The sequence below is a fragment of the Homo sapiens genome, chromosome 3 (assembly GCF_000001405.40).
Source record: "Homo sapiens chromosome 3, GRCh38.p14 Primary Assembly".
In the NCBI taxonomy this organism is placed as follows: Eukaryota; Metazoa; Chordata; class Mammalia; order Primates; family Hominidae; genus Homo; species Homo sapiens.
Window position 1 is genome coordinate 27,919,827 of NC_000003.12, and position 72,089 is coordinate 27,991,915.

Below are 72,089 nucleotides of genomic sequence, written 5' to 3' on the forward strand. Positions count from 1 at the left end.
TTAGCCAGGCATGGTGGTGTGTTCCTATAGTCCCAGCTATTTGGGAGGCTGAGGTGGGAGAATCGCTTAAACCTGGGAGGCGGAGGTTGCAGTGAGCTGAGATCGCGCCACTGCATTCCAGCCTGGGCGAAAGAGTGAGACTCCATCTCAAAAAAAAAAAAAAGAATAAATTATGGAAGCAGAAAGGATAGGAGCAGAGGAGCATAAGGAAGAAATTTAATAAGCCAAGTGACAGATGATTGTGGTTTGTAGCAGTGATCAGGGTGGAAGGGATCAGTATCAAGTTGTACACATATTCCTGTTGTAGACACAATAGTACATTTGCTGTTGGATTAGCTGTGAGGAGTAAAAGCAGAAGCAAAGTTGAAACCAAAATTTTTTCGTCTGAGCAACTAAAAAAATGTAATTTTCATTTATATAAGGATAGGAAATTATGCTAGAGGAATGCAGTGTTGGGCATTTAATTCTGAGATGTCCATTTGACATCCAGCTGGAGATATTGGGCAGGCAGCCATGTTGGGCATTTAAGTCTGGAGTTCAAGGGAGAGACGCAGGTAGGAGATAGAGATTTGAGAAATTTTAGTACTTAAAAAAATGATAAATTCTTTTCTGTTTTTCTTTGTTCTCTCTTTCTGAAATTCTTATTAACCAGATTTTGAACATCTTAGATTGAGTTTCTTAATCTTTGCTTTCATATTTCTAGTTTCTTAACTTTTTTGGTTCAATTTTTTGAGGGGTTTTCTTGACTTTTTCTTCCTTTATTTTGTTATAATAAGTTCCATTTTTAATTTTTTTTTGCTTTTAATTTCTCTTCTAATATTCAGCTCTGGTTTCATCAATTTAGGATTTTCTCATATTTTTCTAAAGTTACTTATTGGTATCTTTGAAGTTTTTCCCTGTTACCTAAATTATTTTTTCTTTTGGATTTCTGTGAGTGAGTGAGTACATTTGTGTTGGAAGAGCTTTCTTTATGTGTCTAGTGATCTTTAATTGCCATGATTCCAAGAAATCACTAAAAATCTTCAAGAAGCTGTTACAGGCTGAATTATATTCCCTCCAAATTCACATGTTGAATTCCTAATCCCCAGTACCTCACAATGTGACAGTATTTGGAGATATGGTTTTAAAGAGGTAGTTGAGTGAAATAGAAATCATTAGGATGGCTCTAATCCTATATGACAGGTGTCCTTATAAGAAGAAAAGATTAGGACACCCATGCAGAGGAAAGACCATGTGAAGACACAGGGAGAAGACAGCCATCTATAAGCCAAGGAGAGAGGACTCAGAAGAAATCAACTATCCTGACACCTTGACCTTAGACTTCCAGCCTCTAAAACTATGAGAAAATACGTTTCTGTTGTTTAAGGCTTAAGCTTTAAGCCACTCAATCTGTGGAACATTGCTATAGCAGCCCTAGCAAACTAACACAGAAGACCTCAGGCTTGAGGCTGTCTTCATTTTTGGTGCTTTTCTAGAGAACTGGCTGTTTGATTGCTGGATACTCCTTTCCCTAACAAACATACATACAATTTCAGTCTATAGTGGTCATTAACTATCTCTGAAAATGAATCCTTCATCTTCCTCCCTGGAGGTAGACACCTAGCTATGTAAAGGTTTGAATCCATTCAGCATGCATTTTTTCATTTGACTATTCCGTCATTCTCTTTGCAATCTTGTACCTCAGTCCTACCTTCTGCTGTGGTTGGTGCTTCTGAGTACAATCTTGCCCTTTCACTTACACTGGAGAATTAATGATTTGCAGTGATGGGGAGTGGAGGCATTTGGCTGCTGGCAGCTCTGCATGGGGGTGGGGGAAGGTGGTATATAAATGCACATCGTTTTTTTTTTGTTTTTTTTTTTTTTTTTTTTGAGACAGAGTTTCACTCTGTCACCCAGGCTGGAGTGCAGTGGCGTGATCTCGGCTCACTGCAACCTCCACCTCCCGGGTTCAAGCAATTCTCCTGCCTCAGCCTCCTAAGTAGCTGAGATTACAGGCGCATCCCAACATGCCCAGCTAATTTTTTTTTTTTTTTTGTATTTTTAGTAGAGATGAGGTTTCACCATGTTGGCCAGGCTGGTTTCAAACTCCTCACCTTGTGATCCACCCACCTCAGGCTCCCAAAGTGCTGGGATTACAGGATTGAACCACTGTGCTCGGCATGAGTGCATATCTAGAATGTCAAGTCATTCATATGCCTTTTTACTTTAAGTTTTCCCTTGTGACATGTGTCATGGTAGTTGCTCCTGAGTTCTCTAGGGCAAATAAGTCCACATCTCATTGGTATCTCCTCGGTATGTATTTTAGATTGAAGCTCATTCCCCTATCATGTCAGTCATTACTCAACTCTCTGCTTTTTTTTTTTTTTTTTTTTTTTTTTGAGAAGGAGTTTCACTCTTGTTGCCCAGGCTGGAGTGCAATGGCACGATCTCGGCTCACGGCAACCTCCACCTCCCAGGTTCAAGCGATTCTCCTGCCTAAGCCTCCCTAGTAGGTGGGATTACAGTCATGTGCCACCACACCCAGCTGGGTTTTTTTGTATTTTTAGTAGAGACAGGGTTTCTCCATGTTGGTCAGGCTGGTCTCGAACTCCCAACCTCAGGTGATCTATCCGCCTTGGCCTCCCAAAGTGCTGGGATTACAGGCATGAGCCACCACGCCCCGCCTCTGCTTTACATTTTCTAAAAATGTAATCACGCCTCTCCTTTTCTTGCTGGGTTATATTGTTTTTACTCCTTTATTGCTATTTTATTGGAGTGATAAGTCTGAGAGGAGATTAAGGAATGTATCCAATTTGTTATTTTTATCTATCTGGGCAACTTTTCTAAAAGGAGGAAGATAAAATGATTGTAAAAATATATATTTTTTAATCAAATTAGAGTTGGTAGATAAAATAAAATTCTGAACACTATTTTTTTTAAAAGTTGCTTAAATTAAGTCAGCAAATTGGGTTAGCTGTACTTAATCTCTTTCCATTTTAGTTTTCTCTCCTGTGAAATAATGGGCTCCCCAATCCAGGTGGTTATTAGAACCAACTTGGATGCTTTTTTATAATCCAGATCCATAGACAACAGGCCCAGAGATTCAGGTTCCACCTATCTGGAGTAGAAAGCATGAGGCCAAATCACCTCTTAGCACTCTGGGCACTTAAATATTCTGTGAGTTTGATAATTTCATTTCTATTCCTTGATTTCCTTTTTAACTGGGAACTCTTTTAGGAATGACAACTTTTCTAAATAGTTGGATAATAGTGGACTCATTTAGAGCCTTAAACTGAAATTCAGTATTGCATAAATCACAAATTAACAAGTGGAATCATGCAATTGATTATTAGCTGGGAGGGCCAAGATGGAGTATGAGAACATGCTGTATAATTTGAGAAAAAATATTAAAAAATATTTTTATATTTGGAAAATCAAACACCCCTTTTCTTACAACAACTTCAAAATAAAATGCAAAAATTTTTCGTATCTGACATGGTATGTCAGAAATATAATTTATTTTCTGCATACACAAAGCTCTGGGTGGCGGTGAAGGGAATGGTGTCATGAGATTTTCAGTTTATCCAAAGGGGTCATGGGTTTAAAAAGGTTGGAAAGCACTGCAGTAGTGAGATGGATTGGTTTCTGAAGAAAAGTGAGAAAATAAAACCATTAAGTCCAACTGTCACTCTTCCAACTGAATATTGAAACCACTTGGGAAAAAAACTTGAGTGAGGTTTACAGTCATAAGCAACTTTGGTATTTTTGAGGTTTGCCTGTGAATTGCCATTTAACTGTACCACATACTTCCTAGATATGTGATTAGTTGCCATATTTTAAAACTTTCAAAAATGTTAAGTTGCTTGCTATACTGGGCTAACTTATTAAAAGGTTTCTGTTCATTTGGATTAGAGGATCTGTGTGTTTTGGTATGGTTTATGGACAGAGGATTCAGAGACTGGGATTTCTGTTCTACTTACACAATAATGTAGTGTATGAACTGGAACAGGTCACTTAGTATGTTATCTTTAAGTCTTTGTATATCATACATTGCATGCAAGGGTGATTTGGCTCAAAATTTGTCACCCATGGACTGCCAGGCTCATTTGACTGACTGATTCAGCCAGCTAGGTAAGTGTCTTCTTCCTCCTTGCCTCTTTATATTGTTGACAAATAAGGACGTGTAATCTAAAATGATGTTGTTACTTAGTGTAGCAATGGTAGTAACAGTAGCAGTTTTTCTCCAGAAGAGTAAGAGGTGAAACTGGTTAAAGAGACTAGAATATTAATATTAAAAGCAATGGATCTAGTGACAAGAAAGCTGATTTTGAGTCCTGGTTCTCCCAGCCCCATGGACTTGGTTATGACAGTTTAAGATTTCCGAGCCTTAGTTTCTTTGTTTGTAAAACTGAGATTATAATAGCTATCTGATATAATTGTTTTCAGAACTAGAGGAAATAATGTTTTCAAGGGCTGAGTGCCATGGTTGGCATTTTGCCTGAAGATAATTGCAGCACTGCACCTTTTTAAGTAAAAGGATGATATGATTAGATTAATGTTTTAGAAAGTGTGGAGGATGAGTTGGAGGCACATAAAACTGAAGGGCAAGAGATTTGAAGCAGGTGAAAAGCTTATAATAATACAGCTGAAAAATTATACAATCTAAAATAAAGCAGAAGAAGAGGAAATGGAAAGGATGAGACCTAGTTGAGTGATAAGAAAGTAAGTGTCTTGAAAATAAGGCCCGTGTCTTATTCATCACACAATGCTTGCCATGGAGTAGGTCCTGGGAAAATATTTCTTATTTGATCATGGAATTGACTCAGTTTGATTGAATATCACCAAAAAGGTAATAAGATGAGAAAATTTAAAACTCTGATACTTTTCTTCTCATGTTCTCTATTACTCCTAACTTTATCCCTCCTTTTCTCTATCTCCAATTTGGGAAGCTAGGTGTTTTGCCTTCATTTCTTTGGGTAAAGGTTGCCATAGGAGAAAGTAAACTTTAAGATATGGTGAAGTTTGTAACTTCCATTTTTCAAAAGAGCCTATGGCTATTTAGAAGAAAACATGATGAATCGGAGTCGATATTTCCTTCACGGAAATGAACAAGATTCCCTATGCTGAAGGATGGAGATATTCTCAGAGGACGTGATGAGCCCTGGTGGCTTTCTGAGGTTGTAGGGGTTGGCTGAGAGTTGAGGAAACTGGATCCATTTGGAGATAGGCAATCCCAGGAGACCTATGCCTCTGTCTCCGGGTAGTGCCTGGGGGTGGGGGTAGGGAGGAGGCAAGCTCCAAAGTCCCCATCACCTAGCTGGATGAGGAAGCCTAACTGTGTGTGTGATGTGAACCTCATGGAGTTCCTTGTGTTGTGGCATGGCATTGCAGCAGCAGATGGTCATAGGGCCTGAAAACACAGCAGAATTCTCCACATTTCAGAGCAGGGTCCCAGAGTAAGAATTTTTTCAGGCACAGGTGTGACTCAAAAGAGAATCAGCATCTTAAAGAAGTGTTTTTTTTTTCTTTCTTTTTTTTTTTTTTTAAATTTTGAGACAGAGTCTCCTCACTCTGTCACCCAGGCTGGAGTGCAGTGGCATGATCTCGGCTCACTGTAACCTCCACCTCCTGGGTTCAAACGATTCTCCTGCTTCAGCCTCCCGAGTGGCTGGGATTACAGGCATGCGCCACCATGCCCAGCTACTTTTGTATTTTTAGTAGAGACAGGGTTTCACCATGTTGACCAGGCTGGTCTCGAACTCCTGACCTCAAGTGACCTACTGGCTTTGGCCTCCCAAAGTGCTGGGATTACAGGTGTGCACCACTACGCCCTGCTAATTTTGTATTTTTAGTAGAGATGGGGTTTCACCATGTTGGCCAGGCAGGTCTCGAACTCCTGACCTCAGGTGATCCACCCACCTCAGCCTCCCAAAATACTGGGATTACCGGTGTGAGCCACCGCACCTGGCTCTTAAAGAAGTCTTTGTAATGGGAACAACAGAGTGGAGCAGAAGGGTGCAATACTACCAATAAACACAGAGTGAAGATTTGAAGGGAACCAGGGCATCTGCGTGGATGACAGTGTAGATACCCACTGACAGTCACGTATTGTCTCCCATTTGATCCCTAAAACCTTGACATTATAAGTTCTGTGAACCTATGGCTCCAGAATTTTGATGCAACTCTGAGGGAAACTAAATTTAAATTGACTCATATTAAGTCTCTGCCACTCACTAGCATGGGAACTCACAATATAAATTGAATTCAGTAATAGAAAATATAAAGAAATTAAAATTTCTCATATTGTAAACTGAGGTTCAAACTCCCTATACAAACAAGCTTTTTTTGGAAATATTAATAAAAGTGGAGTAGGTGTTGATTGTAAATTGCTGCATGAACGAACACATTCTATCTTGTACAGAGCAGAGCACACATGAACACTGTTTAAACGTGGCAATCAAATTTGCAAAAGAGTATTAGCAAATTGGAGCCTGATGAGCATGGAAAGAGAATAACAATCATGCAGCAGGAGAAACAGTACAAAGATCTGTGATCCTTAGGTGAGACGATAGCAGTTGTTTAGTGGTATTCAAAGAGAATATTGAAGGGCAAAGGTGGAATGATTGCTAACCTTTATATGGCACTTACTATTTTCCAGACACTGTCCCAATCATTGACATGAGTTAACACTTTTCACAATAGCTCAGAGCATAGATACCTATTATTATCACTATTTACCAGGTGAAGAAATGAAGGAGTAGAGAAATTAAATAATTCACCTAAGCTCATACAGCTGATGAGTGGTAGAGCCAGGATTCAAACTCACTTTTGTTTCAGAGTTCTGAATTAGTGAATCTCAGAACCTGCCAGGTTCTGAATTAGTGTAACAAAGACTTCTTTACAGTTAGAGCTGTTCAGAAAGGGAATGCTGGCTCTGGAAGCAGTGACTTATTTCACTGGGAATGAGTTGGGCAGGTGTCATGGATGGTGCAGAGAGATTTGAGATTTCTGCTGGAGGTGGACATTAGGTGGAATGACTGTGAGTTCTCTGATTTTGAACTTCTAGGAGGTTATTTTTTGTGATATTTCATTTGTTAGTTAAAATTTTTAAAAATTTGGTTTAAAGTAGTTTCTCCCCTTTAGGTGGCATGTGAGATGTACTCAAGAAAAATACTCAGTAAAACTCTACCTTAGGTTATATAGCACTCATTCTCTGTACAAGATTGTTAATTAGAAGTATCCCACTTAAAAAATGGCAGACTTAGTAAGGAAAAATATTTTATTTATGTAGCTACAGATCTAACTGGGATGATTTACTGAAATTATTTTCATTCTTCTTTTATATTCTGATGTGCCTATGGGGTGTGTGTGTGTGTGCGTGCGTGTGTGTGTGTGTGTGTGTGTGTCTTTATCTCTTGGTGATTCTGTTGGCTGAATTTCTTGGGGTTAGTTTTCCCTGCATAGTTTGGCATTTGTGTTTGAGAGCTCATTTTGGGTGGTCTTCCACCCATCCTCCTTTCTCCAATCTGTGCTCACTCCTGTCTGTCTGAAATACCTGGGATTATCATGGTGGATTCAGCCTTCTATTCCACTATGATATTGGGAATGTCATGTTTGGTGGCCCATAGAGACCTATGCCTTAGGAAAGTCAAGAATTTACAGTACTTTTAGAATGCATTGAGGAAGTGGATGTGTATCAGATGAGCCTAGATTGCAGCTTGTTTTACATATCCACTGACTTTTTCAAGTGTGCCATAACATAAAAATCAAGAGAAGATTGTACTTTGGTTTAGGCTGAACTTTATCAAAAGTTGTTTACCATTGTGGAATATCACATTACTAACAATTGTTGAACTTAGGGTTTTGAGTTGTCACCACCACAGACAACCCACTGGTCTGAATTTGTAGCTATTTTGTTCATGGTGTTCAATATCTAACAACTTCACTATACCTTTTAGTGTGACTGTACCAAGCATTTACATATTGAAATTATAAATTTCTTTCATTCTGTTTCTCCTTTATATTAAAGTCAGAACATAATGTTGATTTTTAAAAATCTGTGTGTGGGGGTTAAATTGTTATAAATTTCATTCAGAACAGAACACAAGGCATTAGAAAATATTTATTGTAAAATGGAGGTTTGGATATTTACAGAGCTTTCATTTTGTTTTGAGTTTCTCTTACCTCCAAAATCTCAAAATGAAACCAGGCCAAAACCTCCCAATTTTAAAACCAGGGACTTCCTTGAATCTTGACTCAGGTTTACTAAAAGACTATATGACACTTCACAAAAAGTGGTGGGAGGAAGGGTTTCTGTGGAAGGCAGTGTGAGGCAACTATCACATTCAGGAAAACCCATTATGATCATAAAATTTTACTTCCTCAGAATATTTTTGGAAACTTTCTATTTACATAGACATGCTCTAAAGAGCAAATTAAATAAGATACGAATGCTGTGATAAGACTCCTGTATTGATATGCATTTCCACTAGAGTACGTGTAAATTTTATCCTTCCCTAATTTTTTAATCTAGCTTATTCAAACCAGAAGACAAATCTAGCTTTAAGATAGTAGAGATGAGAAAAAAAAAAAAAAAGATGACTTTCTAAAACACAACCTTATTTTGGGCCTAGGGAGCATCCCTTCATTGGGTGTTTTTTTGTTTATTTGTTTGTTTGTTTTTCACCTTTGTTTCCCTTTGTGGAATATCTTTTGTCTCTTTATCTCTGTACTCTGAAATCTGATATTATATTTCTGAAAAAACAAATGTGCAAAAATATTTTATGAAAAAAGAGAACCAAAGCATAAAGAGTAAAGATTCATTCTCTCAGATAATAAAATGTGTTATAAAGCTATAGTGAATAAAATAGTGTCGGTGGTAAACAAATAGACACATATAAAACATTCCAGAAACAGACTCCAGTATATGAAAAATTTTTCAGAAATGACTAGAGAAAAATTATTAAATAAAGTGTGATTACACAATAGACAAAATTTTGGGGGAAATTCAATTCTTAATATGTATTATGGATCAACATAAATTTAACACAATTAAAACATTTTTAAATATTAAAATAGCAGAAAATATAGATAATTAGTGCCATAATCTCAAAGGTGGAAACAACTCTATAAGGAAAAATCAAATGCAAAACTTATGGAGAAAATCATAAACCATAGGTTGATAAAATTAACTACTTTAAATTTTGTTTTTAATAATAGTAACAGTAATGCCCATGTTGATTAGTGCTTACATTATGCTAGTGCAGTGGTCTCCAGACATTCAGAATGTGTGTCTCCAACAAAGGAACATGGCTGCTGCTTATGGATATCCAGGATGTGTCCTATACAAGGACAAGATAATTAAGATAATGTCATTCATATTGTAGACAGGTTTAGTATTTTGAACCTTTTAAAATATTTTATTGTAATTTTTTAGGTTTCAAAGATAGGCTATTTGTGTATTTATTAGGACAATTCTCTGACCAATCAAGTAAAGTGTCATTCATAGCAGAGTAGATAGATATTTTGCTTTAACTCATGAAGAAAGGAACAAATTCAACAAGCAAAAGATTTTATTGATGTAACAATAAACAATGTTTCTAATATTAGAAGTTATTTTTCATTCATGTACTCCTGAGAAAATACCTTAAAATAAAGAAAGAAAAAATCCTTATTGGTAATATTTTACTAAATTTTGTGTTTCATTTATTAGTTCATAGCATTTGGCATTTATTTTACTAAAAAGATGCTGTGGCATTTCCAATTTAAGTTTAAGAATACTTTCATAGTATTATGATGTAAATTATGCTATAATAAGTAACGTTCCTTTACCATTACCACAAAATAATCTAATTATAGCAATTATTTATTGGTAGCTGTGAAAATTTTCTCACAAAATGTTAATTGCTATTAAAGTTTAATGGTTCATTATATAAATATAATTTAAATATATTACACATTCCAAGATAAATGTACTACACAATCACATTATTTCTGCCCAAATATTTGAAAGATAAGAAAACAATATATCATGATCAGGAAAACTTAAAATGAAAAGTCACGAGTGAGAAAAAATTATTTTAATCATTGAATGCTAGGAGTGAAAAGGAAAGGATATAACTAGTCTCCACAGAATTTAGTATGTACAAACAATTCATAGAGGGGACAATGGGTCAATTTATTCTCTACTTCCATGTCAATAAGAATGGATGAATTCCTTAAAAAACACTGAGAGATGAATGGATAAACAAAATGTGGTACACACATACAATGACATGTTATTCAGCCTCAATAACAAAGGAAATCCTTTCATTTGCAACAATATGGATGAACCTTGAAAATATGCTGAGTGAAATAAGCCAGTCACAAGAAGACATATACATATACTGTATTATTCCTCTTATATCTAAAGTAGTTCAATTCATAGAAATAGAAAGTAGGATGGTGGTTGTTAGGGGTAGGAGAAGGGGAAACCAGGAGTTGCCATTTAATGGGTATAGAGTTTCAGTTTTGCAAGATGAAAAAGTTCTGGAGATCTGGTTTACAACAGATCCTTTTTGAAATGATTCAAGTCATTGTTCATTTAGCCCAGAAAACTCAGGGGTCCTTAACCCACTGCACTCTCAAAGTGCAAGTACTTCTTATCTTGAGCTTCTTTTTCTTTCTTCTTTTGCCACTGATAGCTGCAGTCAGCCCTTGCTCTTCAGAGCTTTCCCAAGGGTGAATCAAATACTGCTATGTGTGTTTACCAAATTTCAGAGGACCTTAGCCAAGCTATCGCAGTAGGCACTATTAACATTTGCCACTTGATAATCTTTTGTTGTGGGAGGCTGTCCTGTGTGTTGTAGATATTAAGCAGTATCCCTGGTCTCTACCTCCAAGATGCTAGTAGCATCAACTCCCAGCTGTGACAACCAAAAATATCTGCAAATGTTGTCAAATGTCCTTGGTGGGGCAAAATTGTCCAGGTCCATTGACCTAAAGGAATTATTTTTTTACAAATCTCCCTACTTCCTAATGACGTCTTTACCTTTTCTTTTTTAGGATGAAGTGGAATAATGCTGGCAAAAGAGCACCCCAAATGCAATTTCTGTATAGATGGTTTAGTTCCTTGCTTTAGAGTGGCACTTGGCATCCTGTAAAACCTCATCCTGTAAAAAGGAAGAGTTGTATTTAACACCTTGTCCCACATAAAATAATAAAAAATACACAAGTGATGAATGAGAAAGCACACTAAAATATTATCAGTGTTAATATTTTATTCACCTTGGAAAGGTGAAATCATTTTTTTCTTCATTACAATTTTAATCTTTTATGCAGTGGATTTGTAGTACATGTTTTAAGATAATTTAAAAAATCAAGACCAAGCAATTCCTAGCAATTTCCAAGACCTAACTCAAATGCCATCTCTTCCATGATGCCCTTCAGATTACCAAACTAACAATATTTTCTTTCTCTTCTGTAACAACAATAACAGCTGACTTATATTGAGTAATCTAAGGCTGGACTTAGATTACCTTATTTAATCTTCATAGTCACTTCGTTAAATAGAAGTTTCGTTATTCCTGTTTTGCAGATGAAGAAACTGAGCTTATAGAAATAAATAAGTAGCCTAACTTGCCTAATATTACAAAGCTGTTAAATGGCAGAGCTATCATTTAAACTTATGTATATTTATTCGGTCCATTTCCTTCTTCCCTTTGTATTGATCACCAGGCACACCGCACTTATTGGTGTTTTTAGTGGACTTAAACACTACTAAGACATTTTTCCTTTGTCTACATAGTATTCCCCAACTAAATGATAAAGAGCTTTCTTTAAGGGAAAACGGTATGGAGATTTCATTAAATATCTTCATCTAGGGGGCACCAGACAGGTGGATTGTTGAAATAGTGCCTTAGTAAAACAAGATGGTGGATGCTTTCTCTATAAATACAAGAGCAACCCATAGTTTTCACCACAATCATTTAACATCATTTTTCAATGAAAATATCATAAGTCATGAAGATTATTCAACATGTAAACACTAACCTGAAGATATCTGTTTACACAGATGACCTACTGCCTAAATACTGGTGTCATTTATATTCAAGCAAAAGAAGAGGCAATGAATATGTACCACAAAGAAGGACATTGCTAGACATACTAAACTGATTTTTAGAACAAAATTACCATGTAAATTGAGCAGCTTCATTGTACTAAATTATCTGAAATGCACACTCAATGTAATAGTAATGGCAGAGCCCCTGATGATTAAAAGGAAGAGGTTACCACTGAGGAGGCACAGAGCTGAAGGGGATCCATGCCAAATCACCAGATTTAGGGTATTAAGACCAAGCAACATGGTGGAGATGAGGCTCCTCAGATATGACCAGGATTGGGCCCCAGTGGCTCAACATCTGGCAGAGTAGTGTGAACAGGCTGCCAGTTTTTGACTCTGTAAGTGTGTAGGGCTGTTAAAAGCAGGGACTGATATGTGTGCCTTGGAAAAGTTATTTCTATTATTGTGGCCACAATAAGCATATCTAGTCTTTTCTGTTTGAAAAACTTATGAAAACAGCAAAGTTAATGGTAAAATTCAAAAAGAGAAACTTTGCACAAATGGTATTCAAAAATATGGTCCACGGAACATCAATTGGGAGCTTGCTGGGTATGCAAATTCTTTTTTTTTTTTTTTTTTTTTTTTGAGACAGAGTCTCGCTCTGTCACCCAGGCTGGAGTGCAGTGGCACTATCTCGGCTCACTGCAACCTCTGACTCCCGACTTCAAGCAATTCTCTCCTGTCTCAGCCTCCCGAGTAGCTGGGATTACAAGTGTGCACCACCACATCTGGCTAATTTTTGTATTTTCAGTAGAGACAGGGTTTCACCATGTTGGCCAGGTTGGTCTCAAACTCTTGACCTCAAGTAATCTGCCTGCCTTGGCTTTCCAAAGTGCTAGGATTACAGATGTGAGCCACCATGCCAAGCTTGGAAATGCAAATTCTTAATCCTTATGCCAGACCCAATTAATCAGAATCTTTAGAGTTGGGACCTAGGAATTTTCATGTTAACCTACCCTCTAGTGATTCTTCTGCATATTTGAGAGTCACTGGTGTATATCACTCCCACTACATTCACCACCTGCACAACAGGAGAAACCTTCAAGAGTCCATTTAAAATAAAAGTTTCTAACATTGTGCTTTCGAAGACAGTAGCCAGTAGCTTTGGTGACTATTGAGCACTTTAAATGTGGCTGGTCCACACAAAGATGTGCTGGAAGTATAAAATCCACATTAGATTTCAAAGACTGAGTATGAAAAAGAAATGAAAATACCTCATTAATAATTTTTATATTGATTACATAATGAAATAATAATTCAGATATATTAGATTACATCTATTCGGTTACATAAAACATATTTAATTTCACCTCTGCCTTTTTATATTTTTTAATGAGACTACTAGGACATTTAAATTTACATATGAAGCTTGAATCATATAATATTTCTATTGGATAGCACTGTCCTAACTAATCTGCTTAAAGTATGACTTATTTTTTAGTCTACATTTTCTAGTTCTAAACTAGCCAGGGCTTTTTTGAAATAATAACAAGAACAGCAGAAATAAAGATTTGTTTTGTGTTTAATATATGCCAGACCCTATACAAAGCATCTTACATGGATTATTTCAGGTAACCCACACAATCATCACAACAGTTCTATGAAGTAGCTACTGTTATCCTCACTTTAGTAATAAAGAAATTAAGGCTTAGAGAGTTTAAGTAGCTTGCTCAAGGATACCAGGTGGTATGTGACAGACACAGAATTCAACTCAGGGCCATCTGACCCCAGAGCCGTGATTTTATGTATTTCCTTATACTTCTTCCCCTTGTTATGCAATGAGCTAAAAAAAAGTTATTTTTAATGACATTTCTGTACAAAATGATGTACTATTGAAGTCTATATCAAAATATCATTAAAAAATAATGTCAGAAGCAACCTCATGTGTAATGTATGAATCCACAGGTATTTAAGATGTAAAGTCATTCAGGAAGCTTGAGACGATATTCCTCAGCTTTGCATCTGATAAATGGGTAACATTTCCAGTAGTTCCTGATAAAACTCATAAGGCAACTGGTCACATGGCTGAGAAAACTCTCCAAATTTGGGTGGCAGCACCTAGTTCAGAAAAAATCTAAGAAAAAAGCAGCAATTTTATAACTCTGTATTATCACTCAATGTTATATCCTATTAGCTTCAAAGCCCTGAACCAACTTAAGTCACAGATCATCTATTAAAGATAGGGTGAATTCTTGTATAGATAATTCTATTCACTAGAAGATCTGTGATGAAAGACCTAGGTGATGAAGATCTATGATGAAATGAAATTTAAAAAAATGTAAGCATACGCATCATCTTTTTAGATGTCCAACAGAGGAGCCAGGAAGCTTACCACCAACATACTCACTCTTCTCATTGGGAGAAGGCATCACCACGGCAAGCCTCAAAATCAGGGAGCAGCAGAACAATAGAAACATCTGACAATAACCAACAGATGTTATTATCTGGATAAGTCCTCAGAGATGAGTAGAACAAGATTTCCATTATTCATAAACTGCAAGAATGAGAAACCAGAGTATGGAGCTAGGTGCCAAAGGATGGAAGGAAGGAGAAGATCAGAACCAATGACTGAAATTGTAGTGGTGTACCTTATGACACCTAATTCCATAAGCCTCCTTATCAACTGGGATTGACTTGATTTCTTATGATCAATAGAAATATTTCTATCAGCTTTATATTAAATGTCTTTGGTTAATAATAGGGTCAGTAAAAATTGATGTTGTGAGAGGTTGTTTTTCACTAATAGCTGACTTGAGTTGACGACTGACAATTAATGCCAAGGTATTCACAACCTTAATGGTGGACTGCATAGAGCTGTGGGAATTATTCTGGTGGTTTTTGGATCAAGTGTCCTGTGAGTTTTAGGACTAATTGGACCCTTTTCACCAATGACATCATCAAGGATATCTACAGGTGGACAGCAGAACTTTATAAATTAGAACTTCTAAAATAGCGTCTGCCTTCTTTACAGTGTTTACTGTTTCCAATTTTACAACCTCAGACTTCGCAGGTTCTGAGTTCATGGACAAGACATTTAAAACCAAAGAAAATCCTGCTACTTCACTTTTAGAGTCCTCAGCCCATATACATTGGTAATACCATCAGCAATAAATAAAACAAGCCTAATCTCTTAAAAATCAACAGGGGTCAACTCCAAGAATATAATCCTCAAAGTTGAATCATGAAAGTTTCTTGTTGCAATAAAGGCTGACTGCCAAGGCACTTTTTTTTCTTGGAGATCCATTCAGCAGGGTTGGAAGAGGAGTTGGAAATGACAGTGGCTACATGCATATAAAGCATTTTTGCAGCTTATCCTTGGGTGACTTTGAGGAAGCTACTGTCCGTGGACTTCTACGAGCTTTTTCATCAAGTCCTTAGGAAAGCCAAATTTCAATTGCCACTTGGAGTTCCCAGAGCTTGAATATGCCAACTCCTATATTTTCATAACTCACTCAGAATCTCATTCAATATAAAATGCAAGGGACTAATGTCTAATGACAGTTTTTTCCACCTGGTAAGTACTAGCTTTCATGTGCTTGAAAAGTTCAAGATGAAGAGGAAACAAAGCTTTCCTCTTGATAGCAGAAACTCATGGAAATGTGACTCCCCTTGGTCTAGCCAGCGGTGAAAAGCATCAGCATAGCTCTAGCCTTATACCCAAATTAAAACCATCAACTCAACCTGACTGTGATGTGGCCATAACATTTCACCACATTAAATGTGTGATAACTGTGCACTGGCAGGTAATGTGATCTGACAGTGTCACCATGGAGCTGTCATGTCTGAATTGTTTTCTCAATCCCAAATGTCAATGTCCATCATGGATCTTTATGCCAGTTTACATGTATTGTGATGGTAATAATATATGTAGTCATGAAAGAATTCAAGACAAAAGAAGCAAATTAATATTTATTGAGTACTCACTGTGTGTCTGTGGCTGACAGACCCTAAGGTGATCTCCAGTGATTTTCCACTCCGTAATGTGTACTCCTTTGTGTAATCTCATTCTCTGGAGTGTGTGCAGGACCTGGGACTTGCCTCTAACCAATATAATATGTCAAAAATGATGGGATGTCACCCACTTGATTAGGTTACACTATATGGCAAAAGTGAGAGATGTCACCCCTGTGATGATGCTATGTTACATAAGACTTCTTAGCAGAGATCCTCCTTGCTCACTTGAAATAAGCAGCCATACTGAGGAAGCCATATGGCAAAAAAACTACTAAGGAGTGCTCTGTCATCCCCCAAAGATCTCCAGTGGGATTGAGATCCAGATGCCACAATGATAACCTGCTCCCTAACACACCCTAAGATGAGTTTTTTTCACCCTTTTCATCTTATTTCCTGATATGGTTTGGCTCTGTGTCCCCACCCAAATTTCCTGTCAAATTGTAATCCGCAGTGTTGGAGGAGGGGCCTGTTAGGAGGCCATTGGTCATGGTGGTCATTTCTAATGGCTGAGCACCATCCCCCTAGTGCTGTCTCATGACAGTGTTCTCATAAGATCTGGATATTTAAAAGTGTGTAGCTCTCTTCCCCCTTTGCTCTCTCTTCCTCCTGCTTTGGCTAGGTGAAGATGTGCCTACTTCTCTTTCACCTTCTGCTATGATTGTAAGTTTCCTGAGGCCTCCCTAGCCATGTGGAACTGTGAGTAGATTAAACTTCTTTTCTTTATAAATTACCCAATCTCAGGTAGTTCTTTATAGCCATGCAAGAACCGACTAATACACTTCCCAACTCTCATCAGTGGTGGCTGGAATCTCCTTCCATATAAATGATTTGAATTTATTCTTTTTCTTATGGTCTGCTTCTAGGTGAACCCAACCATAGAGGTAGGGGCACTTCAAGTTGGATGAAAATTTATTAAAAATCTTATCAAGAAAGACAGAAACAAGCACAGAGATTGTTTGAAGCAGTGTCCTTAAGAATGTTTTTGGCCAGGTACATAAAAAAGGAGAAATAAACTTACAAGAAACTGCTGGTTGTGTTTGTCAGAGTCAATATTCACTAGCCAAGCTTTGACGAATAATTTGACCCTTAAATACTTTAATACTGGGTAGGCAGTATGCTGGATAATGGACACTGGTGTTCTTTCACTGGATAAGGTATCTCCTCTTTTGTGAAATCACATGTTAGCATTCTGATTTATCTATTGGTCTCTCGAGTTTGGTTAGTGTGGGTCAGTTTTGAGTCTGGCAGAAACTGCTGTGATTAAAGGATCAGACTCTGGAACTGCCACTCTAGAAGGCTGTCCTGGGCAGGCAAGCATATTCCTTTATATATTTGTCACTTGCCTGAACAATTTTTATTATGCTATCAAAACTATGCATTTGTTATTTAGGAAATAAAAGCATATTCTGGCATTAAATTCTGAAACAAATTCATTGTCTGCTTATAAGTGGTGTAAGATAACATAATGATCATTATTCAAACTTCCATAAAAGCTGAGTATAACATATTCAAGTATAGCAGAGTGAAGGTGTTTTCGCTGGGGCAAAGCCAAGGAAATGAAAGCCTTTCTGATCTAGGAGTAGTGATTCTCAACCAGCGTCCAAAGTACTCATGCAGACCTCAGTAGCTTTCATAAGAGTTTCTTCACCACATATTCCCAACAGACTGAATAAACAGATCTCACACAGATGTGTATGGCTGTTCTTGCAGGTATAGGTGAAGTTTTTTATTATAATGCTTTTGAACTCATGGTGGTGGGTGGTGTCTTTGATGACTATGTATTTTCTCAATGGTTACTAAATAAAACTACTATCATTTGGGGAGGGCCTTGATAATTGTTTAGGCTTATAAGGAATCCTCATATATTAAAAGATTGAACCATGATTTGACTATCTGTCTTAAGAATCCATTTTTTAAACTGGTTTTTGAAATGTAGGATAGAGAAATTAGGGAGTTCAGTGTTACCTTCTCTGGTGGCCATTGAATTTAGAGCTTCTGTGCTTTTGCCTAAAGTGAATCCCTGTGCTGTGGAGTAAGGTTGACGTTCTGTTATGAAAATTCTTAAGCCTGACTGATATTTATCTCTGAGTGTGGCCTCTTTTATGACCTATGCAAGTAGTATTAGGGTATAGGGAAGGAGGAAAAATGGCTCTACCTAAGGAGTATTGCAGGATACTGGTCAAGACAGAGTAATTTCCCCACAAGATATGGAAGAAGACAGTTCAACCCCAGGAGGCGGACTTGGTTCAACCCTGATGTCTCAAGATTTCTCTGGGTTTATAGCCTATATACCCAGTGAAAACCTACTTCTCTAAGCCCACAGATGTGAATTTCAGGAGTTCACAGGACTCTTCAGAATAATGATCTTTCTCATTACTATTGTACTTTACAGCTTTGTACACATTTTCTTTGGCCTTTTTCTGAAACCCTGTGAGGTAAGAAGGGTAAGATTGTCCTATTTTATGCATAAAATAAACATCCTGTCCCACATAGGTTGCTTTTGTGAAGGCCACTTAGCTAACATAGGGAAGAATCATAACAAAGACCTGAGCCTTTCTGAAACCAATCTAGAAGACAATTGCATAATAGACATAAAATAATATACAATCATGCACCACACAACAATGTTTCAGTTAACAATGGACTACATATATATATATGTATATAATAGAGTTCCCATAAGATTATAATACCATATTTTTACTGTATCTGTTCTATGTTTAGATATGTTTAGATGCTGATATGAAACAGGAAAAGAACTAAGGCCCAACAACTCTAAGAGGAATTCCCGGAAGAGTCCAAGAGTTCCCTGTTTTACACTCAGTTTTCATATACTCTTTAACAATACACTCTCACAATATAGCCCTTGGATAAAGTTGCTTTAAAAAAATAAGGGCAACTGGCATCTTGTTTAAGAAATGTTCCCATCACAGTTTGACTGAGCAACTTGGTAGAACCAACTCGTTCATCTGGAGTTGAAGGGACATAAATGAACAGATTTTTAAAATAATTATTCATAAGATGTCAACTCTCGTAACACTGTTTCTTGATTATCTGCCGACCTGAGGGGCTCTTACTACGCTCTCAGAATAATGTGTGACATGCTGACATCCAGCTGGTCAATGGTAGTGAGATATTCACTGAGTTAGAGAGAAGGGACTGATAAGTCTAGCCCCAATTCTCCTTTGTCTGTGATCTGGTCAGACACTTCATAGAGAATTTAAAGGGGTATATGGTGAAATATATGGAAAGTTGGGATTCTAAGATACTAAACATTTATGTACTAGGTGATAGGAGACAAAGGATAAATAGTGATCCTAGAAACACATAGATTCTGTTGAGGGAACTATTTAGACATTAGGTAGAATGTGTAGAATAAGAGAAAATGGTAGTCAGGCAAATTACAAGTCCCTCCCCTACCAGCAATCTAGCTAAGTGACACCAAACAAGTCAGTTAAACTCACAGAGCCTATTTTCTCTTCTTAAAAATGAGGTAATAATGCCTTAGAAGACAATAATGATGATGAAATGTAATTATATAAAGTATCTTGCCCATAAAAATATTCAAAATGATATTAATGATAATTTAAATATTAAATAGCATTTAATTTAATATTAAAAATTATTTTTCTATTTGAACTGGATTAGCAAATATGTTTTGTTGAATATTACATTTTATGTGGCTTGTGTGCTATTTTAAAGGTACACAGTAATATCCTTTAAGTACAAATTCTAATTAGAGAAAGATTTTGTGATTCTCACTAGGCAACTACAGTCATGCATTGCTTAATGATGGGTAGATGTTCTGAGAAATGCATCATTAGATGATTTCATCATCTGAACATCACAGAGTGTACTAATACACACCTGCATGGTATAGCCTGCTACACACATAGGCTGAATGGTGTAGCCTATTGCTCCTAGGCTACAAACCTGTATAGCATATTACTGTACTGAATACTGTAGGCAGTTGTAACACAATGATGGGAGAGGTAGCTGAAATTTTCCCTTCAAGCACCTGCTCAGGCACAGTCTACACCCACCCCCAGGAGCTGGAAGTTGGGGCAAATTAAGCTATCTCCTCCAAACACATTGAATACAGACAATCCTACTTCAAAATAAACATCAAAGAGAAAAGTTCATAAATATACACACTGAAGCTAGTGTGTGGAATGTGAATGGCCCGCTGCTTTGCTCTCAGCCTGCGATGGTGATTCATAGGTCAGTCGTAGCCATGAGAATCCCTCTTTGCATTCTTACATGACAGCTGCAGTGGAAGACAATCAGGCCTGGAAGTCAGGTCACATGTCTTACGGACTCAATGACCCCAGCATTGTCATTTATCCTCCTTGAACTTCAGTCTCCTCTTCTGGTATGTGAGCTGTTATTTGATCCCCATAATGACATGGCAGTGAAGAAGCAGGGAACTGAGGACACTCAATCTGTAAGGAGTTAAGTGACTCTCCCCAAAGTCGCATAGTTAGGAATGGCAAAAAGAAAGGCTTAAACTTGGGTTTTTGGACTGTGAGCCTAGTGCTACTTCCTCTTCATAATTACAGAGCCTGTGCATTTATATGATTTATATGACTCAGGTCTTCTTTAGGAGGTTGAGAGCACAGACTTCTAGGCCTGGGGTTACCAATTGTTCTGGTTTACCTGGGACTGAAAGCTTCCTTGGGCATGAGACTTACAGTTTTAAAATGAGGAAACCTGGACAAACAAGGACAAATTGGTCACTATAGCTGGTTAAAATTTTAGGCAGTGGTTGTCAATTGTGGCTGCAGAATAGAATCACCTGGATTGCTTAAAAATACTGATACTTAGGCCCATGCCCGGCAATTGAATCTGAATCTCTGGGAGTATCTATATAATTTTTTTTTAAATCTCTAAAGTTTATTTTGATGTAAAGATTGAGAACTACTGATTTAGAATACAGTATCAATGAACTTCCTCCTTCAGCAGACCACACATAATTGCCCACAATCAAGGTGGGGGAAGTGGCTCACCAAAGTCTTTTTTTTTTTTATATTGTGTTTTTATTTATTTATTTATTTATTTATTTATTTAATTATTATTATACTTTAAGTATTAGGGTACATGTGCGCAATGTGCAGGTTAGTTACATATGTATACATGTGCCATGCTGCTGTGCTGCACCCATCAACTCATCATTTAGCACTAGGTATATCTCCTAATGCTATCCCTTCCCCCTCCCCCCACCCCACAATAGTCCCCAGAGTGTGATGTTCCCCTTCCTGTGTCCATGTGTTCTCATTGTTCAATTCCCACCTATGAGTGAGAACATGCGGTGTTTGGGTTTTTGTCCTTGCAATAGTTTACTGAGAATGATGATTTCCAATTTCATCCATGTCCCTACAAAGGACATGAACTCATCATTTTTTATGGCTGCATAGTATTCCATGGTATATATGTGCCACATTTTCTTAATCCAGGCTATCATTGTTGGACATTTGGGTTGGTTCGAAGTCTTTGCTATTGTGAATAGTGCTGCAATAAACATGCGTGTGCATGTGTCTTTATAGCAGCATGATTTATAGTCCTTTGGGTATATACCCAGTAATGGGATGGCTGGGTCAAATGGTATTTCTAGTTCTAGATCCCTGAGGAATCGCCACACTGACTTCCACAATGGTTGAACTAATTTACAGTCCCACCAACAGTGTAAAAGTGTTCCTATTTCTCCACATCCTCTCCAGCACCTGTTGTTTCCTGACTTTTTAACGATTGCCATTCTAACTGGTGTGAGATGGTATCTCATTGTGGTTTTGATTTGCATTTCTCTGATGGCCAGTGATGGTGAGCATTTTTTCATGTGTTTTTTGGCTGCATAAATGTCTTCTTTTGAGAAGTGTCTGTTCATGTCCTTCACCCACTTTTTGATGGGGTTGTTTGTTTTTTTCTTGTAAATTTGTTTGAGTTCATTGTAGATTCTGGATATTAGCCCTTTTGTCAGATGAGTAGGTTGTGAAAATTTTCTCCCATTTTGTGGGTTGCCTGTTCACTCTGATGGTAGTTTCTTTTGCTGTGCAGAAGCTCTTTAGTTTAATTAGATCCCATTTGTCAATTTTGTCTTTTGTTGCCATTGCTTTTGGTGTTTTAGACATGAAGTCCTTTGAAAGGCACATTGGAGAAGGTTGCTTTCTTCAAGGTTGTAACAGCTGGAGCGAGCCCTCAATTGACTAAAGCAACAAATTGTACTACTGAGGGAGCTGCAAGGACCACAATTCCATCTACGGCCCCAGGACTTGTGTGGAAAGACAGACACTGCTTCTTGAAAACCATCTTCCATAGACTGGCATTCAGTCCCCTTGGCTTACCGCAAGGAGGAGGGAGAGGATGCCAATATGGTGTGATGAAAGCAAATCTCTGCGTGTGGGAGTTTTCTTCTAACTACCAAATAAAATGACTGCTTTTGACTAGGTTTAATGGATCTGACTTTTAAAAAATCAAAGAGTTTAGAAAGCCTCAAGGTAAATAGTTATAAGAAAATAAAAATCATTTCTGCATTAAGCTTCAAATGAAATAGGGAATGTCACTTGGTGCCTATGACACCTGAGTTGCCTTGCTCTTCCTGATCCTGTGGCATTCTGCGTCATCAGCTGTCTTTTGAGAATAGACCAGAGTTGAGGATAACTTCTCACCTATGCATTTAAAAATGGCACATCAGAGTCCTGTGACATGATTTGCCCATGGCCATTTACAATGGCCAAAAATGCCAAAGTAGAATTTGTATTAGCCTGCACATTGTTTCTGATCACTGTGGGGATTTTCTGGTTCTAAAAACAATAGTGCTGAATATAATTTTGAGAAAAAATACAATAATCATTCCCCAATAATTTCCCAGCAAACATTTTTATGTTTGTGTTTTTGTGTCTGTCTTATTATCAAATGATAGTACCAATAAGAAGATAATAAGAAACCAGGATGTAATACTTATTAAACCTCCCTGGAATAAGATGACATTATAAGTTTTGAAGCAATGGGAAAAATGACAAATAAGAAAAACTGGCCAACGTGTTTAAAAATTTAAATCTCTCTGAACATACTCGTGTGTGTGTGTGTGTGTGTGTGTGTGTGTGTGTGTCATGGTCAAGTAGCACTTAGGATCTTATGCCATCTCCTTTTCATGTGCCTTCCAATACATCAGAGGTAGAAAGGTAAAAATGGATATTTCCCAGGCTCCTTTGCAGGTAGGGTGGTAGATTCAAAATAGATTCACCCATTAATGCATTCCTGTGAGGATTTAGAGGCAGAAGTGTGCCAGATGCTGCTGTTGGCTCTTCATTTTTGGTTTTAGGTACAGCTGTGGAGATGTGAGGTCTAAAGTAACATTCCAGGGTCTCATCCCCACCTTTGTGGTTGTCAGGAGACATTTGGGCTGGAACGGTGGGGACTTCTTATTCCTTTGGTCTCAGCTGCAGTGGCGTGTTCTTCCTGATGGTGGCAGATGTATTATAGCAGCAGCTTTTAAGGACCAGTTCTGTGATGATTTAGGAGTCGTTTTTAGGGGGCCAGCCTAGAGCCTGCTCCTATAGAATTTCCAGGGATTTTATAGGCATCTAATTATCTGTGTTAAATTCCTTTTACTTAAAATATTTACAGGGGTTTCTACTCTAAATTATGAAGTATTGATAAGAAAAAAGAAAAGAATAAAAAATATAAAAAGGGAAAAGTTAACAAAATGAACAACTGGTTCACACGAGACGAAATGCGGAAAAATAGAAAGCCCCTGAAGTGGATCTCCTTTTAGGAGTTGCCCTGTGGCAAACTCACCCAAATGGCTAACATGAAAGCAGCCGCCCACACAATGTGATCCCTCTCCTTTCCCCCTATGAAAGAGATTGTCTTGTAAGTCCCTTCTTCAGAAACTTGACATTGGATTTAAAATCTCTTTTATATTTTTCCAGGTGCTGAAATACAGATGTGTAAAATTTTGCCTGTGGACTGAGACACAGAGAAAGCTGATTTGTAGTGAGAAAGAAAATTAGGCAAGGGAAAAGGAAGGAACTGAAAGAAGTAGGAATAAGAAAGTGGTGAAGAGAGTGAGAAAGATCCCCTGGTTTCAGTTTGTTCCTGGGGTGCAGGAATAAATTTCTTATTTTGCTTAAGCATGATGTGTTTTTGGTTACTTGCAAATAACAATAACAATAATTCTAACCAATATCTTTGCAATAACAGAAAATTGACTCAAAGATCACTAATTCCAAAAATACTTATTGGGCATCTTGTGAAAAGGAATTGAGGAACAGGGCTTTGAATAAGACCAAGCCTTCATATTCATGGAGAATCCAGTTGAGTAGGGAAAGAGATACTGATCAAGTAATTATAGAGAAGTATAAGTTTTCTCAAGAGTGTACACCAGGATTGATGAGGACTTGCTAAGTCATTTAGAATAGGTGATTAGCCAAAATAATCACTTCTTTATTCATGATTGGGGAAATCTCTTTTAAGTGTTTGTGATGCTTTTGTCCACTTTTCAGGAAGAGCGCCTTTTTACTAATATGACCAAATACGAGTCAAAAACTTGTGGGATAGAAATATGAAGAGCTTAACAGCAGAATCTGAGACTCAAAGTTGTGACTTTGGGCCTGTCATGGGCCTATTTACCCCACTAATGGGAGCTGTTTATGAGTGTCCTTCCTTCCAGTGACATAGATTAATTAACTCAACAGGTTCAAGTCAGAAGCTTATGAACCACTGAAAAACTATTAGAATTCTCATACACATACCTATGTTTCCTCCTACGTGGCCCTGCTTTGATTACAAAATCTACATTCAGAGATATTTATTCACATTTTCCTCTGTGAGAACTCATGCTAAGAAGATTCTGGAGAGAGATATAAACACGGTTGCATGGATATTTTGGGGTTACCAAAAAAATACATGGTTTCTTTAAGATGTTAAAAGATATTCTGTGATTTCCAGGCCTGGCTGAACACTGCTTTGACCTGATGTGAGATGAGGACTCTAATACTGAGATAATATGTGTCTATGAGAAATGCATCTGGAATCAGAAAGACTGACGGCATCCTGACTCTATTTGCAAGTTGTATGGTCCTCTAGGCCTTATTTCTTTATCTGTAAAATGATATTTTTCCAGCTCTACTCTGTGATTCTCCGTTGACCAAGACGTGACCGAAAGGATAAAAATGCAAAAACACACACTGAATATGGAAGGAGAGTATTTTGTACAATGGCTGTATTGCTGGCAGGCTCTAAATTGGTGTGAAACCCTGAACTTGAGGGAGCGGAAGATGAGCCAGGCTCAGCTCACACCAACAAACATGTTACAGCCAGAGGATGCTTCACCCTGGTTAAATACCAGATGAATTAAAGGCCATTGCCAGCAGCTGTGGAGAATGTCACTGGGATGCTGTCTGATTGCCCAATGAGTGCTATGAGTGAAGGATGTCAGCTCCTACGGGAAGGTCAGCTGCATTTCCAATGGTTCAAATGCAGGGTTTGGCTGGAGGCACCTACAGACACACAGGTGCCGAGAAATGTCTCTTCCTTGCAGTGTGCACTGGGACAGACCAGCTCTGTGCTGTCAGATGAAGTGTAGCATAGACAGCCTGGGCTACGATGGGAAAAGACAGTGAATCTAGGGCAGGCAATGGGCTATGGGGAGCAGAGGAGTGAGTCTGTTAGGACTTCTTTTTCTTTCTTCTTTTTTCTTTTTCCCGAGAAGTCTGTCCTGCCACCTTGACTACTGGTTTTTATTGTAAACTTAATTTTTTAAAAGAGTATTGGGCCAATTTAGATTTCAGATTGTGTTTCTTGGAATCCTGGTGGGGGCTGGAGGAATGGGGTAGATTCGTTAGTCGCTTCAGGGTTATTAGCTCGGGGCAAGCAGGTGGGCTAAGGATTCCTTGACTCTCTTCAACCAGAGTTGATCTAATTTCACTTTTCCTCCTTTTTCTTTTTGCTTTATTGTATAAATTTAAGGTATATAACATGATGTTTGACATACACATACATAGTGAAATCATTACAATTAAGCAATTTAACATATCTATCATCTCACATAATTACCCTTTTCGTGGTAAGAGTCGCCGTTTCATACAGTAAGTTCAACTGTAAGATGATCGTGAAATGATTTCAGTGCTTAAAATGAATCAATAGGTGAAATTTAATCCCACCAGATCAGAGCTTCTCACTTTGATGTATATATCAGTCATGTGGAGATTTTGTTAAAATGCAGATTCTGGTTCTGGGGTGAGGCCTAAGATTTTGCCTTTTCAGTTTTTTTTTTTTTTGAAATCCAAAGATCTTTATAAAGAAAATGATAACTTTGCACAACAGAATCTATGTCTATGAAAAGTTGTGGTAACTAATTTAATATTCTCCGTTTAATTAATTAATTAATTCTACCTCTTAATTAATTTTGAGGTATCATCAAAAATGTGCTTGAGAATTTTTAACTTGCTCAGAACAGATTTCTCTGATGATTAGCGATGTTGAACATCTTTTTATATGCCTGTTTGCCATTTGCATGCTTCTTTCAGAAATGTCCATTGAAATCTTTTGCTGATTTTTGATTGAATTATTAGATTTTTTTCCTATAGAGTTGTTTTAGTTCCTTATATATTCTGGTTATTAATCCCTTGTCAGATATGTAGTTTGCAAATATTTTCTAATTCTGTGGGTTGTCTCTTCACTTTATTGACTGTATCATTTGCTGTGCAGAAGCTTTTTAACTTGATGTGATCCCATTTGTTTATTTTTGACTTGGTTGCCTGTGCTTATGGGGTACTGCTCAAGAAATTCTTGCCCAGATCTTGCCCTGGAGATTTTTCCCTAATGTTTTATTGTAATAGTTTCATAGTTTGATGTCTTAGATTTAAGTTTTTAATCCATTTTGATTTGATATTTTACATGGCAAGAGGTGGGGTCTAGTTTCATTCTTCTGCATAAGGATATCCAGTTTTGCCAGCACCAATTATTGAAGAGACTTGTTTATTTTTCCCCAGTGTATGTTCTTGGCACCTTTGTTGCAAATGAGGTCACTGTAGGTGTGTGGATTTGCTTCTGGGTTCTCTATTCTGTTCCATTGGTCTAGGTGTTTTTTTTAGGCCAGTACCACACTGTTTTGGTTACTACAGCTGTGTAGTATAATTTGAAGCCAGGTAATGTGATTCCTCCAGTTTTGTCCTTTTTGCTTAGGATAGCTTTGGCTATTCTGGGTCTTTTGTGGTTCCATATAAATTTTAGCATTGTTTTTGCTATTTCTGTGAAGAGTGTCATTGGTATTTTGATAGGGATTGCATTGAAGCTACGGACTACTTTGGACAGTATGGACATTTTAGCAATAGTGTTCTTCCAATCCATGGACATGAAATGTTTTTCTATTTTTTGGTTTCCTCTTCAATTTCTTCCGTAAGTGTTTTACAGTTTTCATTACAGAGATCTTTCACTTCTTTGGTTAGGTTAGTTCCTAGGTATTTAATTTTATGTGTGGCTATTGTAAATGGGATTACTTTTTAATTTCTTTTTCACATTGTTCACTGTTGGCATATAGAAATGCTACTAGTTTTTATATGTTGCTTTTGTATCCTGCAAGTTTACTGAATTTCTTTTATCAGTTCTAATTGATTTCTTATGGAGTCTTTAGATTTTTCCAAATGTAAGATCCTATCATCTGCAAACAAGGATAGTTCACCTTCTTTCTTTCCAACTTGGATGCTCTTTATAGCTTTCTCTTGTCTGATTGCTCTAGCTAGGACCTCCAGTACTATGTTGAATAACAGTGGTGACATTGTGCATCCTTGTCCTGTTCCAGATCTTAGAGGAAAGGCTTTCAGTTTTTCCCCATTCAGTATGATACTAGTTGTGGGTCTGTCATAAATGGCTTTTATTATGTTGCGATATGTTCGTTGTATCCCCAGTTTTTTGAGGGTGTTTATCATGAAGGGATGCTGAATTTTATCAAATGCTTTTTTTCGGCATCAATTGAAATGATCATGCAGTTTTTATCCTTTACTCTGTTAATATGACGGATCACATTGATTGATTTGCATATGTTGAACCATTCTTGCATCCCAGGCATAAATCTTACTTGGTCATGATGAATGATCTTTCTAATGTATTGTTGAGTTTGGTTTGTTAGTATTTTTATTGAGAATTTTTGCATCAATAATCATCAGGAATATTAGCCTATAGTTTTTTTCTTTGTTTGTTTGTTTGCTTTTTGAGGTGTCTTTGTTTGGTTCTGGTATCAGGGGAATACTGGCCTCATGGAAAGGGTTCGGAAGTATTCTATTCTCCTTTATTTTTCAGAATAGTTTGAGTAGGATTGGGATTAGTTCTTTAAATGTTTGTTAGAATTCAGCAATGAAGCCATCAGGTTCTGGGCTTTTCTTTACTGGGAGACTTATTTTTTATGGCTTTGATCTCATTACTTGTTATTGGTCTATTCAATAACAGACCAATAATAATCTAGGTAGGCTGTATGTATCTAGGAATTTGTCCATTTCTTGTAGATTTTCCAATTTATTGGCATATAGTTGCTCATAATAGCCACTAATGATCCTTTGAATTTCTGCAATATCCGTTGTAATGTCACCTTTTAAATTTTTGATTTTGTTTATTTGGATCTTCCTCATTCAATTTTGGTAGGTTGTATGAACCCAGGAATTTGTCCATTTCTTTTAGATTTTTCAATTTATTGGCATGTTTTATTCATAGTAAACACTAATGATCCTTTAAATGCAATATCCATGATAATGCCCGCTTTTTCATTTCTTATTTTATTTATTTGGATCTTCTCTCTTTTTTTTTCTAATTAGTCTAGTTAAAGGTTTGTCAATTTTAACTTTTCAAAAAACCAACTTTTTGTTTTATTGATCTTTTGTATTTTTTTTTCATTTTAACTTCATTTATTTCTACTCTGATCTTTATTATTTCTTTTCTTCTATTAATTTTGGGTTTGGTTTGCTTTTGCTTTTCTAGTTCTTTAAGACACATTATTAGACTGTTCATTTGAAGTTTTTCTTATTTTTTGTTGTAGATGCTTATAGCTATAAACTTCCCTATTAGTACTGCTTTTGCTGTATCCTATAGGTTGTAGTATGTTGTGTTTCCATTATCATTCGTTTCAAGAAATTTTTCAATTTCTTTTAAATTTCTTCTTTGACTCACTGGTCATTCAGGAGATTGTTTAATTTTCATGTATTTATATAGTTTCCTAAATTCCTCTTGTTATTAATTTCTAGTTTTATTCCACTGTGGTCAGAGAAGATGCTTGATATTAGTTCAATTTTGAATATTCTAAAACTTGTTTTGTGACCTAACATATGGTCTATCCTTGAAAATGATTTGTGTGCTGAGAAAAAGAACGTTTATTCTGCAGCTTTTTAATAAAAATGTTCTGTAAATATCTATTAGATCCATTTGGTCTATAGTGCAGATTAAGTCTGATGTTTCTTTGTTGATTTTTTGTCTGGAAGATATACCCAGTGTTGAAAGTGGGTTGTTGAATTCTCCAGGTATTATTGTATTGGGACCTGTATCTCTCTTTAGCTCTAATAATATTTTCTTTATAAATCTGGGTGCTGCTCCCATGTTGCCTGCATATATATTTAAAATTGTTATATCCTCTTGCTGAATTGATCCCTTTATCATTAAATAGTGACCTACTTTGTCTCTTCCTATAGTTTTTGACTTGAAATCTATATTGTTCAATACATGTATAGTGACTCCTGCTCTTTTATGGTTTCTATTGGCATGGAATGTCTTTCTCCATCCCTTTATTTTCATCTATATGTGTCTTTACAGGTGAAGTGTGTTTCTTGTAGGCAACAGATCAATGGGTCTTGTTTTTTCATTCATTCAGCCAGTCTATGTCTTTTGATTGAAGAGCTTAGTCCATTTACATTCAATGTTATTATTGATAAGTAAAGACTTCTGCCATTCTGTTATTTGTTTTCTGGTTATTTTATAGTCTTTTTCCTTCTTTGTTTCCTTCCTATCTTCCTCTAGGAAAGTTGATTTTCTATGGTGATATGATTTAGTTTCTTGCTTTGCTTGTGTGTGTGTATTCATTGTATGTTTTTTGGTTTGAAGTTACCATGAGGTTTGCAAATACTATCTTATAATCCATTATTTTAATCTGATAACAATTTAACACTATTTGCACAAACAAACATAAAGAAAACTAATACAAACATTTTACCTTAACTCCATCCCCCAACTTTTTAACTTTTTGTTGTTTCTATTTACATGTTATTGTACTGACTATGTCTTAAAATATTGTTATTTTTGATTTTTGTTATAGTTGATATTTTGGGTTATTTTGATTTTTGATTAAAAAGTTATTATTTTTGATTGGTTCATTGTTTAGTCTTTCTACTTAGGATAAGAGTAGTTTACACATCACTTACAGTTTTATAATATTCTGTGTTTATCTGTCTACTTACTATTACTGGTTAGTTTTGTACCTTCAGGTGATTATTTTTTGCTTATTCATGTTTTTTTCTTTCTGACTGAAGTACTCCCTTTAGCATTTCTTGTAGGACAAGTCTGGTATTGATGATATCCCTCAACTTTTGTTTGTCTGGGAAAGTCTTTATTTGTCCTTCATGTTTGAAGGATATTTTCACTAGATATACTATTCTAGGATTAACTTTTTTTTCCTTCAGCACTTTCAATATGTCATGCCACTCTCTCCTGGCCTGTAAGGTTTCCACTGAAGTCTGCTGCCAGACATATCAGAGCTCCATTGTATACTATTTGTTTCTTTTCTCTTGCCACTTTTAGGATCCTTTCTTTATCCTTGACCTTTGGGAGTTTGATTATGAAATGCCTTGAGTTAGTCTTGTTTGGATTAAATCTGCTTTGGGTTAAACCTTCTTGAACTTGGATGTTGATATCTTTCTCTAGGCTTGGAAAATTCTCCATTTTATTTCTTTGAATAAACTTTCTACCTCTATCTTTCTCTACCTCCTCTTTAAGGCCAATAACTATTATATTTGTCTCTTTGAGTCTACTTTCTAGATCCTGTAAGTCTGCTTTATTGTTTTTACTCTTTTTTCTTTTGTCTACTCTGATTGTGTATTTTCAAATAGCTTGTCTTCAAGCTCACCAATTCTTTCTTCTGCTTTATTCATTCTGCTATTAAAGGACTCTGATGCTTTCTTCAGTATGCCACCTGCATTTTTCAGCGCCATAATTTTTGCTTGGTTCTTTTTAATTATTTCAATCTCTTTGTTAAATTTATCTGATAGAATTCTGAATTTCTTCTCTGTGTTATCTTGAATATCTTTGAGTTTTCTCAACACAGCTATTTTGAATTCTCTGTCTGAAAGGTTGAATTCTCTGTTTGATATCTCTGTTTCTCCAGGATTGGTCCCTGGTGCCTTATTTACTTCATTTAGTGAGCTCATGTTTTCCTGGATGGTTTGATGCTAGTAGCTGTTCTCTGGTGTCTGGGCCGGGCATGGTGTCTAACACCCATAATCCCAGCACTTTGGGAGGCTGAGGCAAGTGGATCATCTGAGGTCAGGGGTTTGAGACCAGCCTGGCCAATATGGTGAAGCCCCTTCTCTATTAAAAATATTTTTTTAAAAATTAGCCAGGCATAGTTGTGGGTGCCTGTAATCCCAGCTACTCAGGAGGCTGAGGCAGGAGAATTGCTTGAACCTGTGAGGTTTAAGTTGCAGTGAGCCAAGATCGCATCACTGCACTCCAGCCTGGGTGACAAGAGTTAAATTCCATCTCTCTCTCTCTCTCTCTCTCTCTCTCTCTCTCTCTGTGTGTGTGTGTGTGTGTGTGTGTATATATATATATACACACATATATGTATACATATATATATATGTATATTTTCTGTGTCTTGGCATTGAAGAGCTAGGTATTTATTATAGTTTTCATTGTCTGGGCTTATTGGTAGCCATCCTTCTTGGGAAGGCTTTTCAGATATTTGGAAGAACCTGGGTGTTGTGATCTAAGCTGTATCTGCTTTAGGGGGCACCCCTAGTCCAGTGAGGCTGTGGTTCTTGCAGACTCATAGAGGTACTATCTTGATGATCCCTTCAGGGCAGTTGGCTCCCCTTTGGCTCAGGGAAGGTCCAGAAATACCATCTAAGAGTCAACACCTGGAATTGGGGACCCCAAGAGGCCATTTGGTACTCTATCCCTGTGTGGCTGTGCTCGTATCTGTGGTGCAAAACAAAGTCCCGTTTACTTTTCCCTCTGCTTTTCTCAAGCAGAAGCAGTTTTGCGTTATAGCCATCACAGCTGGCAGTGTGCTGAGTCTCACCTGAAGCCAGCAAGTCTCAGAAGTTCACCCAAGGCCCTTGATGTAGTGCCTGGGTATTACTGCTGGTCATTCAGGGTTCAAGAGCTCTTCAGGTAGCAGGTGATAAGTGTCTTCTTTCCTTCAAGGCAGAAGGTTTCCTTCTGGCCCAGGGTGTGTCTAGAAATGTCATCTGGGAGATAGTATCTGAAACAGGGACCTCATGACTCTGACAGGTCCTCTATTCTACTGTGGCTCAGCTGATATTTAAGATTTAACACAAAGTCCTCCTTATTCTTACCTCTCCTCTCCTCAAGCTGAAGGAAGAGGTCTCACTTGGAGATGCTAGCCGTGCATCCTGGGGTTAGGGCAGGGGTGATGCCAGCATTCCCTTGGCTGCTCCAGCTGGTGTCTCAGTATGTTGTGTGCCCCCTCGGTCCACTGTCTCTGGGACTACTTCAGCACAAAAATTGGCCTAAGAGTTGCAGTCCTTATGATCTAGACTGCTTTTCAAGTTTACTTGGAGACAAACAGTGCTGTAGTTCTCGTTGGCGAGGTTTGTGGGCACTTAAGTTCGGAACGCTAGTATCTGTGATTCCCCTCTAAATCGGCTAGTTTGAATGCTTCCTCTGTGGGTGGGCATCAGCTGAGTTTGGTCTGGTTTTCCTTTCTGCTCTAACACAACAGCACTGAGTTCATTGCACTCCAGCCTGGGGGACAGAGTGAGACTGTTTCTGAAAAACAAACAAAAAAAAGAAATCCACCAAAAAACAGGAAAAAGGAATTCCAAATAATTAGGATAACAGAAGAACATTTCAAAATAACTATTATAAGATGAGAGATAAAATAATGTGTGAGAACTTTCTCCAGAGTAAGAGCGATTCAGGAGGGAACGCTGAAAAGATTTGAAGACTGAGAGGGACTTTACCCATTGTTGCCTAAGGGGAACCACATGGAAAGAAAGAGAAGGGATGCAGAGGAGATTAATAATAAATGGTGAGATGGTATAATCAGTAAATAAGAAAGATATTTTGGCTGGGCGAGGTGGCTAAAGCCTGTAATCCCAGCACTTTGGGAAGCCAAGGCGGGTGGATCACCTGAGGTCAGGATACCTGGCCAACATAGTAAAACCACATCTCTACTAAAAATACAAAAATTAGCCGGGCGTGATAGTGTGCACCTGTAATCTGTACTCGGGAGGCTGAGGCAGGAGAATTGCTTAAGCCAGGAAGCGGAGGTTGCAGTGAGCCAATATCACGTCACTGCACTCCAGCCTAGGCAACAGAGACTCCGTCTCCAAAAAAAGAAAAAAAAAAAAAAAGAAAGATATTTTGACAATTGGGAATAAACTATTAGAAATTGAAAACTCAGTAGAATAATTAAAATACAAAGAAATCTCATAGAAAATAAAATAAACAAAGAAATGAATACAAATATGTGAAAGATGGGAAAGCAAATATGAGAACATTCAAGGGTTAATTTAAGAATGTGGCATTCCAATATTAGGAGCTATAGAGCCAAAATTGGGAAAATAGAAGAGAGAAAATTAAGAATGGTTATAAGAAAAACTTGCAAAGCTAAAGAGCACGACTACAGACTGAAATAGCCCATCATAATAAGTGAAAAAGACACACCAACATTTATTGTTATAAAAACTTGAAATGCTGGAGATGAAAAGAAAATGCAAAAATATGACTAAACAAGGAAATGGGGATGAAAATCATATTGCACCTCTTAATTCAATACTAGATGCTAGAAAATAGTGGACCAATGCCGTCAGAATTAAGGAATACTAATTTATAAACTAGAATTCCATATCTAGCTAAACTATTCATTAAACATACTTAAAAATTAAGCTATTTCAGACCTATAAGAGTCTCCCATTTATCCTTTCAGGGGAAATGTTGGAGAATGTGCTTCAGCAAAATAAGAGAGTAAAACAAAAAATGAAAATGTGAAACAGTAAACATAGGATTTTATATAGGAAAAGTGTGAAAAGAAGCCTCTGAGTAACAAGTATAAAATTGGCCTAAAGAGCAAACGATCCAGATTGAATAGAGCACTGGAGAGCTGTAGCCAGGAAATTACTAGGACAGAAGTAGAATGAAAAGATTGTTCATCGTGCTTCAGTGATTACAAAAGAATTGGAAAATTTCTGACAGAATTCTTGGAGCATTTGGAAAATCATGGACTTAAATACACAGACTACAAAACAAAAGAAAATGGCAAGACAAATATTAACTCCAGAAAAAAAAACTTGCACAGGAAACAAAACATGATACGACTAGACAGCAAACTATATTTACACGGTCATATTGTAAATGCTGACTAAAATTTAAGCCAAAATTATAACATAAGAGGATTTTGAGTTGTATAGAGTTTCTGTAATAGACCATAGCATAATAATAGAAGTAATATAACTTCTAGAACTTCTCATACAAGTTAGTAGAACTGTAAGGAATAATTTGTCAAAAGTTTTCATTAAGTTTCAAAAGAAAAATATGTGAAGAACCAAACTTAAAAAACTAGACAGAAGGCCAGGTGCGGTGGCTCATGCCCATAATCCCAGCACTGAGGCAGGCAGATCACATGAGGTCAGGAGTTCGAGATCAACCTGGCTAACATGGTGAAATCCCGTTTCTACTAAAAATACCCCAAATCAGTCAGGTGTAGTAGCATGCCTTTAATTTCAGCTACTTGGGATACTGAGGCAGGAGAATCCCTTGAACCTGGGAGGTGGAGGTTGCAGTGAGCCAAGATCGTGCCATTGCACTCTAGCTTGGGCAAAAAGAGTGAAACTGTGAAAAAAAAAAAAAAAAACCTAGAAAGATGAAAAGAACTAAAGACAGCAGAAGGGAAGTAGGGAAGTATTAATAAAGATAAAACTGAAATAAAATAAAATACTAAAAACATACTCAATCAAGATAACCAAAAACTTGTTCTTGTAAAGCCCAACAGGATAGTAAAATGTTGGGCAAGTCTGACCAAGAAAAAAGAGAGAACAAACAAATAAGTAATATTAACAATAAGAAAGAGAAAATAATAACATTGAAATACCACTGAAACAGGAAATGATAATAGGAAGGAAATTGTGAGAGGATAACATATATCTTAGTACCAAAAAAGTCCAAATCTAGATGAAGCAGATGATGTTTTAGCAAACTCAAGGGCTAGACAAATGAATATGTGAAAGGTAATGACAAACTGTGTAGAAAGCCCAGATAATTTTCAAGGTCATTTTATTTAAGGTCCAAGAGAGATAATTCCTATTATTATATAAAAACTTGTAGTGCTCTCCAAGTTTTTATTGCTCTTCAAGCGATCTCATTTGGGAATATAATGTGAATATGAAAATAAAGCATGAACCAAATTCAACATTATACCAAAAATAACCAACCTTCCTTCCTCTTCCTTCCTCTTCCTTCCTTCCTCTCCCTTCCTTCCTCTCCCTTCCTTCCTCTCCCTTCCTTCCTTCCTTCCTTCCTCTTCCTTCTTTCGTCTCCCACCTTCCTTTCCCTTCCTTCCTTCCTTCCTTCCTCTTCCTTCCTCTTCCTTCCTTCCTCTCCCTTCCTTCCTCTCCCTTCCTTCCTCTCCCTTCCTTCCTTCCTCTTCCTTCCTTTGTCTCACACCTTCCTTTCCCTTCCTTCCTTCCTTCTTCCTTTCTTTCCTTTCTTTCCTTTCTTTCTTTCTTTCTTTCTTTTTCTCTTTCTTTCTTCTCTTTCTTTCTTCTCTTTCTTCCTTTCCTTTCCTTTCCTTCCCTTCCCTTCCCCTTCCCCTTCCCCTTCCTTCCCTTCCCTTCCCTTCCCTTCCCTTTCCTTTCCTTTCTTTTCCTTTCCTTTCCTTCTTTCACAGGTCTTGGCCTGTTGTCCAGGCAAGAGTGCAGTGGCATGATCATGGTTCATTGCAGCCTCGACCTCCTAGGCTCACACAATCTTCCCACTTCAGCCTCTTGAGCAGCTGGAAGTACAGGCATGTGCCACCAGGCTGGCTACTTTATTTTAGTGATAGCGTCTCCCTGTGTTGCCCAGGCTGGTCTGAAAATCCTGCGCTCAAGCAATCTTCCCACCTTGGCCTCCCAAAGTGCTGGGATTATAGGTGTGAGCCACTGCACCTGGCCTACATTATTTTTTCTTTTAAACCAATAATCTGACATTAGTTTAAATTAGAAAATTCACTAATGTAATTTATGTAATGTAATTCACTACATTTCATTTAAAGTAAAAAAATAGTGATTACATAGATAATTTTAAAAACTTATCATTTTAACATCTGGTTCTAATTCTTAAATTTTACTAAAGTGATCTATTGGAAACCTTGAGCAAATATCATAGTTAATGGTAAAATATTTGAAACATTTCTATTTATATACATATAGTATTCAATGTTGTTTTTGAAGCTTTAGTCAATACTTGATTGAGATAGGTAAATAAAATAAAAGGACAAATACAAAAAAAAAACAATTATTATTTTTAGTTAATATGGTTGTCTATAGATGATCAATTTGCTTATAATTGGTTTACAAGTTTAAAAATTGCAATATGTTTACAAATTTAAAAATTAAAACTAATAAAAGAGTCAAGTTGGGTAGATGCCTAAAAGATGAATAAGCCAAAATTTATACTTTTTTTTATAATGCAGAAATAAATAGTTATAAAATATAACAAAGTTGCCTTTTTATACATAGCAAAAGTAAAAATCATAAATTATCAAGGAATATATGTAACTGAAAATGTGGAAGAACTACAAATATCCAAGATCTATTAATATATAAAGATTTTCTGAAGGAATTAAAGGAAGACCTAAATAAATTGAAAGACAAACTTTGTTCTTAGATAAGAATAATCAAAAATGTTTTAACTATCTCCAAATTATTTTATAAATTAAATACCAATCTCAGTTGAGAATTCTCATTACACATGTGGCTAACTCCTTCACCTTCAAGTTTTGCTCAAATGTCCCCTTCTCAATGAGCCTTTTCCTAATCATCTTATTCAAAATTTCAACTGGTTTCCTCACCAACTACCTTGCTAACTCTTCTGCTTTTTCCTTTTTTCCATAGTGTACCTACCTTCTAATTACTAGATAATTATTTATTGTGTGTACTATTTATTGTCTGCCTCACTTTGTTAGAATGTACATTCTATAGGAGAGCAGAAATTGGGACCTCTTCAATGAGGTATTCCCAGTACGGTATGTTTGACGCATGAAATTGCTCAATAACTATTGCAAATATTTTTTGACACTGTCAACTGTTTTCTAAAATTCTGTTTATGATATATTTGCCATCACTTTTTGGTTTGTTTTTAGTAGTAAAATCTATCAAATTTTACTTTTATGCTTTCTGGATTCCATGTCAATCTAAAATTATATAATAATTGTATATATTTTGGTTTTGTGCTTTAATCATTTCTAAAATCAAAATGGAATTGATTAAAATTAAAAACTTAAAGTTGTTTTTAAAACTAGAAAACTGAAAAATTATACTGTAGGTTTAAGTATGATATAAAAGCCCAAATTCTTTTTTTCTTCAACTTTTATTTTAAGTTCAGGGGTACATGTGCAGGATGTGCAGGTTTGATATATAGATAAACTTGTGCCATGGTGATTTACTGCACAGATCATCCCATCACCCAGATATTAAGCCCAGCATCCGTTAGTTATTTTTCTGATGCTCTTCCCCACCACCAGCAGGTGCCCAGTGTGTGTTGTTCCCCTCAAAACAATGTGTCCATGTGTTCTCCTCATTCAGGTCTCACTTATAAATGTGAACATGTGGTGTTTGGTTTTCGGTTCCTGGATTAGTTTGCTGAGGATAATGGCTTCTAATCCTATCCATGTTCCTGCAAAGGACATGATCTCATTCCTTTTTATGGCTGTATAGTATTCCATGGTGTATAAGTACCACATTTTCTTTATCCAGTCTATCATTGATTGGCATTTAGCTTGATTCCATAACTTTGCTATTGCAAATAGTGCTGCAATAAACATGCACATGCATGTATCTTTATAATAGAATGACTTATATTCTTTTGAGTATATACCCAGTAATAGGACTATTGGGTCACATGGTATTTCTGCTTCTAGGTCTTTTAGGAATCGCCACACTGTCTTCTGTAATGGATGAACTAATTTACACTCCTACCAGCAGTGTAAAGGCATTCCTTTTCCTCTGCAACCTCACCAGCATCTGTTGTTTTTTGCCTTTTTATTAATAGCTATTCTGATGGTTGTGAGATGATATCTCATTGTGGTTTTGATTTTCATTTCTCTAATGATCAGTGATGTTGAGCTTATTTTCATATGTTTGTTGGCTGCATGTATGTCTTCTTTTGAGAAGTGTCTGTTCATGTCCTTTGCCCACTTTTTAATGATCTTTTTTCATGTAAATTTGTTTAAGTTCCTTGTAAATTCTGGATATTAGACCTTTGTCAGATGGATAAATTGCAAAAAATTTCTTCTATTCTGTAGGTTGTCTGTTCACTCTGACTTTTGTGCTCTGCAGAAACTCTTTAATTAGATCCCATTTGTCAATTTTTGCTTTTGTTGCAATTGCTTTTGTTGTTTTTGTCATGAAATCTTTGCCCACGCCTATGTCCTGAATAGTAGTGCCTAGATTTTCTTCTAGGGTTTTTGTAGTTTTGAGTTTTACATTTAAGTCTTTAATCCATCTTAAGTTAATTTTTGTATGTGGTATAAAGAAAGGGTCCAGTTTCTATTTTCTGCATATGGCTAGCTAGTTCTCCAAGAATCACTTATTAAATAGGGAATCCTTTCCCCATTGCTTGTTTTTGTCAAGTTTGTCAAAGACCAACTGGTTGTAGGTGTGTAGTCATATTTCTGAGTTCTCTATTCTGTTCCATTGGTCTATGTGTCTGTTCTTGTACCAGTACTATGCTGTTTTGGTTACTGTAGCCATATAGTATAATTTAAAGTTGAATAGTGTAATGCCTAAGGCTTTGTTCTTTTCGCTTACAATCGACTTGGCTATTCGGGCTTTTTTCTGTTTCAAATGAATTTTAAAATAGTTTTTTTTCTAATTCTGTGAAGAATATCCAACAGTAATTTAATGAGAATAGCATTGAATTTATAAATTACTTTGGGCAGTATGGTCGTTTTCCTGATATCGATTCTTCCTATCCATGAGCATGCAATGTTTCTCCATTTGTTTGTATCCTTTCTGATTTCTTTGAGCAGTGGTTTGTAGTTCTCCTTGATGAGGTCCTTCGCTTTCATTTTTAGCTGTATTCCTAGGTATTTTATTATTTTTGTAGCGGTTGTGAATGGGAGTTCATTCATGATTTGGCTCTCTGCTTGCCTGTTGTTGGTGTATAGGAATGCTAGCAATTTTTGCACATTGATTTTATATCCTGAGACTTTGCTGAAGTTGCTGAAGAAGCTTTTGGACTGAGATGATGGGGTTTTCTAGAGATAGAATCATGTCATCTGCAAGCAAAGATAATTTGATTTTCTCAGGCCAAGATAATATTTTTTAAAAAGAAGAAAATCACAAAACTTGCCTAATTGATAGCAGTACATAATAGAAATTTGCAGAAATTAAAAAGTATGGTAATGATGTGAGAATAGACAAAATAATTAATGGAGAAGAACAGAGAAACCAGACTTTGACTCATGTGATGAGAATTGAGTATATGATTAAGGAGGAGAAAATATGGATAAATTAATAAAGTTATTGCTGGTATAATTGATTATACAGTGAGAAAATACAGTTATACCGCTCCTTTTATCACAAACACAAAAAATCTAGATGTATTTTAAAATGAAATGTATTTTTAAAAATTAATCAAGTACTAAGCCCAAATGTAAATGATTATTACATAATCTTAACAAGAATAAAAGCACTGTGGAATCCAGAAGCCATAAAGGCAAAATTTGATAGATTTTACCACTAGAAACAAACAAAAACAAAGCAAAACTTACTTCCATATGGCAAATACAATATAAAAAGATAGTCCATCAAAAATATTTGCAACTTTTATACGACAAGGGGTATAAACATCTATACTACCTAATGAGCTTGGGAAAACTAATAAGTAAAATCAAGCAATCCAAGAGAAATGAAATTGCAAAAATGTATTACAAGAAAATAGATGTGTGGGCATAGTCTTTGAACCAAACTTATGAGTCATGTTTTACTCAGCATTAAAACCAGCCTAGGAAAAAAGCCATAATTATACTCAGCTAATGATTATCAGCTGAGGAAAAACATACAACGCATAGAACATGACTCATTTGTGAGAGGCAGTCACCATCATTTTACAACACAGTGACTGGAAAGTGATTAAAGATGCATAATGTGAATGATGCCTAAAATTTCCACCCTTACAGAAGCTGCCGTAAAATGCCATACTCTAGTTAAGCTTATGGAGAGGGAAACTAGCTCTAGAGAAAAGTACTAAGATTATTTGTGCTTTTAGCTCTTTTGTCTCAGAAGGGTGTCCTCTTATACTTCTGTTTTCTCACAAAAAATGCTCACCAAAATTGTAATCTGCTTAGAATGTAGTTGAAATGCCTCACTGGAGGAGCCTGAAGAATTGGGTTTCTTCTTTTTTTAGTAGATTTAATTTTTCAGAGCAGTTTTAGGTTCAGAGCAAAATTGAATGGAAGGTACAGAGATTTTCCCTATACTTCCTCCCCCGCCACATACACAGCCTCCCCAACTATCACCATCCCCAATCAGAGTGATACATTTATTACAATTAATGAACTTACATTGACACATAATTATCAAAGTCCATAGTTCACATTAAGGCTCACTCTTAGTATTGTACATTCTATGGGTTTGCACAAATTTATAATGGCATGTATTCAACATCATAGTATCACAGAGTAGTTTCATTGCCCTACAAATCCTCTGTTCTCTCTGCTTCACATATTCACTCTTTCCTTCCACTTAACCCCTGAATTTTTACAGTCTCCACTGTTTTGCCTCTTCCAGAATGTCATATACAGTAGCTGGAATCTACAGTGTATATGATTGGTTCTGTTTTTAAAGCTGCAATTTATTACCTGTGATTTGTGAAATGTTGTTAACTTACCTAAGCTCCTTGGATGTTGATTTCCTCACCTGTGAAATGGTGACAGAGGACTTGCTCTGTCCTGGGACAGCTGTGAATGTTGGACCATGCAGCAGTGCTTTGGAAATGGCTGCACTCTAATAAAGACCACAGGGAGGAGAATAAACACAAGCTTTTGAAGATGATAAAAGTCACTTCTAAAGACTGAAATTTTGTGGTCTGTTGGAAAAGTTTGGACAGGATAGGGTATACATTTGTTTCCTGGTTTATACAGAAAAACTGGAATATAGAGATTGAGATAACTTACTTAAATGCATACACTGGGTCACTTTTCATGTGTACATTTTCTGTAGACTATTCTAGCAATATCTATATTCATTAAAACAACAAAAGGAAGCCAGTCATTGCATCTTTACTTTTCAAATCACATTTTATTTGGAAGGTGTTGCAGGCTGAATTGTCTCCTCCAAATTTACAAGTTGAAGTCCTAATCTCTAGTACTGCAGAATGTGACTATATTTAGAGATAGTGTCTTTAAAGAGGTGACTAACCTAAAATGAGTCCATTGGGGTGGGCTTTAACTTAATACGACTTCTTTTTCTAAGAAGAGAAGATTGCAACATAGACTTGTCCAAATTACCCAATCTGTGGTACTTTGTTATGATAGTCATAGCAAACTTATATGTAAGGGTCCTCGTTGTTTTTTGTTTTTGTTTTTTCCATCAGTAAAATGTATTGAGCACTTACAATGCATCCAGTGCTGTGTTCAATGTTTTATATGCATTGCTTTATAACTCTTCTGTAAGAGATGTTGTTATTAACACCAATTTTACGTTGTTAGTTTTTAAGGGGCTACCTTTACCAAGCTAAAACTGCACGAACAGGGCAATGATATCACTTCATTTTACAGAATTAGGAAAATCATTCTTTATTGTGAATCAGATTCACACCTCGAAATGGACTTTCTGAGCCCAGGATATGCAGTTTCTGATTAACTGGAGATAAAGAATAGAGAATACATTACTCAGCTGATGGTAATATTTTCTATAATTATATGTCCTGGTTAAGCACACTCATGGACTTGGCATATTTTTGTAAATCATCAGCTGTGTATGCCCCATTAATAAATAAGTGACATGCAGAGAGATGACAGTGATGCGAATTAGAAATAGGCTGTCTACACCCTGGAGACAGGGAAGGAATGGAGGCAGAGGATTTGATAAGTCAAACCATGGTAGTGACAGTAACCACTCCATGGCCAAGCACCACGGAGTCCTTTCACTTGAACCACATTGAACTTCTTGGAAGCTTGTAAACTTGAAATGAGCTTCACATCATAAGCCAGGGAAGAATGTCTGTAACTATGCTCCTGAAATTTAGTGTACATATGAGTTCCCTGGGGTCTTGTTAAGATGCTGATTTTGAATCAGGCAGGCCTGAGGTAAGGTATGAAATTCTACATTTCTAACAAGCTTCAAGGTAATGCCAATGCTACTGGTTTGGGGGCAATTCTTTGAGCAGAACGTGCAGTAGCAGGAGAACAAAGGGCAAAGGAAGGTAGGTAGACTAGAAAGGCATCAAAAGGAATCTTAGAGACCCTCAGCCTCATTTTGAAATTAAGGAAATACAAATTAAAGTCATGGAATAGCATGTCCTGCCTATTTCTTTGGCAAAGCTCTGAAGACTTGATGAGGCGTGGTAGGAAGGAGTATGTGTTTCTCTCATGCATCACTTGTTGAAGTGTTAATAAATACAACTTTGAAGATGGGAATTTGGCTTTATCTGTTAAAATGGAAAAGGCACATACTTTTGAGCCCAGTATTTTTATTTCTGCAAATATGTCCTGTAGATATGCTCATATTTGTGCAAAAACACAGTCTATATTTTCTGTTAAAGAGTTATTTATGTGTGAGTATATTTATACACTAGAACATTTGTAAAATATCTCTGGATAACTATAAAAAAAAGAGATAATAGCACAATCTCTGACAGAGGAGAATGTTCAAGGAACTAAGAGTTTTGGGATAGGAGGTGATTTACTTGTCACTTTTGTATTGGGAATTTTTTTTTTTTTTTTTTTTTTTTTTTTTGAGACGGAGTCTCCTTCTGTTGCTCAGGCTGGAGTGCAATCTCGGCTCACTGAAACCTCTGCCTCCCGGGTTCAAGCCATTCTCCTGGCTCACCCTCCAAGTAGCTGGGATTACAGGTGCGTACCACCATGCCCACCTAATTTTTGTATTTTCAGTAGAGACACGGTTTCATCATGTTGACCAGCCTGGTGTTGAACTCCTGACTTCAGGTGATCTGCCTGCCTCAGCATCCCAAAGTGTTGGGATTACAGGTGTGAGCCACCGTGCCTGGCCAATTTTTTAAAAAGCCATATTCATGAATTAATTTTATGTTTTAGTTAAAAAAGGGAGTGGAGTGAGGTGGGAGAGATAATTTAGAGGGCTCATGAAAGAGAGAATTAGGACCAAGAAGGTGATGCTGCTTTCTTTTCCCTCTGAGGTCACACCAAGGAAGCCACCATCATTGTCTGCTCATAAAAACAACTCCCACCAGTTTCACAGATCCCTCACTGCTGCCTGCACAGGGTTCAGCCTCTTGGGTCACCCAAAAGTCATTTTGTGCTTCTGGGGCACTTTAGATTTCTAGAGAAAGAGAATCATGCAGGCCAGTTTCAGAAAGAGCGGAATTTATTGGACTACAACTGGAACGTCTTCGGGTATCAAATCTATCCTAGAAAGCAGACATGCTGTCTTTCTGAATCTCTTTGTGAGTCAGCCTCTCTCTGTCTGTCTTTCTCTCTTCCTCTCTCTCTCTCTCTCTCAATATATATATATATAGTCATATGACATAGTGTATGTATGTCATATAATGGCATTTTATATACTTATATAGATAGATAAATATATGTCACACACACACACACACACACATACACACACACACATATATAATGTCACCACCTTCTCCACTACCCACTAGCAAGCATTCCCACTCACCCCGGACTGTGTATTTTTTCTTTAGCTTATGCTACTAGCATTTCTGTCCTGCTCGTAACTTGGAACTCCCTATTGTCTTCATAGTCCTACTCTACCCTGTATCTCAGTTTCTGATTCTAAAAGGTTTTACAGTTTTTTCAGTGTTTCCATATTCCAGTTTCTGAGAGGTGGACTCTGAACCAGCTTGACCATAATATGAGTGATTGGGTAGGAATCACAGGGCAGAATCGCTCCTGCATCCCCTGCAGAGGCTGTTGGTTTGCTGCTTCATATAAAGAGGGGAGTTTTATATGGAGTAGAAACCATGACTGACATTTCTAAGACCTTTTTGCAAACTCACCTTCTTAAAGATCCAGGCTTGATGTCTAGGGACAAATAAAACTTGATTACTTGCAATTCTCCAATCTTCTGTGGCATGTCACTTATCTTTCTGTTGATAAACCAGAAAGTCTGACTCCTCTGCAGAGCCCATTCTACTTACAGACCACAGGCAGATTGAGATGGGTATCATTTTTCCATTTACTAAAGATTTACAAAATGCAGACAGGATCACACCCCAGAGGCTGAGAAAACAGCACTCCTGTGAATTCCTGAGAGAAAAACTTTTTTTTTTTCTTTTAGTGGTGATTCTTTATAACTCACTAGCTTAAGGAAGTACAGAAACTAAAGAAATAGACTGTAACAGCTGGATGTTTTTCAATACATTTGAACAAAATAATTTACAGCGTTCTTCCCCTACCCATTCCTCCACACTTGATTTACATGTATATTCCTTAGCCTAGAAAGAATATGTTTTCGCTATAATTTTTTCAGATTCATAACCCCCACCCCATTCTTTGCAGAGACTTAAGACTAGGAGCCTCAAAATATGCAAGGAGTCGAAGGCCCAGAGTAGTATCTTTAGCTTCCCCTTAATCTGACCAAAAAAAAAAAAAAAAAAAAAAAAGCTTGGAGAAAAGCGATGCCTGGTCTCCTTATGCTAATGCTATTGGCATCTCTGCCATCATGCCACACAGCACCTGTTCAATGTCCTCAAAAAATTAGAGATTCTCGATAAATAAAGACTTTGGCTACTTCCACGACTACCTTAGGAGGCTCTTAAATGAGCTTTCTGTGTCCTGGTAATTACATTTCTTCTGGCCCTGATGCTACCACCCCTTCAGTTGCAACCCTACTTCCCTTTCATAAGTGGTTTTAAAATTTGTTTTTTAAATAAAATGTAAGTGTTTAGATAGATGGTGGCACAAGATGCAGCATAGGATCCAATTAGCTTTTAACCAAAGCTGGGAAAGAGTTCAACAGAGCTTTTAAACATTAGAGGCAAGTTATCTCCCTGCCGCTCCAGGCAGGAAAAAGGGGTTTTCAGCATGGGCTGTTAACAGATAGCCAGTCTAAATGGTAGAAAAGCAAAAAGCAGAGGAGACAGTTAACATGCAATGAAGAACATTTGGGGGAACAAAGCTTATTCTCTAGGAAACTGGTCGACCTGCCAGTCTTTTTTTCTGACTTTTGCACTTTTCCTGACTTTTTCTGACTTTTTTTTTGGCCAGGTAATTAACTGGCTAACCAATTATTTAGCCAGGCATGCTGGCTACAAAGATAAATCCTATGACTACAGTATACAGTATAGCCACCTTGCCTCTCTGTCTAATACTCTAAATATAGAGAAATGTATGTGGATGTTCTTTCTTGTCAACATAAGAAAATTATGTCAGATTCCACTGTTCAAAATATAGCCCATCAGCTCTAGAGTTAATACAGATCATATAATGATTAAAGATTCCAACTACGTCTGTGTGAGATAGAGATAGAGCTTGATCTGTGTCCTTGTGAACTCGTGTGTTGGAAGCTTATTTTCAAACTTCTAAGAAGGAGCCAGATTTTTAAAAATAACAACATTGAAAAGAAAATCTCTAGTCCCTTTTGCTTTATCCCTCCCCAGTTTTCAATCTTTATCTTTTGTTGGCATTGTTGTTGTCATCTTCATTTTTCATTTTTCCTAGTCTTGGTGGTTACTTTTCTTTTTCTCTAAATTTCCTCAAACAGAGATAGATCAATGGAAAGACAAAAAGACCTCGAAACAAAGCCAGAAAACCGTCTTGAACTTGGAAGGAGGGTACTGACTGAAACTGAGGAGGGTCCTGGGGGCACAGTGGGCTCTCCGAGAGGAAAATCGGTTATGATGACAAAATTTGTTCTGGTAGGGATTTTGCTAATGAAATATTCCCCTTCCCAGAGCCACAGGAAGACGATGAATTGGAAATGGTAGCTCACTACAGACTGTTTTATTCTAAACGTTTCTCTTCATTCACTCTTTGAAAGAGTAGGACGTCCATTTGCTAGAACGGGACACTTCTTTGCAGTCCCCACCTCACTGGAGGCTCAGAGTGCTTGGACCTAATCAGCTCTCCAAGGCCCAAGTCACACTGAATTTGGCCAAGTAACGATTGTCTGGGAATGTCATTTTCTTTTAGTTTTCAGATTCAGAAGCACACACAGGAAGAGTCCCAAGCTGCCACTTGGGCGGGTGAGATGAATATGACTATGTTAGACAGATCATTAATTTAATTCACATGGGTGGGTGGTGGTAGTTGAGAAATAAGCATTAGTGGTTGGGGCGAAGCTGTGATGAATAAAAGGCCCCATCCTTGTGTCAGTAGGGCTGAGTTTTAGAGCCGTCTTCTTACTAGCTAAGTGCTTTCGTTTAATATACAATCATTTAACAATTGAAATATACCCTAAAGTATCTTTGAGTTCTTTTCTAGCTTTTTGATTCTATGTCACACTGATCCTTGAGGCCAGGGACACTGAAAGAATGAAGTTACAGGGTAATTGTATGAGAGAAAAATGGCTGGAAACAGTTGCTTATCTCCACCTCACAGCTTTGTGTGCCAGAAAATGACACTGAACATTTTATATGAGATTCCGCGATGTTGGTGACATTTCTTCTTCCATCTATGTTATTCTAGTTCTTAGTCTGGGAATGTCTTTTTAAAAATCTCTGTTCCCTCCCTTTTTCCATCTCCTACATACAACTACCAGTTCAATTGTTTTTTTCTCACCAAATGTGCCCTCATGTGACCCCACCCCCACACACAAGTGTGAAAAATAAGTTGGTCTGAACAGCCACTTACACAGCAGGTAAATTCCATGGTGGTTGGATAGGAGATTTCCTCTTGAATGTTCTATTAATAATGATTCGAACTAATTTCCTTTCCAGTATTTTTTCTTCCTCAAGCTTGTAGAAGTAGCTGTCACTAACAAGACGCAAAAGGAAAATGCAGTCTCAGTGTATGCTTTTAGGATTTAGGTTTTTTCCTAAATTTGTTTCATCATTAATGGTGGGTGTCTCATACTATAAGAGATAATTTTTTTTTTTTTTTGAGATGGAATCTCCTTCTGTCACCTAGGCTGGAGTGCAGTGGCATGATCTCAGCTCACTGCAACCTCTACCTCCTGGGTTCAAGCAATTGTCCTGCCTCAGCCTTCTGAGTAGCTGGGATTACAGGTGTGCATCACTACGCCTGGCTAATTTTTTTGTATTTTTTAGTAGAGACGGGGTTTCACTATGTTGGCCAGGCTGGTCTTGAACTCCTGACCTCAAGTGATCATCCCACCTCGGCCTCCCAAAGTGTTGGGATTACAGGCATGAGCCACCGTGCCTGGCCAAGAGAAAAATTTTCAAGTGGTCTTCTAAAAAGTTAGGCTGTTAATTTGCTAAATTTTTATTGAGCACTTATTGTATGTCTAGCACTGTAATAGGCACTATGGAAGAATATAAAAGAACTATGCACATAGCAGTGGCAGAGCCTTCCAATTTCCTATTCAGTATCTCTTTAATCATTTTTCTTGTACTCCAACCATTAGCTCTACTATTAGCAAATTATGTCAGCCCGACTTTAAAATAGATACAAAATCCAATTACTGAGTCATCACATCTTTTACGTGGATTATTGCAATAGTCTCCTAATTGGCCTCCCAGTTCCTTTAGGGTATTCCTATTGTCTACTCTCTACAAAGAGCCAGATTAATTCTTTTAAATCAAGCTAGCTCATGTTATACTCCTCTTAAGTTTCACCAATGGCTGACTCAGTGGAAAAGGCATTGGCCTAGTATCCTTACTCTCTGTCTTCTCACTGCTACTCTGACTTCATCTCCTATGTTGGGGCTCAGAGAATGTTATCCCAAAGTATTTTGAATGAAAGAGATTGGGAGGGCCTCAGAAGCAAGAAGAAACCTTCCCGACCTTTCTGTGTAGGAGATGGCCATAAAGAAATTATCTAATCTAGCTTGCCTGAAGGTAGGTCATAAGAACCTTCCAGAGAAGTTCTTCCCTATACCCAGGGAGATGGAATGCTACACAGAGAGGTCAAGAATCTAAACAGACAGGCCTTACTGGGTTTCCCCCAGCTCAGTCTATTACCATTAGATCATACCCTTTTTATCTAATCACGTTTCTCCATGACCGTCTATTTTTTTTTGGAAACAGGGTTTCTCTCTGTTGTCCAGGCTGGAGTGCAGTGGCACGATCTCAGCTCACTGCAACCTCTGCCTTCTGGGTTCAAGCAATTCTCCTGCCTCAGCCTCCCCAAGTAGCTGAGACTACAGGTGCCCACCACCACGCCCAGCCAATTTTTTGTATTTTAGTAGAGACAAGGTTTCACCATGTTGCCCAGGGTGGTCTCGAACTCCTGAGCTCAGGCAATCTGCCTGCCTCGGCCCCCCAAAGTGCTGGGATTACAGGTGTGCGCCACTGTGCCTGGCCATAACTGTCTATTCTTTATGGAACCCAAATGTAAAAATAGGCAGTATTTTTTACTTTACATAAAATTTTGATTTTGGTAGTAATGAAGACCTGGGTCTTTGAGTCTTCATTTCTGAAGCCTCTCATGTAAAATAAAACTTTGATTAAATAAATTTGTTATGTTTTTCTCTTGTTAACCTGTTCTTTGTTATAGGAGTGCCAGACATGACTCTCATGATAGGTGAAGAAAGGTATCACAGTCTTTCCACCCCCAGATCTCTCCCCTCTCTGCTCCAACCACACAGGTCTTATTAATACAACATGTCAGACATTCTTCTGCCTTGGGGTCTTTGCACCTACTCTTCTCTTTGTCTAGAATGTTGTTCCCTGAAATGTCTGCACAGATTCTCTGACACTTCTTTCAGATCACTACTGAAATATTGTCTTACAAGTGAAGAGTTTCTTGATTACCAGTTTCCTGGTTTACTTGCCTATTTGCTCTCTTCACACATTATTACTGTGAGATCCGTAAGGGAAGGACCTTTGTCTGTTTTATTCATTGTTCTAGTCCTAGGACCTTAAATAGTGCTGGGCACATAGAATATGCTCAATAAATATTTGTTGAACCAATTTTCTGCTTTCTCCTCACTAACAAAACACCGACTTTATTCAAAATAGTAATAAACCCATCTAAAATACTATTCACACTCTACTTTGTGTCTAAGAGTGATTGATTTGATTTAAGCCTAAGTCATTAGGTGGCTAGGGGGTTTGGGGGCAGTCTTATGAAAGGGAATGATGCATCTGGGAAACACATTATTGTGTGCTTCCCTGTTTTTTCCTCATTCCTAGCTGGCATATGAACTTGATGGCTGAAACTCCCACAGATGTATTGTGTCAATGAAGAGATTCTAATGATTATAGCCACAGGCTAAAGAAAGTAAAGCAAAAAGGTAAATCGAGTCTGAATCCCTTTTATGGATACCAGTTTGACTGTTTGCCTTCTAATTTCTTTATACTAAGAGAAAAGAAAATTCCACTTTGTTTAAGTCACTGTTGTTTCAGGCTTTTGTTATTGGCAAACAAATATAATTCCTAACTGATAAAATGGCCATTTTTTTTCAGAAGCTTATATCATTTAAAAAGAGAAGCTAAAAATACAAGGAAATATAAGTAGATACAGTAATAGCACCAGAAGCAGACATAACAAATTGCCTCAGGGATGCTCTGATGTGCAGTTACAAATTCAGAGAGGGCAAATATTGAGAGACTCCACAGAACTGGTAAGAAGTTGGTTGAAGAGGAAAGGGGCTGACCCAAGGTTGGGATGTAGAAGATACTTGGTATGTTGCAAGGATAGCTTATCTAGGACTGAACAGAATACTTGCTCATAGGAAATTGTTAGAAAATTACGTTTTGAAAGACTGTTGGGATTTACTTACAGAGAGCTAGATTGGTGGTAGTAAAAAAGGAAAATAAACCGTGGAAATGAGAAAAGCTACCAAGAATTTGGTTGTGGGAAACAAGAGTAAAGGTGGTCAGAGTGCACTGAGAGGGACTGGAGACAGTCATAAAAATGGGGAGGCCAGGATGAGTTTCTAAGGAAAGGGCTTGGCTTCAGACATTTTAATTCAATATATCAGACCAATATAGAAATGGAACTGTCTGGTCAACAACAAGAGATGCAGAGGTAGGGCTTGGGGAAGAAGCCAGGGTTGCAGAAGTAGATGAAGGAGATATTCATATAGAGAAGATATAGGAAGTTATATTCATAATGGATTAGGCATCTGTGAATAGGTTCAACTGTAGTTGGAAGAAGAGGATGTAGCAAACAGATAGACCAATGAGCAAGCTGGCAGGGAAACCGAAGGTCAAGGGGACCAATAGAGAGTGATTTTAAGAATGAAGGTGGACAATTTGTCAAAAGCAAAACATTTTTTTAAAAACCCAAAATATTAAAAGCCAAAGCAGATAGAAACTTAGAGAAGACAACTGGGTTTGGCATCTAGTTGCCTGGGAAGCTTTGAGAGTACAGCTTCAGTGATGAGAAGCGAGACTGCAAGTAGTACAGGTGCAATTGGCAGTGAGGAAAGGCAGCAGCAGAGGTAAGGCACAACTCGAACAGTTTGGCAACAAGAAGAAAGACCAGAGCCTGATCAGTCACAGGGTTGAGCACAGTTTTGCTTTATTTTGTGTTTTTAAAGGAGAATAACTTTTTATGTTTTAAGGCAAAGGTGAAGAAACCAGGAGAGAAAAGACTGTTGCTGAAGGAGATTAATGCAGAGAGAATTAATTTCAAAGGCTTCTTATTTTGAGGCTAGCGAGAATGTGAAGGGTATTTCAAGGTGGAAGATGAGGAATCTCCTTAGGATGGAGATCGATTTATTTATTTAAATAAAAGGTGAACATTTGCTGAGAACTGAGGTAAAGGGAAATGGAATTAAATCGAGAAGTGGGGGAAGTTTTTTATGGCTACTGGGAAGTGTGTTTTGGCAAAGGTTTTAGTGTTGTAGCTACTAAATAGTCTGTGGTGATGATGATAATGCACATAAAAAGGTAAGAAAAGTAACTTTACATTGAAACAGGAAATCTAGTAGATTTCCAAAAGCCAGCATTAAAATTAATCTTAAGCTCTAAGTTTCATCAATGCAGAATTTTTTTTAGGGGTCAGGTAACTATGAATTCAAGTCAAGAACTAGAAAAATTCCATGCTTTGTTTTCATGCTTCCTCACCTCCCAACCCCCGAAATCCAAACATTTTTGGATGTGAAGCACTTTCCAAATCAATAAAGACTCCTTAGTCACATGAGGCTAAAAGGATCACAGCCAGAAAGCTGTGATCAGTGAGCTCAGGCATTCTGCATAAAGCCTAGATGTGACCTCCAGAGGACAGCCAATTCAGGTTCAGCTGGCCTCCACGTGGTGATAAAACCAAAATGTAAATCCCATGAAAGTAGGAACTTTGTTTACTTCTGATTCCCAGCACTTAACATAATGCAAGGCACACGCTGAGCCCTGAATTAGTATTTGTTGACCGAATGTTGAATGAATACATGAACAAGCGCTGTGTCATGTAATGATCAATGTACCCAACAACCAGTATTTAAATGGCTATTCAACTTAAAAACATTTGTTTTTCTCCAGTTGCAAGCTTAAACTACACATACACACATATACACACACTCATAAGTATTTTGTGTATTTACATATGTATTTTTAAAGCATTGAAGCGCTCCCGTCTTGAAATGAGTATCCTAGGTGCTCCTCAGTGGTTCTAAGTGGTTCTGGGTGAGGATGGTTTGTGTAGCTCCTGAATTTTAGCCTTGCTCCTGAGCTCAAGAGCTTAAAGATCTGTAGAAGCTGCAGAGTGGAGGCAAAACTTAAGAAGCAGCTCAAATCTAAAATGAAGAATTAAAAATAACAAAATGAAAATAAAGATCACCAACTCCATCCATTAAAACCTATAAACAATAATGGAATCGTACTATACATATATCCTACAACTTTTTTTGTTCCTGGCTGTTTCCATAAATGTCGATCTCCTACATTATTTTGTACTCGTGTCGTTCCATCATATTAGTGTACCATTATTTAGACATTCTCAGACATTCTGTTATAGATGGGCTTTTTTTTTTTTTTTTTTTTTTTTTTTGGCAGGATCTTATCATGTTGTCCAAAGCTGGCCTTGAACTCCTGGGAGTCAAGCGATCCTCCCACCTCAGCCTTCTGAGTAGCTGGGATTACAGGTTTAACCACCATGCCCAACCTTGATGGGCCTTTTAACATGCTGCAGTGAGCATGTTTGTAGAACTTTATGTACTTGCAATACTTTAGGATGGATTCCTAAAATTAGATTTGCTGCTGCCAACATTTTCTTCAAAACAGTACACCTGTAAGTCCTTAGCAAACAGGAGTTTCTTCTTTCCCAAAATTTTTTTCCAGCATTGGTTCTTAGCAAGCTATTTAAATTTTTGTCACTGATAAGCAAAATGGCTTCTTAGTCTTTTAAATTTGCATGTCCTTAGTTATTGCCAAGCTTTTCCATCTCTTCTATGTTTATTGGCCATTTGTGTTTATTTTGTGTGAACTGCCTGTTTAGATCCATTGCTTAATTTTCTATTACATTGACCTTTTCATATTAATTTATTTAAAGTAATTTTGTATTTTGAATATTAACCATTTATTTGTAATATATTGTGTTTTCTCCTAGTCACTTTTATTTTTATGTATTCTTTGCTTTAAAATTTTAAAAAATATTTATACAGTTATTAAATTTTTGTATTGGGAGTTTGAATTTTAAGCTTTCCCACCCCCAAGCTTAGAAACTATCTTCCATACCTTTAGTTTTCATGCTTTTATTTTTTTATTTTTACATTTAGATCTCTAATTCAGATGAAATTTATTTTTGTATGTAATACAAGGTAACATCTAACTATTTTCTTATATATAAACATCCAATTGCTTTAACAGAATTTGCCTCAATCCATTTTCCTTGGGATTTAAAATACTACTTTAGCACATATTGAAACAGGATATTTCCCTGACCCCTTCGCGGGACTCTTGACAGGGGTGCCATGTTTACTCAGCCTGTCACTCTCAACTCCTTGCTGGAGGGAGTGAGTGGGCAAACGAGGCGGGAACTGGAGTACACCAGCGCTAGAACAAGTTAGCTGCTTCAGTGTCAACAGGAGCAAACTCCACTAACTTGGACCTGCTCTATTCCACTCCTCACAGGAGGGAGTGTGCAGGTGAGCAGGTGCAGGAGCTGGGGTGAGACTTTTGGGCACCAGCAGGAGCAAACTCTGTGCAGGCCCCACGACAGCATCTGTGGGGGTACCTGTGACTCCTGAAGCCCCAGTGGGCATGTTACAGTACCCTTTTAGTTCTGCTGTCCACATATAGTTTAAGTGTCAACAGGTCAGTGGGCCCTTTTTTATCTGCACTCGCTCCTGAGCTCTTGTCTATTGTCAAGGAAAAATGAGGTTGCATGAACCAATTGAAGGATGGTAAATGCAGGGGATTTTATTGCCAGTGAAAGTAGCTGTCAGTGGGAAGGGGAGCTGAAAAGGGGACAGGTAGGTAGGTAATCTTGTTCAGAAGTCTGGCCAGAGATGGCTGGATTCTTCTCTGAAGTTACACCCTCAAGCTGTCCCTCTGAAGTCAAGCCACTTGTCTCCAGTGTCCAGCCATAGTTGTCCTGACATCCAGCTGCTTGTTCCTCTCTGCTGACTGAGTCTAGGGTCTTTATAGGCAGAGGATGAGGTGGGGTGGGGCCATGGGTGGTTTAGGAAAAGGCAACATTTGAGTGGCAAAACAGGGATTTTGGGCTGCAGTTTCAGGCTTTTCAGCTTGAGAGTGGGGCTTCACCATGAACCCCTCCCTTTTCTGCCTAGAATTTTTCTGCCTCCTGTCCCTATGAATATTAAATCTCTACTTATTCTACTCCTATAATTACTCTGTTAATGCTAATCTCCTAATTATGATACATTTTCCAAATTATCTTGGCTATTTTCATGTATTTTCCCAGGTTTAATATCAATTTGTCAAGTTAAAATTAAATACACATCTAAAACAATTGCTTTTGTAGTGAATTATCTGAAATTTACATATTTATTATTTCCATTAGATAATACGGCATATCTCTCCATTTTTTCAGACATTATTTCATGCCCCTCAGTACAATTTTAAAGTTTCCTAGATATTCTAATATTTTTGTTGCATCACTTTATGCAATAGTTTTTTCTTCATTTAATCTACCAAGGAAATAAAAATGTGCTAATAGGTTTTTTAAATATTGAATCATCCTTGAAAATGGTGTATTTTAAAAATTGTTTTACTGCATTTGATTTTACTGCACTGACATTTTGCTTAGAAATTTTTGTTTGTATATTAGTAAGGGATAAATCACTAGCACTTTTCTTTTAGTGCTATCTTTTTTTTTTTATTCTGATGTGAACATTGCATTGATTTTGTAGTCTGAATAACACAAAACTGCCTGTTTTTGGAGAGTTAGTTATACTCTGAGCCTGGAATCTTATTACAGATCTTTGACAAACTTTTCATTTCCTCTCTGGATTAGTAGTCTACTTGATTTTCTATCTTTTCTTGAGTATTTGTTTCCATTTATGAATGTCTTCTGTATGTATTCAGAGAGATTTTCTGCACAGGTCCTTAGGGATGCTTACCTCCGCCAGTATTACAGTATTTTGGGCAACTCTTCCCCCAAATAATTCTCTCTAGCACTACCCTCTGACCCTAGATCACACAATTCAATACTACCAAGTGCTTAAGAAACTTAGTATCTGAGTGCCAGTTAGATTAGTACCACCAATAAAATCATGCTATGCCTTTGTCATATAAGCACAGAAAGGAAACAATCTTGACCTCTATATGCCAGCTGGCCACAATAGGCAACCTCAAATTCCCTGATGTGGAATTTTCAAGCAATTGAAACTAAGTCTACATAATTTCCCTAGCAATCAAAGAGACAACCTCCACCTCCCCACTCCCTCAATCCTTTTTGGTTTTTCACTAACAGCCCTATAATATCACAGCTTTACAAACGTCCTGGCATTTATTTTCTTGCTGTACAGGGTAGAGACAAAATAAAATCCTTTGTGGACCTGCAAGGAAATTCTCAATTATGTTTTCTTCTTTTACTTGAAACCACCTACTCTTTTTCTTTGCATATTTTTCAGTTGGATTAAAGAAGGCTGGAGTTGAAAATGTTCTGACACTTAAAAAATAGTTTTTGTCAGGAGGGTTTTTCCCAGTTTGAAAAATAATTCAGTGTGCCTCCAAATAAACAAATGCATCACAAGAACTGGAAGCCAAGAGGCTAAAAACCAACCAACCAACCAAACAAACAAAAACAAAAACAAAAGAAACTCAACCCTAACATCTGCTTAGGTATATGTCAGTACTTGGCGGAAAAAAATTAAACTCACATCTGTTATGGCTGCCTAGATCCCTACAATGTGACATATGCTTCGATAGGTCCAACTGGAAAGCAAGACCCAGGAAGAGACAGATTCAGCTTTCAGCCAATGATTCTTTGGATTGTCAGAAATTTGGCTTTAAGTTTCAAAATCTGCTCTCGACTTTCTCATTAAATTACCTTACTACAGATAATCAGATGGTGATGTATACAGTTTCAAAATAGAGAAGGTTTAAAAAAATATTTAGTTCATGGAATTGTTTTACAAATGAGGAAACTGAGACACAAGAAGATTCATTAATTTGGTTAATATTCAACAGCTTGGTAGTAGCAGAACTCAGATCAGAACCTAGATCCCATGACTGAGAAAACATATTCTTTACTCTACATTGCACAGCTTTTATACAGGTAAAGAATGAACCTTCGAAAACAAGCTGGGGTCTCTCTTTGGTTCCATGTATACCTGAAGACTCTTGAACCTGCCATATTCCAACAGACATATAAGATTTATGCAGAGTAATGTAAGATGTGGTATGTGGCAAACTTTAAAAGATATGCAAAATTACATAACTGACACTTTAGAAGACTAAATGAGGTGCATATAAAGCACTTAACATAAAGCTTGGCACCTATACAGAGCTTAATAAATGCAGACAGTACCTCGAACATAGAGGCACTCAATTAATATTTGTTGTATCAATGAATATTTATCCATCTTCTTACTAAAGGCTCCTTCTGGGATATTCCCAACCTTCAAAATAAAGAAAACTGTCTCCCAGGATGAGTACGTTTCTTTAGGCAACAAGATGCCCCTAGCATAAATTCAACACTTTCAGCTGAGAAACCTGGGCTGTCAATCTTTAGTTACCTCATGGTGGCAGACAGTACTGGGTTCTTGTCAAAAACTGGACTTTTGTTTGATGTTGTGGCAGAGACTGCTGGTGGCCCACTGTATAAGTTAACTATTGTGACAGTACTGCTGCATTAGCAAACAACCATGAAGATTTGTGGAAATAGCTCATTACTGGAGGAGGTAAGAGAAGATGAGTCCCTATGGGAAAGGGGCAAAAAGCGAGGATGCAGGCTTTAAAGGAATATTTTCATGGAGGAAGATTATAAGAATAGCATTTTCCTTGTCTTCCTTTTAAGAACTAGAGGCATTTAATTGCATCAGAAATAAGTATTACTATGATGTCCATCTCTTCATAACACAGTGACTAAGACTACAGAGAGAAAACTCTAGTTCCTTTACAGTGCTCACCCATTGTAGCAAATGGGGAAGTCAATCACGTTTCAAAATCACGTGGATATGAGTCAGCATGCTGGTTCCTGACTTACTAGATCTTGCACAATATATCAGTAATAAGCCTAAATTTCCCAATCTAGCTGTAAAATGGGGATAATGTTAGGATCTACTCAGAAGGTTTGTGGGTATATTTATATGAAACACCTTGCTTTAGGCCTATCTTTTAATATTTGGTTGGGTCTGGCTGCTCCAGCATCAACAAGTTATACCAGGTCCTTCTCCCAAACCCTCCAAAAGGCCCGACCATACACCTGACTTTCGTGGATGGAGATGGTATCTCATCAGGACAATACCATTTAATTCTTTTTCTTTTATCTCTATTATTCTGGCACCAATTTGATAGTCACCATCACCTCACGGTTAGGACTTAGACACATAGTAGGAGTTCACTACACTGTAGTGGTTTCCCCCTCAGCAATTGCGCTGCAAGAAAATACTTAGAATTAAAAAACAAAGTAGGACACTAACTAAAAGGAACTCGAGAGTTGGCAGGTTGGTAGGTAACTAGCCATGGTGTGATGCTCACCTGAGTAAAACAATGGTGGAGAATAGCAAATAGGAAGATAGGACGAGACAATGTGGAGTGCTATTGTAAGTCTACTAGGTGAATTGCATTATTTGTAGCAAACTGAGCTGTAAAGTGAGAAATCAGTGAGATGTGAGATTTGCTGATGATATTGGATAACAATGAAGTAAAAACCAGCAATTTGGAGACTTCACCTGACTTGAACAAAATGTTTTCAAGTAGAAGTATTATGAATTCTGAGTTACAAAAAATCATTTTAGCTTTTTAAAAAATTGTTGAGTTAATTGTAGATTCATATGCAATTATAAGACATCGTACAATGAGACCCTGTGGAGCCTTTTCTAAGTTTTCCCCAGTGGTAACAACTTGCAAAGCTATGGAACAATATCACAACTAGGATGTTGACATTGATGCAGTCAAGATACAGAATAATTCCATCACCACAAGAGTCTTTTAAATTATCCTTTTATAGTCATACCCACTTTCCTAAGAGCCCCATTTCTCGCTTAACCCCTAGCAACCACTAACCTGTTCTCCATTTCTATAATTTTATCATTTATAAATGGAAATGTAACTTTTTGAGATTGGCTTCTTTCCCCCACTCTGCACAATTCTCTAGATTTTCATCTAGATGGTTGCGTGAATTGATAGTTCATTCTTATTTACTGCTGACTAGTACTCTATAAGTATGCACATATTACAGTTTCTTCAACCATTCTACCACGGAAGGACACCTGTATTGTTTCTAATTTGGGGCTACCATAAATAAAGCTGCTATATTCGTGTACAGGTTTTTATGTGAACACCAGTGTTCATTTATCTGGAAAATTGTCTACGTGTGCAGTTGCTGGGTTGTATGGTAGTTACATGTTCAATGGTTTTTTTTTTCTTTTCTTTTTTTTTTTTTTTTTTTAACAAAACCACCAAACTATTTTCTGGAGTGGCTGAACAATTTTACATCCCCTCCAGCAGTACATGAGTCATTCAGTTTCTTTCTCCACATCCTACCACCATTTGGCATTGTCACTATTTTTTATTTTAGCCATTCTGATAGGTGTGTAGTGATATCTCATTGTGGTTTTAATTTGCATTTCCCTAATCGCTAATGATGCTGAGCTTCTTTTCATATGCTTATTTGCCACCTGTATATCTTCTTTGGTGAAATGTGTCTTCATGTCTTTTTCCCATGTACTAGTTGAATTGTTTTCATTTTTGCTGCTGAATTTTGAGAGCAATTTGTGTTAGAGATACTAGCCTTTGTCAGATATATGGCTGGCAAATATATTCTCCCAAACTGTAGCTTTTCTTTTCATTCTCTTAATAGAGTCTTTTGCTGAGCAAAAGTTTTTAATTTTTATGAGGTCCAATTTATTTCTTCCCTTCTTGGAGTATGCTTTTGGTATTAAGTCTAAGAACTCTGCCTAAGAACTCTGCCTAGTCCTAGATTCCAAAGATTTTCTTCTGTTTTAGTCCTAAAAGTTTTACAGTTTCATATGTAAGTCCATTATGTATCTTGAGTTAATTTTTATGAGGTGTGAGGTTTAAGTAAAGGTTCATTTTTTTTGTCTATAGATGTCCAACTACTCCAGCATCACTTGCTGAAAAAGCTAATCTTCCCCATTAAATTGGTCTTGTGCTTTTGGGGAAAAAAATAATTTTGGCCTATTTGTGTGGGTTCTATTCTCTTTCTGGCTTTTCTGCTCTGTCCGATTGATCTATGTGTCCATCCCTCTGCCAATATTACACAGTCTTGATTACTGTAGGTATATAACAAGCCTTAATATTTGATAGAGTGATACCTTCTGTTTTATTTTTCTTTGTGAAAATTGTTTTGGCTATTCTATGGCTTGTTCTTTTCCATACAAATTTTAGAATAAGCTTGTTCTACCTACAACAGAACTTGCTTGAATTTTAATAGGAATTGTGTTAAACCTGTATATCAGTCTGGGGACAATTGACATCTCTAATATGTTAAGTCTTCCAGTTCATGAATAGAGTATATTCTTCATGTATTTAGGTCTTATGTGATTTATTTCATCAAAATTTTGTAATTTTTAGCATGCAGATTTATACTTGTTTTGTTAAGTTTATATCTAAATATTTCATTTTTTTGGAGTGGTTATAAATGGTATTGTGTTTTAAATTTTGCTTTCCACATGTTCATTGTTAGTGTTTTAAAATGGGATTGATTTTTGCATGTTGATCTTGTAAATTGATCTTTTAGAATCAATGTTATTTAAAAATGTATTTATTAGTAGTCTATTCTGTGTAAATTACATCATATCTTGGGGAATATTAAAGTGTAATTATCACTACTTATATTGTATTCCATATATGGAATAATTTTAATCCATAGATTTGATGAGATGTCCTGCAAAGAGACAGGGAGGAAGTATTGGGTAAAATGAGTCTAAAGAGTACAAGATGGGGGAAAGATTGCAGATCTAAGATTTGAAATACCTAGATTCTAGTTGCCTTCCAGATATTTTCTATGGCTCGGGTAAGCCACTGAATGACTATCTCATCTGTAAATGGTTCATACCACTTAAGTACTTTTTATTCCCCAGCAACATATTTTAGAATCCAATGAGATCATACTCATGCTTTGGAAATATAGAAATGCTACACTAAGATAAAGTTAAATTTTCTTTCCTTGAGTGATTTAAGTAATTAAGAGTCGTTTTCGACTTGGAAAATGCTTTTAAGTTTTAGTATCAAGGTGAGATGTGTATTATCAAGGTAGCCTGTCTACAAACAGCCATGCAGCCATGGTTCTGGGGAATGGGAGTTAATTACATCACACTATGTATGAGTGAGTGTCCCTTCCATCCAGGCCAACTGGGCATTATTACAAGTACAAGTAATTGCCTTGCCTTTCATCACTCGCCTAAATCATTAGAACACAAGATTATTAAACTAAGACCTTACCAATTTAGCTGCTCAATGATGAAGTCTATTAGACCATCTGCTACCTTATCAACACCAGGCACAGCAAGTCCAGGCAACTTTATACCCAACATGTAGCATCATACTGCTTCCAATAGGTCCATATACTGTTTTTAAAGTGATTGTTATTTAATTGCTAGGGCTAACAAGCAATCCAACAACTGCTTCTCAGCTGTCAGTAAGACTTGCCAAAAGTGGACTGTTTGGTTCAGAAAGAGCCATCCCACAGCGTAAGTTTGTTTCAAATCATGTTATTCAGGCTAGAGTCTGGAAAGATTATTTCAGGAAGGTATGACTCTTAAAGACACAGGATTATGACCACATCCTCCTCTCAGCTCATGTTCTCTCACTATATGAAGGCACAGTTATTTTAAGGTGAATAGCAGAAAGAAATGTGAATATAGAAAATATGCACATTTATAGTTATCTCCTCTCTCTGGTCTTTCCTCTCTGTTCTACCTCTTATCTTTACCTGAAGGCTGAAGTCACTTCTATATTGTTCACTATCATATCCAGCACCTGGTAGGTCTTTAACAAATATTTCATAAATGAGTGAATGTTATCTAAGTGAATATATAGGTACACTCACATATACAGGGAGAGAGGTGAGAGATGATGTGCACACAGAGTTTGATGATGATGTGCACACAGAGTTTGATGATGATGTGCACACAGAGTTTGATGATGATGTGCACACAGAGTTTGATGGGAGGAGGAAGAAATGCTTGCAGGAAGCCCTAGGCAGTTTAGTCACCTCTTTCTCTTTCAGGTACTACTGAGAATCAAAAAAACTAGAAGAAATGATCTGGATAACTTGGAGAACTGACATATTAGTAAAGCACTGAAAAGGAAAAACGACAATGTCTTGGGTAAAAATGGAATGGGGGCTTTGCCATCCTCTTCTCCCAAATAAAGCCTGTTGTACCATTCTTCAGTGACACAGCTCCTCCACGAATCCCTAATACCTGCAGTAATGAGGTGTAACCTACTTTCTGGCACTTAACCATATATTGCTTGATAGTGGTTGATACAGTTTGGATGTGTGTCCCTGCCCAAATCTCATACTGCAAGGTAATCTCCCTGTTGGAGGTGGGCCTGGTGGGAGGTGATATGGTTTGGCTCTGTGTTCCCACCCAAATCTCATCTTGAATTGTACCGCCATAATTCCTACATGTTGTGGGAGGGACTTGATGGGAAATAATTGGGAATCATGGGGGCAGTTTCTCCCATACTATTCTCGTGGTAGTGAATAAGTCTCACGAGATCTGATGGGTTTATCAGGGGTTTCCACTTTTGCATCCTTCTCATTTTCTCTTGCCACCGCCACATAAGAAGTGTATTTTGCCTCCCGCCATGGTTCTGAGGCCTCCCCAGCCACATGGAACTGTTAAGTCCAACTAAACCTCTTTTTCTTCCCAGTCTCGGATATGTCTTTATCAGCTACATGAGGTGGTTAGATGCTGGGGGCAGATTTCTCATAAATGGTTTTGTACCACCTTGCTTAGTACTGTCCTCATGATAGTGAGTGAGTTCTTGTAACATCTGGTCATTTAAAAATGTGTAGCACCTCCTTCCTCACACTGATGCTCCTGCTTTTGCCATGTGAGCTGCCTGGTCCCCCTATGCCTTCTGCATGATTGTAAGCTTCCTGAGGCCTCCCCTGAAGAAGATGCCACTATACTTCCTGTACAGCCTACAGAACTATGAGCCAATTAAATCTCTTTTCTTTATAAATTACCCAGTCTCAAATATTTCTTTATAGCAATGCAAGAATAGACTAATTCAGAGGTATTCACCAAAGTGTATGACAACATTATAAGTTCATCGAAAGCAAGACTGTGGTTGCATGTGTACCATAGCTGGCTAAGTACATAATACATATTGACCCTTGCAGACTGACTAATGGAAGCAGCTATGTTTTATCTCCTCAGCAGGTTGACAGAGAAGGAACATGTATCTCTAGGTCACTTCCTATTATGTTTTTCAAAGGTTCCAGGTGGTAAATCCACAACTTCAAAAATTCCCTTCTGGTACCCTTAAAAGAATTAGTGGATAACAGGGCCCCTCCCTTAAAAAATTTTCCCCTCTTATTACTTCACTCAGATTGCTTAGGATGTCAAATTCATTTGGAACATTTGAAAAAAGCGAGGGTATAATGAAAACAGTGGGTTCTTTGAAGTCAGACAAACTGGGTTCAAATCCAGTCTCATTCCTCCTTATAACTCTGAGAACAAAGGCAAGTTATTTAACCTCTCAAACGTTGTGCTTTCTTCTTTTATAAAAAGGTGGTGATGAGTGGTTGTTAGAATTAAACGTGTATAAAGCTATTAATTGAGATAATGCCTGTCATTTAGGTAATTATCAACTTTGACCTCTATGATCCTTGATTTCTCTTCCGAAGAAGAGGATAATGGTGATATTCATTTCATATGGTTAGTGTAAGTATTGAATGTACAGCCCAGAGGGAAGAGTAAAGGGGGGTGGTGGTATGTGAAAGTTACTGTTTTGAGGATATATTTTACTCCATGATAATTAATTTAAAGCATTGTTCACATTAAAGCAAACACAGAGGTATATTTAAATAGAAAGGAATACGCATGATTTCATACTAAAACACACATTTCAGAGCAAATTTCTGGTTTGCTCCAGGATATACAGGGCCACTCCTTAGATGCTATGGAATTATGTATACCCATTCTGCTGTTAAGGTAGTTTGGAGGAACAATTTGGAAAACACTAAGAAAATCATTGGTAAACCATAAAACACAAAAAATGTTAATTGAAATGATACATCTGGTGTCTGCTAAGCTTATTCAGTATGACCAAGAGGCAGGGGTCAGACACACAAATCAAGCATAAATTTGTTCTGCTACATTTTTAGCATATGCCTATATCCACCAGCTCCAGTATTCTTCCCTCTAACACTGTCCACCAAAGGTTGTTCCACTTCCCTTGGGAGACTGAAAAATTCTTTGAGAACTGATTGGCCTTGTGGATTTAATTCCCCTAAGGAGACATTAAGGTAGATTCCAGCAAGTTTCTGGGGGTTTTTCAAGTGAATCTGATTCACCGTATTCTCCCTTCAGAGAAAGTGGCAAACACTAAGTTTCCAAGTCACAGGAATATCACACTTTATACTGCCTGCAAGAGTTTTCTAACTGCTAACCTGATAATCTGATGCTTAGTTTTCTTAACAATTCATCCTATGTATATCTAAAAGTTACATATTATTGGGAAATTTTTGTGTTCAGAAAGCTATTTGTTACAAAAATTATATTCACACTTCCCCTGTCACCATCATAATAATCAACACAAAATCCTCCTGGAAAACAGCAAGTGAATATGTGATAAGCCAATGGTATAACTGGGCTACTATACCTGCGGATTATTAGTTGCACATGGTAGACAGTCAAGGTTGGGTGATTTATTTATTCATTCAACAAATATTTGCTGAAGGCCTAAAATAGGCCAGACACTTGCCAAGGCATCAGATGGATAGATGGATGAATGGATGGACAGATGGATGGATGGATGAATGGATGGATAGATACACTTATGATGATTACATCAATGAATGGATGGCTCTCCAAAATGCATGACAACTAACATCTGATTTAAACTAACATTGTAACCCTAGAAAAGAGCAAGGGTAGAGAACATTTTTTTTTTTTTTTTTTAAGAAAAAAGGTCAGGTCTATAACTACTGGGACACACACTATTTTAGATATAACTTGGGCTCTGAGCAGAATTTGTTGGGTGTTTGTGATAGTTAATCATAGGAAAAATTACAAGTAATTTCAAACTTACTAAGTAAAAGCTTTTCTTTGATTTCACAGCCAATATACAGATTCCCTTAATCCTACTTGGAATAAATATTTTGATTTTCCCCTGTTAGAGACTCTCAGCTCTAGCTTGTTGGAGAAGTACCAGCTTTCAAATCTAAGGAGAAAATTAAAATTTCTGTTATGTTTTAATTTATATTTTCAGTTTTTATAAGCTATGCTCAAACTTTGCTTTTGGAAAAATCATTTATCTTAGTGATTGCCTGCCACATCTATGTAGTACATTGATTACAAATGTCAGCTTCCTGGAAGACCAGGACTTTCTGGCTGTCTTGTTTATTTCGTTGCAACATGGTCCAGTGTAGAATGAATGAATGAATGAATGAATGAATTCAAAATGCAGACTAAGTTTTATCATTGCTGTTGTGACATTCTACCTTCCTACACATTGGACCATACCTCTCCATCACATTCTAACTCTTCATCTTTGCAGCTCCATTTTATCCTTGATAACAGGGCATATTGAAAGAAAAAAGTGAAAGCAGTAGGAACAAAGAAAATATATTAAAAGTTAACATTTATTGTATTTAAATAAAGTCAGAAAAAGCCATACGTATTGTATCAGTCATTTCTTTCTCCTAGGCCACATAATAACAGTGGTTATAACATGTTTAAAAAGTAGATATTCTCTCCTAGCAAGGTCCAAGTCTTGAAATAGACCAAGCTACCCACTTTCTCTGTTATAAGCAAAATATTCTAGAATCACATAGAAATAGTCCTAGTTGATATTTTTTCCCCAAGTCTTATTAGGGTCTGGCTTTGAGACTGTATAATTTTCACCCACCAAGACAATGGTTAAAATAATACCTGGATCCATTTATACAGAAAATGTCAAATAAATTCTATCCTCCTCAAATTACTGACAGCTTGCTAGATGTTTACCACACTTATTTATTCCATTAATAGAACTTAGGCATTATTTTAAATACTAATAATCATAATCATAATAATACCTTCACGATCTTCTCCCCAGCATATTAGTTTTGCCCAATGCTGATTCTTTTGAAATTCAGCAGATATCTTTGAAAGCTCTGGAATGAAGTACTCACAAGTATAAAATCAGAAAAAAATACCCATCTATACCACTGAAAGCTGACTTGCCAAGACATGTATGTGTAGGTCTAGCCTGTCTTGAGGCAATACTTTATTTCAATTCAGAATATTTTCCAAGGCTAGAAAAAAGACGGCTAATACATCATTTGGGACCAGAAGTGTCATGCCCAGGTTGAAGTTGCACCTGAAAGATCCTGTCTGCTATAGGCTGAATTTTGCCTTTCCTCTCCTGTCCCCAAATTCATATGTTGAAATCCTAAGCTCCCGTGCCTCACACTGTGACTGTATTTGGAGATGAGTCCTTACAGAGGTATTTAAGGTCAAATGAGGCCATATGGTTGGGCCTAATCCAATATGACTGGTGTCCTTATAAGAGTAGGAGATTAGGGCAGGCACACAGAGAGAGAGCCTGTGAATGAAGACACAGAGAGAAGATGGTCATCTGCAAGCCAAGAAGAGAGGCCTAAGAAGGAACCAACCTTGCTGATGCCTTGATCTTGTTGATCTTGGGCTCCTACGCTCCAGAATCATGAGAAAACAAGTTTCTGTTGTTTGAGCCACCCAGTCTGTGGTACCTCATCTTGGCAGCACTAGCAAATTAATAGAGTGTCTTAGAAAATCTGGAGAAGAGATGCCTGATTAGGGCAAAGGGGAAGATTAAGAAAAACTGAAGTTCTTTCAGTCTCTGAGGCAGCAGAAGTCTGTGAAATGTAACTAAAGGTAGTTGCCCGCTTAAAAATAAAGGGAGTAGACTTTAATAAAGATGAGGAACCTTTCCTTTTGGCCTACTTACATTAAGGTGAAAACTAGATTGAATTCTCCTTTGTTCCCCAAACAGCTTGCATTAGCAATGGCCACTGCCAAGCTTGGGCTGGGAGGGAAGCAGGCTTTATCAGTATGCAGATGAGGCGCTTGGGGCAGGCTGCTAAACCAAACACCCTGTGTCAGCAGCCTTTAACCTGATGGAGGAATTCAGCCTCATTTCTGGCCAGCAAATCAATTCATCCCAGAGAGAAACCTTGGGGACAAAAATTCACACACCATCAGGAATTCAAAACCTTACCTCCTGCAAGACTGGCTTCCAACAATTTGGAATAATAATACACGCCAACACAAAGACCCAAAGCAACAAAGACCATCTCAGACTGCTTAAACACACTTAAAAAGCTCTAAGCAGATGGTCAGTTCTGTCCCAAACTGAACAGGCTGCAGTGGACCTATCAAACACCATGTTAGCACAACGCTTTCATCTTTATTCCAAACTCTAATGCTCACTAAGCGTTCCCAATGACAGGCAAGCTCCATTTTCACTTTCATTTGGAGAAAGATGTGAACTAGCCCTCCCTCAACCAAATTTAGGTAAATAATCGTCTTTTTAAATCCAAAAGCAACAGCATCTTGTATATCTAAAATACCTTGTACTTTTCTTCTCTCGATGACGTACCTAGCGTACCCAATACCCTGGGTACATCATTTTTTAACACTTCCTCCTCTGTACACAAAAATTTTCAGCAATAATCATGAAATTAAATGTACAATGATCAGAAAATAGTTGTAAACAGTAAAAAATGTTATTTTATTGAACTTTATATATCTAGTCATGTTAGTGAAAAAGAATAGAATAAAATATCAAAGTTAAAAAAAGAAGAAAAGAATGGATTAATACTTTTAAATTAAATGCAAAAATTCCAATTTAAGTAACTATGAAATCATACCATTAACTTAACATTGGAGTTTTTTGCTCATTTCTTAATTAACTAACACTAAAGAAGAAACACCAATTTTAAAGATACTCAAATTTAAGTTATTCAAAAGATATTCATTATTTAAGATGTTTTATGTATAAACTAAAATTTGTACTTACCAAATGAAATACCACATCTTGCAGTTCACATCCTGGTTCACTGTTTTAAATTTAAACATAAATTAAAACTCCAAGTGATCACAAAGAAAAAGCAAAAATGAGATAACTTGAGTTCTGTTGCTTCAACTTTATTATTGTTAATTTAGGACCCACCACAGCAGTTTAAGACTCAAACTGGCTTGAAGCAAACTTGAATGACTCAGAACCATTGAGAATTCATTGCTGAAACAAACACTTGTAGTCAAGTCCACAGGTGTCAGAAGCCAATGACAAAACTGAGAATCTTCCAAATTAACTTCCATGTAGACTACCTGTTTAGTAAATGGTAATAAAAATGTGCTAATCTGAAGATTACATTTATAGCAATTGTCTAGAATCTAAACTCAAAAAGTTTGTTATGTGTGTGGGGAGAATAATCATTGATAAGTTTTAAATTGTTGGTGCATGATAATAATAAAAAGCATTTTCAGTTGCGATTTATTATTTTTAAATTCTTTACAGACCATGCCTGTGTTTGGAGAGTATCATTCCCAACACCCCACTAAGTACTCCATTGACTTCTCTACCAAAGCTAAGTATACATTAAGAGTTCCAAAGTGTTCCACTTTGTTCCCACTCATGCCATCCTTTATTCTAAAGGATAAAGGGAGAGATATAATCCCTGCTCTCAAAATCTTAACATCAGTGGTGAAGATGCTCATCCTTGGAATTAGTTTTGGTCTTCACTATTGATGCTAAGATTTTGAGAGCTGGGATTATATCTCTCCTTTCCTTGTTTCTCATGGCATAAATGCCAATTAAATAAATGAATAAACCAATTTATAAAAGATTTACTAATTTTTATTAAATGTATATATAATATCCTGGATAGTAATCCCATACATATTTTATTTAGAAACAGTTATATTAAATGTTATTTAATATTAAAAGCCTTAGGTAGATGAATCTTACCAAAAAACAAAAAAAGATTAACAAGTCAGACATTAAAAGAGTACATACTGTGTAATTCCATTAAATAAACTACAGAAACAGGGAAGCTATTCTAAGCTGCTAAATGTTAGGATCTTTACCCATTATGCTGAGCAATGAAGGGCAGTTGTGTTAATGACTAAATGGCAGTACAAGAGATGTTTGGGAGGCTCTAGTAATGTTCAGTTTCATGATCTGAATTCTGGCAGCAAGAGCGTGTTCACTTTGTAAAAATTTCCCAACCAGAACATTTCTGTGTACTTTTCAATGGGTATATTATACTTCATTGAAACTATTTTTCTTAAAGAGGAAAAGAGCACAGAAAAAATAGTATGAATTAAAGAGAAAAGATATATTTTGACTACATATAAGAAATAGATGCTCAAAATCTTCCATAGAGTTGATTATATATCTTGAATTTCTCTAACCTTCCACTATCTCCTAAAGCCTCAGGGCATTGTCAGTTTATTTTGACTAGTTACTAATAACTGCAGAACTAAAATCAGCTTTAAAAATGTGCTCAATGACAGTTTGGGTTCCAAATTCATCTTCTTTGATGCCCACACACCAGGCTGACTCTGGAATGGTCTCTTGCGACCAAAGCTTTACTCTTGGTGCTTCATTCTCCTCCTCTCTCGGCTTCTCTCACCTCTTACTTACACTAGGCTTTCTGAATATTCCAGAATATTCATATCAATACGTTCTCTCAAGTATTCTGATAAACACAGAAAAATGTTCTTACCTTGTTCTCAAACCAAGTCAATTGATCCCCCATCAGTTTCTAGACTCCCCTAAAGTTTACCAGTGATGCCCTTGAGTGTCTGAATCAACTAAAAGTCCTCACCTACTTCATTCTCATCTCCTTTCCCCTGAAAACTCCCAAACCCCTTGATTTCTCATATTTCAAACTCTTTTTCCTGAAAGGAGAATGATTTGGGAAGGAAGACAAATGTGAGGGGCAATGCCCATTACTCATGGGTAAAATGGAAACACACTAGGGGCATGAGAAAAGGAGAGGAAGAGAGGAACAAACAACAGCAAGTAGGTGAACCACAGGGAGTCAAAAGTGCTGCAATTTAACACAACCATAACAGAAAAACATTGTTTACTGGAGTTTCTCCGAATCTAGTGATAACCACAATAACAAGAACAGTATCAACAACAGCTATTATTTGTTGAAGGTCTACCATATTCCAGGCACTGGGCTCAGCAACTACTTGTTTGACCTGCACAACAAGCCAACAAAGTATGAATTTTCGTGTCCATTTTACTGATTCAACCAAGTTTGAATCTACTTTTCATATGATGGTTATCACCACACAATATGGCAAATGCAACACAGAAAATGAAGGACAGCTGTATCACAGAGTGAGCTCCAAATTCCAGAATCCATTGGAGAAATATTGTTAGTTTCAAGCATGAGTAGTCCATGTTCACATAACAGAGATTATCGTTGATCGTATTTCTTTATATTAGCATTTATCATATTTTATTGAAATTGTTTGAGTACCTTCAAACTTCTGTGATGTTAGTTATTACATTTTATTTAACTTCGTATCTGCAGCATCTTGCAGGGTACTTGACACATCAATAACAATGGAGATTATTACAGGAAATAACTCAATATTTTCATCTCTTGTCTTAATAAAATGAAATAGAGGATAATTCCTCCCATTTCAATAAATCCATATTGAGCAGCAAATCTCCACATTCTTTTATTCCCCAATCAGGTTAAAACTAGGACCCAAAAAACCAATAACTAAAATCAATAACAATGATTTTCAAACTCTGTGCCAAACACCTAGGTGGCTTTTGTAGGGGATTCCATTTTGTTTATATGTTGTTTCTGGGGACAAATTTAATTTATTCAAACACTCTGGCTCTATCTAGGTTCTAAATTGCCTCATTTCTGCTTTCTAAGTAGTTTTTCTACCACTATAAAGTTTTGTAAAACATCTTGTGGTTTGGATAAAAAAAAAAATTGCTAAGGGTCATTTGAGGGTTATTTTGTTTTTTGTTTCTGTTTTGTAAATAAAGAAAGAGATGAGTAATCTTATATGAGATCATTTCCATAAAATAGATAAGTAGCAGTGAATTTACATTATAGCTTGGGAGGGTGTGTTCATAAACTGGAAAAATATTTATTGACAAAAAAAGTGATGAACAGTACTCTAGACAGGCTGCTGATGAAGGCTATTATGTCTCCTTGTGACTCAACTGGGGTCAGAATAAGGTGGCTGCTTCAGTTATTCTAAAGAGATTTCATTCAAATGTCAAATTTCACAATAACTCATTGTATGGCAGATTTAGTGTAAATACTAATTAACTGAAAGTTATCTTTTCAGTTATACTTTGATACTAATTAGAGAAATCTTTGTTCTGGACAGCAATACCATTAGAACATTTACTGACTTAGCTTGTGTCTCTTTGTAAAATCAAAATTTTAAACATAAAATGTCAAACAAGCTTCTTCATGAACCAAAGAGATACAGACAAGTTTCTTTGAGAATGGGGCAAACATTCAGTGTCTTGGTGCCCAGACAGTGGAGTAAGAATGGGGCACAATTAATACAATTTTCTTCATGGTTTTCTCTGATCTTTCCCCAACAACTGATGGAAGAATCAACTAGGGAGTAGTTGTGTACCCTGGAGTACCACTGATCTCATTACCTGAGAATGTCTTTCTAGCCTAACAAGTGAAAACATGCTCTCTTATGATACATTCTTTATTATACCCATGTGCCTCAGAGGCAATGGTATAGCTGGGATCTACTTTGAACAAGATTCTTTTGTTGGCAAACAGAAGATGGCTCTTGTCTTTATAGAACACACCCACAAAAAATGCTATTTCTTACCTATCAAGAGGCCCAAAGTGTATCCAAGACTGGGAGTTAGAGCTATCTTTCCAGTAGCCCCTGCATGGAATAGTCACAGGTACCCACCTGCTTACATGAACATCCAAAGGAAAAACAATTAAAAAATTTGTATCAGCTCTGAGGTTACCCAGATATACAAATGGAAGTTGTAGCTGTCAGTGCTATTAATGTGAAGAGTTCATGATCAAGAGTGTAAAATACTCTCTAGTTTTACGGTAACCTGAAGCCTGGAAACACAGGCAAATGAATATCCATAATAAATGGGTTATTAGTGTTACATTACAATAAGTTATATAGTCAAAAGCATTGTACAATGTCTTCAATATGTTCCTCCTTTTTAGCAATTCATAGCTTAATGCTTTGTACGAAATTGCAATGAGTGTGGTGCATTAATGCAGAATTTCCATCAGTCCCTATATATACATCTGGAATACAATGCCTCAGGAATTTATGTCTCTAATTTTCACTAAATAAACCTGTGCCTTTAGCATACCCCAGAATAAGTAAGTGAAAGGGTTCAGATCTAATAAGCATGCAGCCCACTTCACAAGACTGTGTGGTTCAACCCAATTTACGAAATTATCCTCCACCCAGGCCCTCACCACTCTGGTGTAAGGAAATGGTGCACCGTCAAATACATCCACTCTGGTGACTTCACCTGGCCTGTCAACCTAGAATTTAGAGCTTTTTCTTTATTTTGT

At 37.0% G+C, this 72,089-nt stretch overlaps 1 annotated feature.

Annotated features, from left to right (window-relative positions):
• Positions 20,090–20,682: an enhancer, noted in NCBI's record as "OCT4-NANOG hESC enhancer chr3:27981407-27981999 (GRCh37/hg19 assembly coordinates)". NCBI's record gives its function as "activates a minimal SCP1, AML or CMV promoter by ChIP-STARR-seq in naive H9 embryonic stem cells {active_cell/tissue: H9 hESC(naive)}" and the evidence as "EXISTENCE:reporter gene assay evidence [ECO:0000049][PMID:30033119]".